Source organism: Octopus bimaculoides, chromosome 15 (genome assembly GCF_046866305.1).
Source record: "Octopus bimaculoides isolate indiv1 chromosome 15, ASM4686630v1, whole genome shotgun sequence".
NCBI classification, from domain to species: Eukaryota; Metazoa; Mollusca; class Cephalopoda; order Octopoda; family Octopodidae; genus Octopus; species Octopus bimaculoides.
The window spans coordinates 50,956,053-51,028,141 of record NC_142942.1 but is presented as its reverse complement, the minus strand read 5'-3'; the positions used below and the strand labels follow the sequence as shown (position 1 = coordinate 51,028,141).

Sequence of the window (72,089 nt, the reverse complement as noted above, 5' to 3'; positions counted from 1 at the left end):
AAGAATGTAGGAGATAACACAATTGTATTGTTATGGATATTCAATGAGAAAGAACATTGGATGTTAAAGAACAGGTGAAAGATAGTTTTTTGATGTGTAACACTCTCTGAGTGACCATTGAGACATGTCTTCTCTTTGTGTCTTCTATCACTACAACAACAGCTTTTGTTTCTCTAAACTTTAGACACCCACTACCAACATTTATGCATTCAACTGTTTGTGTTCATTCCCACACTCTTGCACTTCCTGATACTAATAACACATTCTGTTGACTATTGTGCGTTGTTTTTCTTTCTCTATTCCTTAGGAAAAATTACAATAGGAAAGTCTAAAAATAAGTAATGATTGTTACACACCTCTTTTTTCAAAGATAATAGAGATGTGAAGAGGGGAGTTTGTCAGATCAGAAGTGATCTCTGCTACTGTTAGATTATGTAGGCCAGTGCTTCTCAACCAGGACCCACATAAGATTTTGTTGTTAAGGTTTATGAGCTATAAATTGGTTATACTTCTATAATACAGAAAATATTCTGTATTATAGTAAAAGATACTTGCCCAAGATACCATTTAGTGAGACTGAACCCAGAACCATGTGACTGTGAAGCAAACTTCATACAACACAGTCACACCTACATTATACATATATATATATATCATCATCATCATCATCATCATCGTTTAACGTCCGCTTTCCATGCTAGCATGGGTTGGACGATTTGACTGAGGACTGGTGAAACCGGATGGCAACACCAGGCTCCAGTCTGATTTGGCAGAGTTTCTACAGCTGGATGCCCTTCCTAACGCCAACCACTCAGAGAGTGTAGTGGGTGCTTTTACGTGTCACCCGCACGAAAACGGCCACGCTCGAAATGGTGTCTTTTATGTGCCACCCGCACAAGCCAGTCCAGGGGCACTGGCAACGATCTCGCTCGAAAATCCTACAGGAGCCAGTCAGGCGGTACTGGCAACGGCCACGCTCAAAATGGTGCATCTCATGTGCCACCCGCACAAGAACCAGTCCAGGGGCACTGGCAACGATCTTACTTGGCTTGCCGGGTCTTCTCACGCACAGCCCATTTCCAAAGGTCTCGGTCCGTAGTCATCGCCTCGGTGAGGCCCAATGTACGAAGGTCTTGCCTCACCACCTCAGCCCAGGTCTTCCTGGGCCTACCTCTTCCACGGGTTCCCTCAACTGTTAGGGTGTGGCACTTTTTCACGCAGCTATCCTCCTCCATTCTCACCACATGTCCATACCAGCGCAATCGTCTCTCTTGCACGCCACAACTGATGCTTCTAATGTTCAGCTTTTCTCTCAAGATACTTACACTCTGACGGGTATTCACATTGACATTACACATCCAACGGAGCATACTGGCTTCATTCCTTGCGAGCTTACGTATGTCCTCAGCAGTTACAGCCCATGTTTCACTGCCATGTAGCATGGTTGTTCGTACGCATGCGTCATACAGTCTGCCTTTTACTCTGAGTGAGAGTCCCTTTGTCGCCAGCAGGGGTAAGAGCTCTCTAAACTTTGCCCAGGCTATTCTTATTCTAGCAGCTACACTTTCAGCGCACCCACCCCCACTACTAACTTGGTCGCCCAGATAGCGGAAGCTATCGACTACCTCTAGTTTTTCACCCTGGAATATACATATATATATATATACATATATATATATACATATACAGAGTCTTAAAAGACTTTCGAATTATACAATATTCTAATAGTAATGTGTTGCATATTAAAAGTCTGAGATGATTTGTGTTGTTAATAAGATAAGGAAACCAATGTTTCAAGGTAATTAGTATTTTGTTTCATTCATCTGTTGAACTAGTAAGATCTGTGCGGAAAAAAAATTAAAACTTTGAACGTTTGGTCAACTGATGGATCGGTTAGAATGGACACCAGAGAATGCCACCACCACTACTGTTAGATTGGAAATTTCTCAGGCAGGATTTGAAAAAAAAATCTTGTGAAGGTACTTTTCAAGAGTTGAAACTTGAAGACGTATGGACCCATTTGATGATACTAAGTTGCCAGAAACTGCCCCTGGATTAATGATACAAACTTTCAGTTTTAAAGTGATCTAAATTAAAGTCTTCCATCAAAACTTCTTGTTAATTCATGTTCCAAACACCAGCAATAATTATGACAATGTTATTTCATTAAATTCTTCATTATCTTCAGAGTTTAATTAAAACAAAAAATTTATGTATTTCAGCAGAAATTTGGCAATGAAAGGGTTGAAATGGTAAAACTGTATGTTGTATTTCCTGCATTGTTAAGGTTTTATTCTCTCTTTCTCTAGTATTACCAGACAGTGCTTCTAGATGTCTCATGTATTTCAAGAAGATTTATTATATTGTCAGTCAGTTGACAGCATTTTCAAGATGAAACTATTTTAAAAAAATATTTACATCATTTTCTTGTCGAAAAAATGAAATAGCCTTTAAAAGAATAATAATATTAATGCATATGTTTAATAAATGCTAATTGTGACTCTACTAAAATACAACAATTAAAACAAAGTATATCATATGGAACAGAACTGTTTCATTTGTATGAAATACAGGAGTATTTGACATAATTGTAACAAGTGATCAACATGGTTTCCTTTGTTAGCCATAACGGCTTCTATGTCTTTCTTTCTTCGGATGTATAAATTTTTATCATAACATTTGTCAAAACATGATTATAAATTGTTGCCTGATTTTTAACCAAATTACCTTTCTTCAGTAAAAATCCAATTTTAAAAAAATGTTTGAAATTCAATTGTAATTGGCCAAATGTCTTACCTTGATGCACAAAAATTATGTTTAACAATTTATGTTTTTTATGTTGACTAAAAAAAAAATGTACTTGAGTTTCAGCATATTTATATTTCCGTCTGAGTAGATCTGTATGTAGATTGCAGTAATTATAGTTACTTTGATTCAGAAAGATGGGTATTTTGTTATGAACAATACTTTTGAATAGTCTTGTTACAAATGTTCCTTTACACTCTCATTTGACCCACAGTTTTATGTGTTATATATATAAATATATGTATGTATATCTTCTTGATAAAAATAATAAATGAAGGCCAGATGACACATTTCCTGTTGTTCTAAACTTGGCCACACACTTTACTTATTATTAAATACGAAAAGTGATCTTAGCATAAATCTCTTCTTTTAATGTGATTGCACCAGGACCAGGACAAACAGAAGTGAGCTACTTGCAGAAACTTGACACAAACTCTCTTCAACATTAAATTTCTAATGGAGCTTGTGGCTGATTCCACCACTGCTTATTAACACCATCCTAACTGCTCTTATAATCTATTCAGTTAGGGTGATGAACTGGCAGAGTATTAGTGAATTGGATAGAATGCCTTGCAGCACTTGTCCTGACACCATGTGTTCTGGGTTCAAAAGTAGTTTGACTTATACACTGAGACAACTTTTGAGGACCAAAAGTTTCATGTGAAATGCAGCCAGATTTGGGAAAATAATAATGTTTGAATGTTTACATTATATGCTTACACTATATACTACATCAGCTTGTATTTTGGAAAATACAGTACTACATTCTAAGCTAAGGACTTGGGTTTGTCTGTATCGGGTTGTTGGCCTCGCAATGCCGAAGCAAAATGTTAAAACACAAAATCTCTCATCTGGAAGAGATCTATATAAAGTTTATCTAAAGTTTATCCCAGTTTGATTATGTAGTTGTTACTAGAACATAACAAGACATGTCATTACAGAAACAAAGATTTGATTTGTGTTGTATTAATTGTTTCAAAGACTTCATCATTGCTCTGCTTTTGTTTTTTTAGGACGTGCTCCTGAATACCGGCCAATGTCATCCCCGCCATCTGAAGCCCCCCCAAGTCCATCCCATAAACACAGAGGACACTGGGTAAAGCAACCACGTCCCCAATTACCTAGACAGATCAGTGACAAATCGGAGACCTTTGACCCCACGGCTCCATTGACGAAGCAAAAGTATTTTCATTTTATTTTATTATTTCTTCCCTAGTTTTATTGTTTGACTTGAGAAATTGATCTGTTTCTTACTTTATTTCTTTTTATATCACAATTTGTTTGCATTAGAATTGTTGCTATCTTTCACCAGTGCTTATTCCTTTCATCAATATTTATTTCTGAGGTGTGTGTGTGGGGGGGGGGATGAACTCGACAGGCTTGCACACTGTCACAGTCCACCAAACTCCACTTGCAAAGCATTTGTCTCTCAAGACATTTGCGGTACTGGCACTCTGTCGGTGACAACAATGATGGTTCCAATTGATCCGATCAACAGAACAGTCGGTTCATGAAATTATTGTGCAAGTGGCTGAGTACTCCACAGATACATGTACCTTTAACATAGTTCTCAGGGACAATCAGCGTGACACAGAGCGTAACAAGGCTGGCTTTTGAAATACAGATGCAACTCCTTTTTGCCAGCTGAGTGGACTGGAGCAATGTGAAATAAAGTGTCTTGCTCAAGGACACAATGCATCACCAGGAATTGAACTCACAGCCATACAATTGTAAGCTGAATACCCTAACCACTAAGCCATGTGCTTCACACGTTTGCAGTAGATACTTGCCCAAGGCACCACTTGCTGGATTTGAACCCAAAATCATGTAGCTGCAAAGTAAGCCTCTTAGTTGCATGTCTAATTGGTTGATTTGAAGAAATCTATGAAACAAAATTTGTGAGTAAAACTTGCTAGAGGGAAACCTTGCTAATAACCATGCAGAAGCTCATTGCATGTACGTGTGAATGAGTGTGTGTTTGTGTACATGTGTGCATGCATATGCACACATGCAATGCATTCAGTGCTTAGATGTGATTACAATGCACATGTAGAGTTTTAAAAATGATTGAGAGTTTTTAGGCCATCCTAATTGTTTTACACTCATTTTCCCACTGATGAGGGATGGTCGTTTTTTTTTTTTTTTATTGCTGTTGTTGTATCTATTGTTTTAATGGCTATTAACACTTTAGCATTCAAATTACTCTATTAAAATGTAATTTTTATTTATTCATATTGTTGTGAATTCATCGTGCATTATCTCTTAGCTCTGAAGTTTCAATCATGTGATTGTTTATTCTTAAGCTAGCATTGTAGGATAAGGTGTGAGAGGTCATATCTGGCTTGTCTGAACATAAAACAGGGAGAGTATTTGGGCCACATGTGGCCGGCTTGACAACCGGTGTTGGTGTGTTTACGTCCCTGTAACTTAGCAGGTCAGTGAAAGAGATTGCTAGAATAAGCACCAAGCTTCAAAAAAAAGTACTGGGGTTGATTCCTTCGGCTAAACTGTCTTCAAGGGATAAGTACTGTGCATTACAAAAATATTAAGTACGGGAGTTGGTTCATTTGACTAAAATTCTTCAAGGCAGTGCCCCAGCATGGCCACTGTCAAATGACTGAAACAGATAAAAGATAAATGATTTTTCATTTGGAGTCTATTAAGTTCTCGCCTCAAATGTCAGCCACGTATTTTAATATCTCTGAAATGATGTAATTGATCATGTATGATGCATTTCACAGCAGAAACCCATTGAATTAGTTTAGTTACTTCCCTTTATGTTCCTAGTATTGAGGTGGATGAAATAAATGTCGGTCATATTTTGGTTTCAACTCCGTCCTCCGTTACAAATGGATTCTGTGGTAATGCAAGAGCTTGATTTTAATAAAGGACCCAAGGGGGGGGGGGGTTCTGGTTGTCGAAATTCAATGAAAAATGTGTTTCCATAGGTGGAAGTGAGGAGGGTATAAATTTATTCCCATCGTAGACTTTTAACATTAAGCTATTTATCCACACCAACGCACGCACACAAGCATAGACACATTCGTTGAATACATTTAGAGAGACTTTTTTTAATAATTAACCGAGAAAAATTACAATTGTTATTCTCTGAATGGTATGGAATAATACTTTTTCTGTTTGCATTTGAGTTTCTGTCAATATTTCTCAGTGAATTTTCTTAATGATTTTGTTATTTGACCGTTTTTACTTGTTTCATCTTCTACCTCTGATCACTTCCTAAAGTTTAGAAATGGTCTTCATTCCAAAACATGATTTAAAACCAGTTCCTTATTTCTCTTTTATATGCATACATTTAAATAAGACATCACAGAAAGAATCTTCAAAATCCCATAAACTTCTATTTCATAAATGAAAACATTTTATTAGTTTTACTTTATTTTAGAGTCACCACACTTCCATACTCATGACTCTTACACTATTCACTTTCCTGACTTTTGCACATAATTCTATGTACTGTACGTGCACCCTTGATGAGTTGTAGTGTACCTTAGCACTATATACAATAATTTCATTATCATCCACTGATTTGGTTCCTTTTTCTTTTGACAGATGGTACCATGGAAATATCTCTCGACTGCAGGCAGAACAACTTCTTCGTGTGTGCCGTGAAGGCAGCTACTTAGTACGGAGAAGCACAAGTAGCAAAGGAGAATTTAGTTTATCTATCAAGTAAGTATCATTCCATGTATAACAATTAATTTCTATTCCAAAGTACTGGTTTCATATTGTTACCATACCTGTTAAGGTGGTCCTGCTGGCAGGATTGTTGGCACACCAGACGAAATACTAAATGGCATTTCTCCTGGCTCTTTACAATCTTGAGTTTAAACGCCACCTAGGTTAACTGTGTCTGTCATCCTTTCAAATGGTGTATTTTACGTGCCACCTGCACAGGAGCCAGTCCATCGGCACTGGCATAAGAAAGCAAGGGTGATGTTCTTGACTTCAAATTTCCCAAAATTTGGATCAATGTTAGACAAAAGATCAGGCAAATATACTTCAAAAACAAATTAGTGTTTTCTTTTTAAAAATTTTTTAGTTCTTTTTTTCTGATTTTGTTGTTATTGTTAATTCTACTTTTAAAAGATTCACACTAGACAGTGTTGTGTGTAACTTTCACATAATACTCCAAATAATTTTGAAAAAACATAATCTTCCTGTATGATTGCTTACTGTGTATTTTCTGTCTATCTTCAGAGGCTGCCGAAGCATTATGCATATCAGGATAGCTAACAGGAATGAGCTTTATATTTTGGGAGAGTTCAGTGAGCCATTCCGGACTGTGCCTGATATGATCCATTACTACGGCTCAAATATATTACGGATCAAAGATGCGGATCATCTCCATTTACGGTATCCAGTTTCTGTAAATATGGCATGATGTGAAGTGACAATAGCGAAGCCATGGCACAGTGAGGACAACTGCGAATTCCATTGACAACGATAACACAATATTTGCTGTGCAAAGAGATGTGACGGAAAAAAAAGGATAAGAAGAAAATATATATTAAAAATATATGAATGTAAAAAAGAAAAAAAACAAAAATATGAACAAAAAAAATAAACAGAACAAAGAGTGTATTTGATGGCCGTGTTCGGTGTCTGACTCTTTCAAAATATATAATGGCTGTGCAATAAGCAATTGTAAAAGTTCCAAGCTGAGAGATTGTTACTCTTAGGTTTAGAGCTTGTGTGTTAACACAAATGCAATTTCTTCCTCCAAACTGTACATGTTTTTATGTGTGTGCAGATACGTTTGTGTGTTGGATTTCGCTACTAATGTTAATGGGTTTTTTTTTTTTTCTTTTTTTTTTCTTAAAACATCCTGCAAAAGTCTAATTTGAGGGTTCTTTAGAACTGGAAATCGCAGGACCGACACCAAACTCTGCAGCACCCATACATGCATGCACACTGAATGGTCGAGAATACTTCACATAATGGTTATCCGAGGCCCCTGCTATCTTCTCTTTCTCATACTTACACATACAGATGCTCATGGCCAACCCACTGTTACTACGAGACTTTTTATGCAATAAACGGAAAAGACTTAGGTTACGCATTTTTATTTTAATTATTATTTCTTTTTTTTTTTTTCTTTGGGAAAAAAAAAACCAAACAAACAAGAATATTGAAACCCATATACACTTAATCTCCTTTTATTCACCTTAATTCTTTCTTTTTAACCAAAATTTTTTTTTTTGTTTTCTTTAATCTTTAATTTCACACCCTAACCAATATCTTTTCTGCAGTGCTGTCATTACAATGCTCTGTGAGAGTTGAAGATGCTATATTAACAGTCACTCGACAAATTCTTGTAGCCTGACTGAAAATATTGGCAGCAGACGTTTGCCTGGAACATCCAGTCTGTATGTTTGGACTTCTCAACAGGAAATGTCATCGTTTTCTGGCTTAATTACCTGAAAAGTAAATTCTACGGCATCTATCTTTGCCTTATTTCTATATTAAAGGGATATAATAGTGTATTTCTCTCCCCTCTCATTTCTTATTTCATACATAACATTATAAATGTTTGGATATATATATATATATATGTATGTGTGTGTGTATGCGTGCATATATATATTTGCACATATATATATATATATATATGCATATGAAATATGTATCTGTATGCATGGATATGTATACATGTGTGTGCATACATGTGTGTGCATACATGTATACATATGTGTGCGTATATATATATATATATATATATATATATATATATATATACACATATATATATATGTATGTATATATATATATGTATGTATATATGTATACATGTTTGTATATACATTTGTGTGTGTGTGTGTTGATTGTATGCATATATATATTAGATATTCATTTATAATAAATAAATAAATATTAAATGGGACCCTCTCCATTGTTTTTGGCTTTGGGGTTGTTTTTTTTTTTTATATATATATATCTAAGTTTCCAACAGTATTCCTTCTCTTTAGCTTAAATTAGTAAACAGTTGCTCTCTAACTCTGTGTTTTATAGTAGATGCCTTTTATAGATAAGATACTTTGTCTAAACAGTTGGCATCATTATGAATACAAACTTTAAATAGTTCTATTTCATTATGGATACAGCTTTCTAGGCCTTTTTTAAAAGCTCCTAGATAAATTTTATTTCAGTTTAACATTCTGTTAGTTTTACATCATAATTACAAAAGAAGATTTTTTAACAGATAAAACTTATGTCTATTAATGGCTATTTTAAAATTAATTATTTATTGTAAATAACAATTAACTAAATAGCTATGAACATATTTATGGTATCAATATGTTGATGTATTAGAAACAGATTCTAATATTTTAAATTACTGAAATTATTAAAACAAGAATTTCTCATAAATAAATTCAATAAGTAGATTGTTTTTTTTTCAAATCAGCTAATTTTATACCTTTGTGTATATATATATATATATATATATATATATATATAGTGGAGGCATGTGTTCTCAGTGGTTAAGGTGTTGGACTCATGGTCGTCAGATTGTGGTTTCAATTCCTGGACCAGGCGACATGCTGTGTTCTTGAGCAAAACACTTCATTTCATGTTGCTCCAGTCTATTCAACTAGTAAAAATAAGTAATACTGCAATGGACCAGTGTCTTTTCTTGGGAGGAATGTATATGCCAGAGAAACCAGTAACCAGTCCTCCGCTCCTTATGGAGTAATATAGACCAACCATATATATATATATGTATGTATGTATATTGGGTATAGATTGCTGTCCTTTAATATATACACAGAGTACCCTTGAAGCAACTAAGAGTATGGTAGATGTTTCCTAAATAGTTAAAGAAGGGGAGAGATAGCAAGGAGAGAGTTTAAAACTATGTGAATCACTATTCTACAGAAGGATGTTGTACTAAGTAACCTCCAGTATAAAAATCTCTCTTACACAAAGGAAGTTGGAGCAATTAATCAAAATACAAATAAATTTTATAAAAAAAACCCTTGTATTGACTTAAAATATTGGTCTTCCTCTATTGTAATTATCTTAAAAACAGATCAGGTTTTGCTGAGAAGCTACCATTCCAATAGAATGATAGAAGTTGGTTTAGAGGGATGTTTAAAAAAGAAAGATATTGTTTTTATCAAACCTTACATTTTGTTTATTTATTTTTAATTTTACCATTAATTTTGTCTTTTTTTTTTTGTTTTATGCTTAAATTCCATGTATATTCCACATGGGAAATTCTGAATTAAATTTTTTAATTTTTTTTTGACAAAAAGGAAAAAGAAATTATCTTAGCTGGAGAATGCTAAGTCTGGCTGTTACAACTGTGTCTATAGCTGTAGAGAGTTAACTCTTCGGTTATTTCTGATGTATCTGGGGTAACCTGGCTGCCACTGATGGACGTGTCTGTAGCCACCGAGTCGTTTCTGAGTGGTTGCTGTTGATGTATTGGTGGCTGGTAAGAGAGAGAAAGAAAGAGAAAAGGAGAAGAGAAATGAGCTAAATTCTCAGTTGTTACTGGATTGACTGAGCAGTGGGGGAAAACTTTTGAATGTTGCTGATGTGTCATATTGATGGCTGGAGAAAGCTAAAACTTTGGCCAATGCTGATGATGTGTATGTAGTTTGGAAGAACTAAATCTTTGGCTGTTACTGATATATCTGGTGAGTGCTAGGTCATTGAGTGTTACTGATGTGAATGTAGCTGTAGTGAGATAGAAAAAGATTGTAAGATAGCGAGAGTGAAAGAGATACAAAGAGAGAGAGAGAGAGAAAGAAAGACAGCTATATTTTTGGGCTCTTGATGATGTATCTGTAATTGCTGGGGAGAATTAAGTTCTTGTTTGTTCTATTCTCTCTGTTTTGCTTCCATTTTTAGTTGGAAACATTCTTTTGTATGACGATCAGGGATTGTATCATGGATTCTTATTTTTTTCTTTTAACTTTTCATTTTTCTTTTCTTTTTTTTTTTTTTCTAATTTTCTTTTTTCCTTTTTTTTTTTTCTCTTTTTTTTTTCCGAAAATTAAAACAAATATGGGAATATTTTTATAGCTCATTCCTTAGTACAACCCTGAAATGCTACTTGAAATGAGACAGTCCGACTTAGGAAAGACATTTTTTGTAACTGTTTACTTGCCCCCCCTCCCCCCTTCCTTTCCCTTCTTTCTCCCTCAAGATTCCACTTTGAAACCGATTTCTTCAAGTAGTGCCTTGTACTGACTTCTCTGGATTTCACTGTCCTTGATGGTACCTCATGTCATAATTAGTGACACTAGCTAAAGGGGTCCTAATAATTTGTCTTTCTTGCCCAACTTTTGTGCGGTGGGGGGGAGGGAGGGTTTTATCCAGCTAATCTATAGTTCAACTATTTCAACCAAATGTCATTCAAAAAGGACTTAGAACTTTTTTCATTTTACAATGCTAAATATGGAGTTGTTATTTTTCTCAAGGGAATGTTCTACAGATTAACTCGTTTTATTTCTTTATTGTTTCGTCTTTTTTTTTTTTCCTCCTTTTTTAGATTAGTTCATTGTAAAAAAAAAAAAAAAAAAACGAAAATTCTAGGACAAAGAGGAATCTACAGTTGTAAGACTGGCTGTGTGAGTAAAAGTTTTTGGAAGTTTCTTGTACAGTAGAAGTTGCTGTTCTGTCATGATACGATATAAAAATCAGTGGAATATGACTTGTAAACATTATCCACTATGTTAATATCACTGTAACTCTTGCTTAGAAGGTTTCTTCTAATGGATTTTTAGGTTTATATATGTGTGTATATAGCAAATCAGTACTCGATATTAAAAGCCTACAAATTAACTGTAAAAGAAGATTCTAGAATACAACAGACATGATACATTAGTGTGTTTAATTAATTGTAACTAAAGAGTTTTGAAGACTAGAAAAAATTAATCAGTAATTAATTGGTTTAGAATGTTGTGGTGCTAGAATTTAAAAAAACTTACTAGATTTATTATCACAGCCATACATACTATATGTGTGTGTGTATGTATATATGTATATATATATATGTGTGTGTGTGTGTTTATGCATATGTGTGTATATATGTATATTTATATGCATATGTATATAGATGTATATATGTGTGTGTGTATGTGTATGCATGCACACATACATATATATACATATGTATGTATGGGTGTACAAAGCAGTGTCAGATGTATGTATATATATATATGTATGTGTGTGTGAGAGAGAAAGAGAGAGAAAGAAAAACAACAGACAGACAGACTGTCAATATATTTACATATATCAATCAGTAAGTAATTTTTTACAAAACAGAAATAATATGCATAAAGGGAAAGCAAGCTTAAAGGGTAGATCAGGTTTTAGATTTACTAATTAGCTAATTAATGAGGCACAAACATCTAATGATTAACTTTATCAAGTTTTGGCCTTTGTTTTTCTTTTTTTATTTTTTTTAATGCTCTGAAATTGTAGGTAATGTTTTTGTTTTTTTTTTCAATTAATTTATTTTACTTTTATACTTTGATAGCATCATTTTTCATCAACTTTTGCTAATTGTGATCCCATAATTTGCAAAGGGCTTAACAGAAATAATTTTTTGGTTATTTTTGTTATTTTGATTCTTGGTTTCAATCATTCAATTGAACATGTTCATTTCATTTTATTTTCATTTTATTATTATTATTATTTTTAAAAATTTTATTTCGTTTTCAAATTAGATTTTGGACTCTTTAGAGCTGACAAAGGAACTGTCTTGGTTCCAACCCAAGACCGATTCCTCATTGATGTCTTTTTTTGTCTCAGTTATAAATAATTTTTTTAAAACAATTTATATATATATATATATATATATATATATATACTCATATATTTATATATGTATATACACATATATGCGTGTGTATACTCATACATACACATATATATGTGTGTGTGTATATATATATATATAATATTTTTGTGTGGTACTCTAATCTGCATAATGATGATGAAGATGATAATAATTATAATAACGATAATAATACTAATACTACTACTACTACTACCACTATTACTACTACTACTACTACTACTACTAGAACATCAGAAAGCTGCCAATGGAACTCTTTAGCAGATCTCACCTACATTGCCATATATTTTCACATCAAGACTCCAGAAAATCAACTGACTTGTCTGTGGCCTTGCTACAGATCTCGAACAATGTATTTCATACCTGTGTAAATGTGAGGATCAGTAGATGTTTGTATTTAGTGAAGATTCTGAACACAATTCTATGATGTTGGAAGGATCCTATTCACTGCTGTTCATTGAAGTACATTTCCAATAAAATCAAACTTAATTTCATGGGTTATCACTGACTTGTTTTTTTGCACCTCTCCCTCTGCATTCATCTTCTCAAATAGAGGATGAACCTTGATTTTAAAACATTGCTGTTAATGTTGTTGTTGTTGTTGTTGTTGTTGTTATTATTAATACACCATTTTGAGCGTGGCCATTGCCAGTACCGCCTGACTGGCCTTCGTGCCGGTGGCACGTAAAAGCCCCCACTACACTCTCGGAGTGGTTGGCGTTAGGAAGGGCATCCAACTGTAGAAACTCTGCCAAATCAGACTGGAGCCTGGTGTAGCCATCTGGTTCACCAGTCCTCAGTCAAATCGTCCAACCCATGCTAGCATGGAAAGCGGACGTTAAACGATGATGATTATGGGAACAAGCTAGCAGGCCTAAATGAATTATTATTATTATTATTATTATTATTAAGGTGATGAGCTGGCAGAATCATTAGCACACTGGATGAAATGCCTAGTGGTATTTCGCCTATCACTACATTCCAAGTTCAAAATCCACCAAGGTCGGTTTTGCCTTTCATCCTTTCGGGGTCGATAAATTAAGTATCAGTGAAACACTGGGGTTGATGTAATTAACTTACTCCCTCACCTGAAATTGCTGGCCTTGTGCTAGAATTTGAAATTATTATTATTCTGCGTTCAAATTCTGCTGAGGGCAACCTTGCCTGCCATCCTTTTGAAGTCGATAAAATAAGTACCAGTTGTTCACTGGGTCAATGTATTCAACTAACCCAATCCCCTTAAATTTCAGAGCCTTGTGCCTATAGTAGAAAGGATTTTTTTTCCTGTCTCCAGTTTCAAGTTACATGTTTATGTTTTAAATATGAAGGAGCAAAAAACAAAGCTAAAAAACACTCAACAGATGTGCAAATTCAGAGCAGGAGATTCCAGCTGGACTCGAGTTGAAACTTTCAGAAGTCTTGTTTCATCTAGTAAGCACCAATTGCATGCCTAAGATTATTTTTCAATCTGTCTTTTAACCCATTAGCATTCAGATTATTATATCAAATGTAAAGCTTATTTATTCACGTTAAGCTAGCAAGATGTTATGAAAGAGTGAGATAGCAGGAGGCACCACTGAGGATTCGTCTGAGGTCAAAAAAAAAAAGATTTTTATGGTCAATGGCCAAGACCCAACTATAGCTTGTTCACTGTAATTAGCAGTAAATTGGGGGTATGGTAAGTAGCATGAGTACTGTATAATAAAGTACTATAAGTCAATTTGAAGCCCTTCAAGGGGGGATGGGGAAAACAATGAACAGGCAACTCACTAGTGTGCCTCTATATAAAAAAAAATTGTGAAGAGTTCAGTATCCTTGGGTCTCGTTTAAAACTTATTTTTTTAAAAATGATAAAGGGAGAGAAATATGAAAGAAAATAATACTTGGATAATATGAGTTATCTTTCCTTGTAAAATTCTCCCGTCGTAGTTTGTCAGTGAAAAAAATATGATCTTATAGAAACACCATCACCATGTTTGTAAAGTTATTTCAAACGTGAAGAGATTCAAACGGACAAAGCAATATATATATCAAAGCACTTTTATTTCCATTTTACAAAAAAGGAAAAGAGAAACAAGAAAAACAAAAAATCAAAGTTAAAAAATTAACATTAATTTGCAATATGTTAATTCATGATGTTAGTTCTTGTAGACATTAAACATAAGTGGAACATTTTGCTATGTTAGACATGAGTAGATCACTAACCATGCTAGTCTGGAGAGACTGATGAATAATCGGTGAGATATGGGATTTGCTAAAGCTCCATGAGGCTCCAGCAGAAGGTGGTGGTGCCCCTGTTGTACTCTTTCGCCCCAAATTTCTGTCACTCTTTCTTCCTGTTTCTTGAGTAACGCTGCGATGGACTGGCGTCTTGTTCAGCTGGGAGGAACACATACGCCATAAAAACTGGGAAACCGGGCCCATGAACCTCGCTAAGCTTTAAAACGGCGAGAAAGAAAGAAAGGTACATCAACAGAGTAACATCTGGAGGTGTCAGATATTTTCCTTGGTGGAACAAGACATGCACGTTTGTAAATCAGGACAGAATAAGAATCAGCTTCAGAAGCATCCACATATTCTTTTCTATAAAGTGATGATATTGAATTGGGAAGATTTTATGGAGAGGTAATAAAAAAAATTATCAAATTTGTACATGTTTGAAGGCAAAGTTCAAATTAAATTTAGAATAAATACAGTGTTTGCTGAATACTGAGTTACTATCACAGAATAACAGAAGCTGTGTAGAATGTGAATGAAAGGACTTGTAAACTTACAGAAGACAGAGAGAGAGTAAAATAGATAAATATTTGATTGTGACAAGCACCGATAATGTATTGCATTAGAAAATGCAAAATTAATAACTTCTTGGCAAAAGTTTCAATGAATATATACAAAAGATATATAATATCTGTGCAAGATTTACAAAATCTGGAAAATTATTCATTGAGCTGCTACACAATAATTTATGAACCACATTAGAGATGGTGATTTTTCTTTTTCTTTGTGTTAAAAAGAAGTTGGAAATATAACATGCAGCCTAAAAAAAAGGATGAGTTCTGAGTAGGCTTTTTCTTTCAATAATAAAACACTTCTTTAAAAAAGCATCAAGAAACTTGTCATATCTCCATTTCAATCACATATATATTTTTTCCATGGATCAGCAAGTTCCTAAACATTTTATTTACATTTTATTCTTCATTAAAAAAAAATATATTGTGCAATTGTGTAGGCATATTGCTAAGGCCATGCTGGAGCGACATCGATTTAAAAGCCAAAATATACATTTCAAAATAGAGAATATTTGAATATTTAAAATAACTGAAATCAGTTATGAATATATTTCACTATGATTATTTGCAGAGGAGCAGAAGATTTGATTTTGCCATGGGGCTGTTATTTTAAGTGAAACTTTTAAAGCTCAACATTTTACATGAATTTATTTATTTACAAAATAATTTTTTTTTAAATATTAAGTAAAAAAAAAAAAAAAACCCCAGTTCTGAAGAAATATAAGCTAAAACTTACTTTCACCATAGTTTATATTTGGCAACAGAGATATTCTTAAAAATTCATTACTAAAAGAATTAAAAAATTTCCTGATATGTCCAAATATTCAAAATACTTTTAATATCAGACAGTAAAAATTTTAAACCAAATATTTCAGTAAAAGTTAAGAATATTGATATTACAGGATATTTCAACCTCAAAAAACATGAGACTCATCTTGAATGTAAAAATTACAAAAAAAAAAAAATTTTTGAAATCACAAAAATCAACCAAAAAAAAAAAAAAATAATAATAATAATTGATAGGACTTAAATTAAATGGTTTAAAATATTTCTTTTTGAAATATTGGCCCTTAAACTAGGTCTACTGTGCTAATAACAAAAACAAAAATAACAATTTTCTCAGAAGGTATTAAAAACAAAAAAAAAAAATAATAAAGCTTGTATATAGAAAATGTCATTGAAATTGTGCTGAAAATGGAATGTCTTAAGATAGCAAAAACCTTTACTTTTAACATCACTTAGGTTGTAAAGCAATTTTTCTGTTTCTGGTTGCATTCTCAACAAGTCGGTCAATAGCGTCCAGCGATTCTTGACTGTTCATCGTGGCCATTGATCTTTTTATATCAGGGCCTTCTTCTTCCACGATTGGCACGACTTTGGATTGGCAGTAAAGCATAAACAGTTGTGGTACCATAAGCAATGAGAGATTAATACCCCAGAAGGTAAACCAGTAAGATGTCTTCTGTGGTACTCGCAGACTGTAAGGCGTTCGGTAATGCAGAGAGGATCCAATGTGAGAGAATTGGGCTTGAGCTGCAGCGCCGGCATGGATGAACGAGAAATCTATGACCCAACTAATTAAAGATGTTTGTGTCGATAGAAGGAAGACTATCATGGATATATAATATGGCAAAAAGTAGAACAGATAAACCAACATCTGGAAAAATAAACACACAAAAGAAAGACTTAAAAAAAAGGAAACATGAAATAGCTAAAGCTAGTTGCATCATAAACTGAAATATGTAACACATTTTAGCAGCAAGTAGAAGAAATAACAGAGCAACAGATTAAATGTCTTGTAATCTTTAGTTATATATGAAGATGGTGAGCTGACAGTATAATTAGCGTGCAAAAATGGAAAACGGGCATTAAACGATGATGATGATTATGAAGGAAATATAAAACTCTGTGAGATAACTTACTTGCATTTTAGGGAAAGCTGAAGGGTCCATCAAATAAGGTTCCATATTAATCAAGTAGGACTTGAAAATGTGGTCTCCACCAAGGACAGCCTTTAGACCAGAGAAAGAGGGAAAGAGAAAAAGAAATAATATACATGCAATTGTTAGAAACATGACAAGGAAACAGATAAAGCAGAACAAAAAAAAAATCGATTTCAAACTTTAGCACAAGGATAGCAAGTTCAGGCAAGGGGATAAATCATGAACCATACCATCTTGGAAAACCAGCTACATTCAAACCACAGTTGATAATATCAATGAGGATAGTAGGTAAGGAAAGTGTCCAGCGATGAGGTAGAAGGCCAACAGGCAAAGTCAAAAACATCTACTGTACGTCTGCCATGGCATTTATTCCACTTTCAGATCTGATGTCCAAGCTTTATGTGAAACACTGATTTAGAGGCAATGGTTGTCCAGTTGGATACCAGTGACTAGCTATTTTTGCCTTAGAGTGAATATTGAAAAATTATTTAAACATAAATTTACTTACAAAAGCACGTAAAACTGCAACAAAACTTGCACCCAAGAAATAGATGAGAAAAAGGATAGCTTTGGGATCTTTTTTAAGAAATGCCTGTAAAATAAAGAATTTTTGTTAGACACAATGAATATATCATGGCAATATTTAATTTATATAATGCTGCAATCTCTCTTGTTAAGATTGTTTCACAAGAAACAATCATAAAATTTGTCTCAAAATCAAATATGTTGCATTTAAGAAATTAAGGTATTTCACTACTAAACAAAGATGATACAAGTTCAAAATTCAGATATCAACATGAAATTATACCCTTACACAAACTTTACTCTGCTGGTTTCAATCAATCTAGCAACTCCACAAATGGTTTAAGATGTCTATTAGACTCCTTCATGCAAAACTCTTAACTAAACCCCCTTTTTTTTAACCCTTTAGCATTCAGGTTACTCTTATTTATTCACATTGTTTTGGATTAATCATGCATCATTTTGTAGTTTTGAGATTTTGTTAATATGGTTGGTTATTTTTAGAATTACAGGACAGATACAAGAGGCTAGATCTGACAAGTTTAGAGATAAAACAGAATATTTTGGACAGATATGGCCAGTTTAAATGCCAAAAGGTTAATAGCTCAGTCAAGAGGAAGAAAGGCAATGACCATGACCTTTTTCACAGCTTCTGAGACTGGTGGGAACAAATTATCCTTGGATTGAAGACCTATCCCAAAAGTTTGCAATAAAATAGAGGGGTCAGGTCGTGTCAAACTAGACGGTCTATGATAGCAAGGATAGAATTATGTAAAATGATGAAAAAGAGGACAGAAAATAATTATGGTAATTAGAAAACTACTAAAATCTATTATTATTAAGACAGTGAGCTGAAGGAATCATTAATGTGCCAAGCAAAATGTTCAGTGGCATTTTGTATGCCTTTATGTTCTGAGTTCAAATTCCACTGAAGTTGACTTTGCCTTTCATCCTTTCAGAGTCAATAAACTTTACTGCACTTCCTCAATTACTGGCCTTGTGCCAACATTTAAAACCATTATTATTATTATTATTATTATTGAAATTATTACCTCCGCCTTAGTGAAGGCATCTTGTTTGTTTGTCTGTGGACAAAATATCTCAAGAACTATTGGATGGATAAAGTACCAGTTGAGTATTGGGGTCAATATAATCGACTATCCCCCTCCCCCAAATTCCAGGCCTTGTGCCTATAATAGAAAGGATTATTATTATTATAATTATCATTATTATTATTATCATTATTATTATTTAGGAAGCCAAACCTCTCAGATGAAAACTAATTATTGTCAAATTAGGAATTAATGAGAATGAAATAACAACAGAGCAATAAGCATATTACACTTACCCATTTTGAAGATTGATTGCCATCTGTGTTAAGTACTTGAACACGTGGTCGGTCCTGAAGCAGATTGACACCGACCCAAATTGGAATAACCAAGTATGGAACATTCAAGAAGATTACCCACTTTATGGGATATTTACCTGTGAATAAACAAATTTAAAATGATATTTAGATTTTTAATAAATTAATTGAATGCCACCAAATAAGACTGACCTACACAGATTAACAAAATTTAGAGCTTTGAGGCAACCAGTGAAAAGACTTGTTAGTAACATCTAAATCAGACATTTCGAATCACACTACCTGAAACCTTTTAGTACCAGGCTACTTCAAGGGGTTATGGGCTAATCCAAAATCCAACCAATGACTCTACTCAGAGACTGGGAAGCATCCTGTTACTTGTATGATTCGGGAGTGTCACCTCAGACTGTTTGATCATATTGCTTGGTTTCCCAAGTTGGATCTTGCATACCATGTTCTCTTCTCTGGTAATCCAGCTGGTGGTGATAGCTCATTCTGCTCAACCACATACCACATGGTCATGGTAGACGAGGAAGTATCTTGTGGAGATGGGAACTATCTGGGACACTGCTCAGAGGGTTACCAAGCAGATACTGAACAGATACCAACAAATGGTGTGTGCAGTAACATGATGCAACAGCACATGCCTCCATACCTGTCCTGACCTGACACTTTATAAATTCTAGACCTTACAATTTATAACAAACTTTCATGGCAACCATACATTTTTCACATAGTTTTGTTGTTTCACAATAGTTAGACTTCCTTGTCAGAAATGTTTCGAGACCGCAGCTCATGTTTCAGAAAGTACAAATCTGTACTATAGTAGCATGCTACCCACACATACAGTGTTCCATCTACATTCACATTCTGAGTAAAAAGAAGTGCTGGGGCGGGCGGGGGGAGACATGCATTTGAAATACAAGTTTCCACACACCAACATATCACAACCCCTGACCCATTCTCACAATATGTCTCTTATTTGTCGTTTTGACTCCGAATGCAGTTTCCTGATGAAAGTTATAGCAGTTTGAATATGATTGATTGAACTGTGATTGTTCTTTCATGATGGGAGTTACAGTAGATTGATTATGATTGATCTTTTATGATGAGAGGTACAGGAGATCAGCTATGATTTTTCACATCCACAAAGAAAAGAAATATGAAATGAAAGATAAGTAGCTTAAATAGCAATAGATAATAAATTAAGTTTTTATAACTTTACATCCTTGTACTGTTTGTCAGAAATGTAAAGACAATACAATTGACTCCATTTCTCTTACATTACGAGCTTGAGAGGAAACAACCACTTTGTACTTCATGTGTATATAAATTTCATCTATTGGGTTGGCAACTAAGTTCCCACCATTTTTTAAATTGAAAGTTTTTAAAAGGTTTAATAAAAAATAACAACTAATTAATTAATAATGTATTCACCCTTGTTGTTTACAACTTCTTCCCAACGTTCAACAAGATTTTCAATACCTCATTGGTAGAAATCACCCAATTTCGGCTCAAAAAATTGATCCAACCAAGCTCTCAATTCTGCATCAGTATTGAACGAAACTTTGCGCATAGCATTTGAAAGAGACCAAAAGAGGTGGAAAGCCGTTGGTGCCAAATCAGGAGAGTATGGCGGGTGTGGAAGCACTTCCCAGCCATGCGTTCGAATGGCTTCCTTGCTCATATTGGCGATATGAGGGCGGACGTTGTTGTGCAGCAGAAGAACCCCACTCTCTCTCTAACTAAACACAGCCAATTTCTTCCAGAGAAAAAGTGGGAGAAAAATAAAAGAATCAACCAGTCAAGTACTTAACTGGTACTTTACTTACTTTATTTATTGACCTCAACAGGATGAAAGATAAAGTTGACCTAAGTGAGATTTTAACTCTGAGCAGAGCAAGCCAGAACAAATATAGCAAAGCTTTCTAGCTGATTCTCTAATGACTTTGCCACGGAATGGTCCTGTACCAGTAATATACTGAGTTGAAACATGAAAGTTACAGAGTTTAAGAACAGTATAAAATTTTAGTTTCTAGTTAGGTGCAAGTATAGTTGTGTGGTTTTAGGTTCATTCCCACTGCACAGCACCTTGGGCAAGTGTCTTCTATAGCCCTGGGCCAACCAGTCTTGTGAGTGGATTTGGTATGTAGAAACCGAAAGAAGTTCATCTTGTGTCTGTGTGTGTGAGCGCGCACGCACCTACCTGCCTGCCTACCTATGTGTGTATGTATGTATCTGTCTGTCTCTTTGTGTGTGTGTGTGTGTACGCATGTGCATGTCTCCTTATCATGACATCATGCGATGGTTCTAAATTAGCATCACCATCATGCAAGAGATGTTGCTTGTTTCCAATCTTCCATAAAAGATATGCCTAGCCATGGGGAAATATGACCTGACTTAGCAACCGGTAAGGGTTGGTGACTGGGAAAGCATCTGGCCACGGAAAGATCTGTCTCGATGAATTCTGTCTCACCCATGCAAGCATGGAAAAGTAGACGTCGAAAAGATGACGACAACAATAATGAATACACTGAAAGGAATACATTTTCTTCTTTCTGCTCTTCATCTGCCAATCACACTCCTCCTCCCCTTCCTTCTCCTCTTCCTTCTCCTCCTCCCCCACTATGTTCGTCACAACTTCAATCATGACAGGAAATCAAGTTTACTTTTTTGTTTGAACTGACAACTGCAACATCAACAACAGGCGCAGCTGTGTCTCTTATAAACAATTTTGTCTTCTGGCCTCTACTTTACCAATTAGAAGGAATGCAGGATTTAGACATAACAAAATTGCAACAGAAAAGAAAAAGGTCACTTCTATGTCTATGTAAGCAATATTCCTCAGGTCAGTTAAAAAAAAAAGCATATGTAGAACACAATATACATATATAAATATATGTGTATATTTATATACATATATATAACAACCACATGTGTGTGTATATGTATATATATGTATATATATATATATATATATATATATATATATATATATATATATATATATATATATATATGTATATATATATATATAACACATGAGTGTTAAAGGATACTTTTGTGTATATATTATATATATATAAATACACACACGAGTGTGAAAGGTTACTTTTGAGACAAGTTTAACCTGTTCTCTATACTAACAAAAGGTTGTTGGTGCTGTAGTTTTTGTTGAAGCTCAGATCTGCCTTGATACAGCTGACCCATGTTCATATGGTCAAAGGAATTCAAACCATAACCATTCTATATTTTCCAAGAATACCCAGGATTACAGTATTGTTGGTTCTAATAAGGGTCATGAGCACTGTTCCTTCTCTTCTGATATAAATAAATACCACTCTCCAAAACAGGACATGCTAATGTGTTGATGTTGTTGTTTAGCCCCAGGTAAACCCTGAACAAGCAGACCTATGCTCAAAAGTGTCCCAGAAATAGCAATTTTCTCTATTTTACCCAGACACAATACATCTAGGTTCACATTATTCAATGTGGCATTCTTGTACAAGACTTTCTAATACTGCCTGCTAAGTAAACTGGAACCAAACAAAAGAGCCCAGAGACTTAACAAAATTTCTATAGAAGACTAATAAAGATATCAGAGCCAAGTAATTAGCAATAAGTTGATTGGTGTCCTCAACACTGATATCAATGCTGAGTACATCTAAAAATATATTATTCATAGAGACATTAAGACACACAGACACAATCACAGAAACATGCTCACAAAAAACAGATATAATTCATAGAAACAAGTAAACATACTCCTCACACACACACACACACACACAAAAACAGATGTACACACACACCTACATACTTACCAATAACACCTCCAGGAAGCAGGATGAACATACTATGAACAATAGAACCGACCCAATACAGACCAACTTCTCGATAATTCTGACTGGAATATATTAAAAAAATATACATTAAATTATCTCTCAGCATTGTGTGTACATGTGTGTGTATGTGTGTGTGTGTGTGTGTGTGTCAATGTATGAAGATAGGCAGGCAGGCAGGCAGGCACACACACACATACACACACAAAATACAAAACAAAACAGGAAAGTGTAGTCAAGTATTTGTGCATGCACGTGTGTGTGAATGAAATAGACATACACACAGCAAGCAGGAAAGTGTATTGCTGTATCTGTATGTGTGTGTGTGTGTGTTCAAGTGTGTTGTACCATATTTCATAATTCAGAATTATGGCAATAATAATTATATGCTGTACTTATGTTCCAATAATTCTTTCTAATTTTGCACAAGACCAGCAATTTTGAGAGGAGGAAGAAATCAATTTCATAAACCTGGTGCTTAACTGCTACTTGATATATGGATACCAAAAGGATGAATGGCAAAGTCAATCTCAGCAGAATTTGAACCCAGAATGTAAAGAACTGGAAGAAATGCCACTAAGCATTTAAAACAGCCATACCAGGCATTTAAACCAACCATATCAGGCAGTGAATGAGCCATAAAGAGTTAAGAGTGTATAGGCAAGTGAAAAGTGTGTTGGTAAATTCCTGGAAGCATGGAATTTTTGTAGCACACAGTGTTCTGAGAACTAACGAACTGATATGGATAGTTTAATCTCTTTTTCAACAATTCTGAGAAAGGAAAAATGTTTGCTATTTTTTGATTTTATAACTGTGTTCACAGATGATAGAGACACTAGATTCAAAAAGGTGGTCAAAATTGTTGGAAAGATGGTGGATAATCTTGCAGGCTTCTACCATATCAGCTGCTAAATGTCAAAGCTTTAGTATTTCATTGTCCAGAGAAGCAACACATCCAAGGATATGGTAAATAACTAACAGAGAGTATTCATCTGATTTCACATCTCTGGATAGCTTCCAGTAGATCAATATTCTGAACAAGATGGAGATTCCAGAGTAGAAATGTAAACTGTAAGTGTGGATAGATGTACCATAGTCATACGAGGGGATATTGAAAAGTACCTGGCTTTGGGTGAAAGAAAATACAGGAGGATCAGTTAATTGTGGTTTTGTTCAACATATTCCCCTCTCAGATTCACACACATATTGCAGCAGCCCTTTAGTTTTTCTAAGCCCTGTAAAAGGACTAAGAAGGTTGGGCCTCCAGCCAGGACTTTTGCGATACCCTTAAAGCCAGGAACATTTCAGCGCCCCTTGTATGTAGCTTTAAATAGATAGCTGGATTCAGGCATAGTGTATCCAGAATCACATTATGTAATGTGATCTTCCATATTTTTTGAAAGATATTAGAATGTAATTTGAGGTGGCTGTTATTTCTAATCATTTAAAACCTCATTCATTATCTCTTTCAGTTATACTATTTGTATTGAATTCAGCACTTGATGTTAACAAAACATAAATTTTAGTGTAGTCACTATACAAAACGGTGAGCTGTCTTTAACCAGTAGCATGTATCTATAATTAGAGGAACTGGTTTGGGTAAGGGTGGGGTAAACTAGGCCATTTAAAATTAGGTGAACTATGCCATTTTATGTTTAGGTGTTTGCAGCCACAGGACATCTCGTCATCATCCTTATTCAGTGCATTGTAGCCATTAAGGACCATTCACCTCTTGTATTTGCAAGATTTGGGGGGTCAATTGTCTGCAAGGCATCACTCTGCAACAGATGTAACTCATTTTACAGCTGAGTGGACTGAAGCAACATGAAGTAAAGTGTCTTGTCCAAGGGCACAATGTGCTGCCCAATCTAGGAACTGAATCCATGATCTTATGACTGTGAATTGAATAGCCACATGACTTCACCATTGGACAGAATATGGTAGGGGTGGGTCAGTTCATCTTTTGTTCTTCTGATGCTGTTGCTTTCTTTCGGGAAGAAACCAACTGTGTTTAGACCAGCAGAGGGATGGACCTCCACCAAGTTTAAAAGCCCAAGATAAGCTGTATGGCACGATGGTCCCACTATTACTCCATCAGAAGCAGAATTCACACGAAAGGAAAGAAGGCTGATACGTTGGCCCCTCAGCTTGTTCCCTGGTATCTTATGCACTTAAGTAAATACATTTTCATACAGTCATTTAAAGGATCAGAGTTAGAGAGAGAGATTCATCAACACGTGCAACCATTCACAACTAGTGTTTCTATCAAATATATAAGGTTAATTCTTACTTCCATGATTGTGCTGTTAACATAACCAGGTACATGGCATAATGTGCAATGCCATCCCAATAACATATCATTGTGCCGTGAGAGGTTCTCAAGTAGGGTTCTCCTTCTCTTAAGTAGAATTCCATGAAGTCGTCAATAACGCCATCGTTTTCTAAAGCAATGATCAAATCAATTACAGAGCTGAATGTAAATATTCCCAAGACTGAAATAAGAAATTAAAAAAACCAAAAAGAATAAAGATTATAATTAATTTAAGCAAAACAAGAACAGTAAGAACTTTCATAATAGACTAAAACAACAATTTGTCTAAATCATAGTGGTTGTTATGGCTGCTGTGGCTTATCTTGTTTTGTTGAAGCTGATCAGGGAAGAGACTAATATCTCCCTGGACAGGATACATGTCTCTCTCAAATAGACTTACTGTCAGAGGAACTGAAGACAGGAACACAAAGTAGGATGGCTGATGAGAAACGTATTCACCAATTTCACCAGTGCAGGTAATTTTATCACACATGAAAGAAGGTGCACAGTAGCATTTGTAGAGATTCTGACAAAATGCTTAATAATGTTCAGTTATTCTACTTTAGATCACATTTGGTGAAAGAATGGCTAAAGAGACAGTGTGTATAACTTTGGTGGAGTAAATAACACAGAGGGTATTACCATTTGAAAGCACAGAGTGATGTAAATACCACAGACAGTATTGTTATTTGGAAGCACAATGTGTGTGTGTGCATACACACACACATATATATATATATATATATATATATATATTATGTGTGTGTGTGAGAGAGAGGAGTGCAGCTTCTCTCTCATATATTTCCTCTCTTATTCTCACTCTCCAAAGCTGACGTTGGAACTCAACACAACCTTGCGGTTTACTGGATCCTATCAAACCATCAATGCATGTCAGAATGGAAAGCGGATGTTAAATAACAATGATTATACACACACACATATATATACATAAATTTATATATGAAGAATGGGCACAATCAGCAAAAACACATAAAACAGATAATAGAAATTTTTTTTAGAATTTGAAAATTTAGTCTTCGTCAGCTACCATGCTAAGGATTCTGACTGTTTTGATACTTTTATATACATAATCAAGAAGAGCTACACAGTTGCTATCTAACAAACTCACAAAGCAGTCAACAAGATACTTATTGAAAATGCTTTGCATTGGGAATCAAACATTGTGATTTCCTGGTTTGCAAAGCAAAATGCTTAACCACACCATCATGTCTATACCTTTTACATTCCAAGTTTAAACGCCATACAAATAAATAGAATATATATATATTAGTTGTTGGTAGGGGCACCATATTTCATTTTGCAACCATAGAATACTAACCAAGTATATTAAAGGCTTAGAAGTCAATATTGTACCCCACCAGTGTTAGTAGATAAATTATTTCACTATTGAAAATTATCTCTACAGACATTCTACAGAAATTAGAGCCAGCACTGATCTGTTGCATTTCATATACAAACACATCTATGTAAGCAATATGATTGAAGATAGAAAAATAGGCAATAGGTGTCTAGCATATTTCAGATCTTGCTTCTTCTTCAACACCACATCCAACTCATTGCTTAAATAGCCACCAAATATAGCAATGTAGCATAATTGGATATACCAATGTTACATAAACAGATACAAGTCACAAACTGGCTGTCATTATAATTGACTACATCCCTACCCACAAAAGACTGCTATAGAGAAATCAGGTCTCATTCTATATTTAGTATTAGACAAGTAAACAAAAGAGCCTCTATGCAGTCGTCTGTCCTATTAAAAATAACAGCCAGATCTCCAAATTGCATTCTACCAATTTAAAGAAGTCGATAGTGGACAATGCATGCCATGATGGTCATAAAGAGCTAGAACTCCTGTGACCAAATGTCTGTCTGTTCAATCAACGTTTACCTGGAGCTAAAACAACTAAGAATTTGGTGAAACTTGATTTACGTCCCACTTCTGTGTTTACTTGCTGAGTCTAAAGGAAGGTGCAGTGGTCATCGCATTTGAGAACCTTTCAAGACTGGTGAGATTAACACAATAAATACCTGCAGGAGAGATACCAGAACCCCAGTGTTCTAGGGGAGAAAAGACTGGGCATAGTGATTAAGGTAGGGCCTGGAAGAATGGACACAGCAAGGATGATGAGAGGTGGAAAGATAAGTGCGTCAACAGAACCCGAGTAGTTAAAGTACAAGACAAACCATCTGAAAGGGCTTTGTAGTAAATTTCATTAAAAAAATAATTTTTTCTGAAAATTATGAGGAAGCAAATTTGGGCAGAGGCACACTTGCATAGGGATGGCTTCTTTTCATTTTAGTACACCAATAAGCTCTGCATTTCGTGGATAGAAGCCAACTAACGCGGCTACATGTGGTCGCTCAATATGCTAGAAATAGCAGCCAAATCCCAGTAACTCATACTCTAATGCCTTAAAAAGGGGATTCTTTGGATAAAATAGTCTTAATCAGGCAAAAAGATAGGTTAACCAATTGCTAGAAAACCTTCAATCAAATCTGTTTAATGTAGCTTGACTAAGGGGCTATCAACAACTTTTGGCTGACACAAACAGGAAAGTTATCAACATGTCAACCCTTTAATCAAAGGCGTTCGAACAACAACCTTAATTTCTTTTTTGGAACAGTGGATCTCATAGTACATTAAGCTATAAATACCAGCATGTAAATATAAGGTTGAAAAGCCCTTTGGGAAAGAAAAAGATTGAAGGCTCCCCACTGGAATACGAACCCACATCTGTAAACATGCCAAGCGTTCGATTTTATTGATTTTTCAGTCAGTATATGTAAGACTAAAGGCAGAGGTAAAGAATACGTACACCACCTGTTTTCGTGTAACAAAAGTCCCTAACCTTAATCCTAACCCTAAACACCAGGTGTACGCGTTTCTTACTTTCGACGGACTATCCAAGATATACTCTGTATTTGTTTTTAAGCAGAATACACTTTAAGGGATATTCAGTTGAATTTCCGAAGGAATCTGGTCACAGATTTGTAATTAACCTGATTCAGTGGTTGCCGAGGAAGCTTAGCTGAACTGATCGAAGAGCTGCAAGGGACTTAACTGTGTCTGTGATTAGCAGAGGGTGGAGAGAGGAAGTATATTATAAGTTAATTAACATTTTGACGGCAAAGTAAACAACTTTAGGAAGACAACAGCTGAAAGGGGTAAAACGAAAAAGATTAATAAAAATTACATAAAAAAGACGTTGATTGAAGTTTCAAGGTGACTTACCATAAAAGAAACGATCTGTAACATTTCGCCGGTTTCGTATATAGAGATATGGAATGCCAATGATAACAGAAAGGACGAATATACCGCAGAAAAGTATTAACAAAGGTTGTCGCACTGTGAAAATATTGTTTAGGCAATAAGAAGTGGGAATTGCCAGTAACGATGATAGAAAAACTATTGCCGACATTCCGAGTTGTTAGAGATTAACAGAACAAGTGGAAATATAAGCTTCTAGAATAGTTAACCCTGTCATCCAATTGACTACTGCGTTAAAATTATTTAAACTAACAGAAATCTTTTTCTTCGTTGATGTCCTTCCAGATATAACAAATAAACGTCATGTTGCATTTAGTTTTGATTTGCTGAAGCAGCAGCTTCTGGATTCATAAAGAAATAAGTTATCTCTCGGAATAGCAGTTTTAAGAAGTGCGGGTGAATTGGAGAGCTGAGAGAGAGAGAGAGACAGAGAGAAAGAAATAATGTGTATGAGAGAGGGGAGAGAGAAAGAAGGCGGGGCGAGAGATGGAGTGAATTGTAATTAAGGAAAATAGTTTTATGCTAGTGTGAATCTTGAGAGAAAAATAAAGACTCGTAGAGTATTTCAGAATTGCAAATTGGTTTGTTTTTGAAAGATCAACCCACTAGGGAGAGTAAATAGTGACATTTGCCGAGCTGTTTGAGGCAGCTTAAGCAACGCAGGATATAGGAAAAGCAGTTTTTAAAAGCGAATTGGTATTTTTGTATGAAATAGCAACAATTAAGTAACTTTTAAAAACAGAATAAATCTTTTTTTTTTTCTTTTTCCTTTTCGAGTCTCGATGCACTTGAAAATTACTAAACAATCCTCTCTTCAGATGTTCCGATTGATTGGTCAAAATTAGTTCAAAGTAGATACAATCGGCAATGCTACCTGACTGCAGTAGCTACAAGAATATTTCGTAACTTTTGAAGCTCATTATTCAAACACTTGACCCTTTAAAGTAATAAACATTGTATTACATACACCTGAAACGAGGTTATTCAATTGAGAGCAAGATCAAATAAAATTTATTTTTAGATATTTTTCCTATGTCCGCTGCCTGCTTATTTAAAAAAAAAATTTCAGTTGTGTTCTGTTTTGTCCAATTTTCTAATTTAATTTTGTAAAATGGTGAACTTATGTTAAATGCCTCTAAATACATATGAAAAGTATATAGAAAAGCAATTTTTCTAAACATTGTATTGATTTAAAAAAAACACGTTTATCTTTTAGTATTATTTTCAGAATTCTTAATAAAAAAAAAAGTTGACGATTTTATTATAAAAATCACCCATTTTCAATGCTGATTCTTTTAGTAGTTCAGCCATTGGGCCCTAGCCATGCTGGAGCACTACCTTCAAAATTTTTAGTCAATTATATATCGACTCAAACGTGGGGCTTAATTTATCAAATGGCTAGTTTTGCCCGAGTTATCTCCCTTCTACAGACCTTGATTATGGTTCCAAATTTTTGCACGAAGTCAGCAATTTTAAGGGGGTCGGTATATCGATTACATCAACTTGTACTTATTTTAGCAACCTCGAAAAGATGAAAGGCAATGCCGATCTCAGTAGAGATTGAACCCAGAACGTAAAAAGCCAGAAGAAATATAGACCTTAATACTACAAGGCAATTTACATACACAAACGCATATACGTGCATATATACATACACAAACCCTCTTAAAATTTAAAGTATAACTGTTAAAACGAAATACTTTTCTTTACAACCTTGCTATCGAGTAGGTGACCAGTCAAAATTTACTCTAGATTAAAAAGGGAAAGAGAAGATATAAATACGTAGATAAATACATACACAAGAAAAGAGAAACTGTGTACAGTTGTGGAAATTAGCTGCTCAGAGGGTGTTAACATAAAGCTAAATATCAACAAAAAAGAAAATACCCAGTGGCAGATGCAAGGGTATTGCTCTAGTTACCCGGGCAACATCCTTTATAGGTGAGCTGACACCAAAAGAACAGGGACCAAGGTTTATTTCCTGAAGTTACACAACATTTCTGTTTCATATGGATATAATCTGCTACAACTAAGTTAGAATACATAAAAATGGGTCCGTTTGTTACGAATTGCGATTCCCACTTCATATAGTATTTTTTTCGAAGCTTTTCGGCAACACCCAAAAAGAAATCCTGGATCCCCTCCACCTGATACCTACACTGAACTATTGAGGAATCTACAGCTACTCTATCCAGGTTACAAGTTCAGGTTAATACCGGTAATTATTGGGGCACTAGGATATGTGAGACACTGCTTGAATACCAATCTTCAATTAAATCAAAACTTTCATCATAAAATATTCTCTATAGTTTCTTCATTGATCTGCTGGAGTGTCTCTCTTCATGATATATTTACACACCATTCAGTTAGAGAGAAGAAATTATTGAAATTAGCCATTACTTATTTTGCCCCAGTTTAGACAACATTTCTTTTTGAAAATTGAAAATTATTAAATTAGACATTAGTGTGGGGGGAAAAAAATTGACTTGGAACCCAACAGAGAAAAGAATATTGATTGTTAAACACCAAAAATTATCCAAATATTTTATTAGTAACCTCAATTACAATTGGGTTGAAACTTAAGAAAAATTTCTTGAAAAAGAGGACCTGCCACCTGTTTCAGACTCTCTCAACTTCAACAACTATACTGACCAATTTTTTCTCTTAAGTGTAATGTAGCAACACAAAATGGTAATGCAATACTTGTAATGTAATAATATCAAACGGATAGGGAAAAAATAACCAAAAATCAGAAATTACTCATTTTGCCCCACTTACTAATATATATATATATATATATATATATATATATATATATAATTTATTTATGAGGGTAGTAATTGATATTAGTCAATTAGAACCAGTGGTCTAGCATATTAAAAAAATCCGAAGATTAAAATTATATTACATACAAAAATAAGAGGAATGACCAGCAAAAGTGGAACTCCTATATGCTAGAAATAGATGCCGAATCATTTAACCACGAAAAAAATATATGTTCTCAATAAAAATTTAGCGACACAACAGTATTTAGTATTTTTTCATTTGTCTTGCCCTTTTACAGACACACACACACACACACAAGATGAGTTTCTTTCAGTTCTTGCCTATCAAATCCATTCACAAGGTTTTAGAAGACACTTGCCCAAGGTTCCACACAATGAGACTGAACCCAGAATCATGTAGTTGGGAAGTAAACTTCTTATCACACAGTCACACTTACATCTATGAATGCGCACACACACTCACATACACACACAACTACACAACAAACTATAAGGAGCCACCGGGTTCGACCTGCTAGAAATAACAGCTCTTTAATCCCTCTACCGCCTTAAATAAAGAAAGAACATGTTAGATAGTTAAATAATACTCGTGAGATAGTCACGGTCAGAAATCGTTTGATTATATGTCTGTTTGATGAAAAGTGACCTGAGATTTAACGAAGGGAAAATAACAAAGTGAAAATCCATCAGCAGCGATGTGACTAAGGAACAATAACTCTGTACAGCGAAATGTCATACGAACACTTTGCGGTTACCAAAGCAACAGAAGTAAACTATATTAGTCGGAAACATGCCGGTATTAGTAAAAGATTATGAATGGGAAGAGACCGAAACCAATATTCTCATCAAAGTTGCTCTAAAAGGAATACACAGCAGTAAAGCTGGTGTATTAACGTCTCGTGAATATCTAAAGGTGAAATTAAACTTCTTTTTCTACGTTGTTTAGAAAACAGTTGGATGTGTATATAAACTTTGGTGTGCATTGATACAATGTTAACAAAAGACTAAATAAAAAGCCCACCCGAATGCTGTAAGAACACATTATACACACGAATGTTAATCACGTATACTAAGCATTTGTAAATAGTTTTTTTTATATATATATGTATAAACTAGCATTTTATTCACTTGACACACACACACACACACACACACACACACACACACACACACACACACACACACACACACACACACACACACACACACACACACATGATGTGTATCAGTATGTATGTGTGCGCACCCGACAACTTTTTTGTTTCTTTTTTTTTTACATTAAATTCCGATATAATCGTAATCCATACCATCTGAAAAATATTTATAGAATATTTCATTTAAAAGTAAAAGTAACCATTTTGAGGAAACAGTGTCGACTCGTGTGAATTATCTGAAACTCCCCCCACCTTCACCCCCAAGGGCTCAGTGAAACATTGATTTCCCTGTAAATTCTCCTGGATTCTACCGTTGATATATCTCCAGTTGTTTTGATTTCCCTTGCCACTTACCCAGAGAGTCAGGTAGAGTAGGAAGCTCTTCATTTGACCAGCCCTGTATCAAAATAATCCGAGTTCAGAACAAGTCAGAACTCAAATCACAAACAGGCAGCAACCCTTTTATTGTGGCTGTGGCCCTATCATGTGTATCTATGTCCTTAAAATACTGCCACATAGGCAGGAGCAGTTATGAATCTTCAGTCACCTACCTCCATGGCTACATCGTTCATTGTTGTTACTCTTTAAGAAGTGGAGTTGTGGTCATTTTCAATAATGAAGGATGAACAAAAAGATGCCTTATTTATTTTCAGGACAGTTTCTTAATTGAGTTCTATAGGATATTTATATAAAGTCCATATCATATATTCCATAATCAGCTTTCAACTCTCTCTCTCTCTCTCTCTCTCACTCACTCTCAGAAGATTTTCCCTTTTATGGAAATCCCATAAATTATTATTTATCATACTTTAAGTAGATTGACAGGAAATGTATTTGGAATAAAAGGTCTGCCTCAACTAATTCTGACTGATCTTTGCAAGCAGAGAAATATAAACATTAAAATGATGATGAGGATGGTTTTGATAATGATGATGATGAAGTTGATGATGACAACAATACCAACAACAGTGATGACGACAATAATGAAGACGATGATGACAAAGAAAACAATAACTGAGTATCAGACAATATACCTTGTGGTATTGGGTTACATCCTGAGTTTAATTCACACCCAAATCCCTTTTCCATTTTGCTCTTTGAAGTTCAATAAAATAAATACTAGAGGTCAATATAATTTAACTGTACTTTAGAAGGTGATGTCCTATCTTGGTTACAACCCAGTTATTTTGCTTTTGTAAAATAAAGTTTGAATTTCATTTTAATATTTTCCTCTTGCTCTACAGGTGAACTACCGACCTTTTCTCTTTGAATGTTTTCTTCGTGAAAAAGTCGACAATGCTGCAAGTTCTGTACAGCTAAAAAATGGAGAAGTGGTCTTTTTGCTGTTAAAGTTAACACCTGGTCTCTGGACTAAATTGCAGTCTGATATAGTGGGTAATGAATTTTTGAATTATTTTCAAATATAATTTGTTAATCTATGCAAGTGGCTGAGCACTCCATAGACACGTGTACCCTTAACGTAGTTCTCGGGGATATTCAGCGTGACACAGTGTGACAAGGCTGACCCTTTGAAATACAGGTACAACAGAAATAGGAAGAAAGAGTGAGAGAAAGTTGTGGTGAAAGAGTACAGCAGGGTTCGCCACCATTCCCTGCCGGTGCTTCATGGAGCTTTATGTGTTTTCGCTCAATAAACACTCACAACGCCTGGTCTGGGAATCGAAACTACGATCCTATGACCGCGAGTCCGCTGCCCTAACCACTGGGCAACTGCGCCTCCACTGTGCTTATAGTAGAAAGGGTTATTAGTTTCCATTTCTTATCCTTAGACAGAATCTTCTGATTTTATTTCCAAGTAAAACATAATCATACATGGTGATGAGAACATTGTCTTATGGAAACTTATCATGGAAGGAGGCACATGAGCTCTTTCGTTATTAGCCTACCTGAATCTGCCATTGGTTTTATCATAAAGACTTCTTGTTTTAAAGCGATCCAAATGAAAATCTTCCTTTGAAATTTCCTGTTGATTTATGTCCCAAACACCAGCTTAAAAATGTCAAAGTTTGTTTTACTATATTATTCATTAATTTGAAAATTAATTGAATACAAAGGCAGAGTATTTCAATAATAAATATTGTAACAAATTGCAAAATTGATGTGGATGTGTTAATATGTCTCAGTCAAGGCCAATATGAAACAACTGTAATGATAAATGTAACATGTTAATGATGAGAAAAGTGGCGGCAATGTCAATATTGTATTTATGCTTTGGGTATTTTCTCGTTGATATGTTGGCAGGTGACAAGGCTGCGATGAAACTCGTGCGGGACAAAGCAATAGAGGAATCACAGAAAGAAGCAGAAGAGGCAAAAAATAGACGAGCCGAGACAAAAAGACTAAATGAGAAATATGCTTTGAAAAAGATGATGAAAGTTAGTAGTAAGTTTTTGAGAAATTCATTTAACTCTTTAAAGCATTCAGATTTCTCTGTGAAATGTAACGCTTATTTATTCACATTGTTCTGAATTAATAATGTAATTATCTCATAGCTTTGAGGTTTCAATGATGTGATTGTTTACGTTCAGAATGACATTGTATGGTAAATGTCTGAGGCTGAATATGGTCAGTTTGAACAAAAAACAGGTAGAATATTTGGGCCGGAGAGGGCCGGTTTAAATGCTAAAGGGTTAAACACATGAGCAGCCAGATTACTCAGTCAAATGAATTGCTTATTATTCACATTATTTTGAAGTAATCATGTATCATCTCATAGCTTTGAGATTTTGACGATGTGACTGTTTGAACGTTAAACAGGTAGAATATTTAGGCCAGTTATGGCTGGTTTAAATGCTAAAAGGTTAAATATTAAAAAAATCACCCCCATTCCCCCCCTATCTATATTTATTAATGTATTATAACATATTAAATGAATATATCATTTTTTTTTTTATCATGCTATTCAGATTGAAGACGACATGAGAGAACGGATTCACAACATCAAAGAACATGAAAAACAGAAAGCAACTGAAGAAATCGAGGAATGGAAAGCCAAACAAAAATTATTAGCTGAACAGGTTCTTATTCTTTTATACATTTTAGCCCTAAGGCTGTGGCCATGCTGGAGCACCACCATTATTTTTGCGAGATGGTGAAATGAATATGTCTGATAGATTGACAAGTGGTACTCATTGCAAGTGGCACTCATTGCAAGTGGCACTCATTGCATGACTTTCAGACAAGTGGACTTGTTTGTCTCTATTTTCCACGCTTGTATGGCATAAATAAATTTATTTATTATTAGCTCTGACACATCATCAAAGAGTAAGTTTTGGGATTGTGCTATATTTCTGACAATAATGTCTACCTCCCAAACTTCTATGATGTAAGAAGGCCGGTTTTTTGGGCCCTTCAGTATCAAAATAGGAATATATATATATATATATATATATATATATATATCATCATCATCATCATCATCATCATCGTTTAACGTCCACGTTCCATGCTAGCATGGGTTGGACGATTTGACTGAGGACTGGTGCAACCGGATGGCTACACCAGGCTCCAATCTAATTTGGCAGAATTTCTACAACTGGATGCCCTTCCTAACGCCAACCACTCAGAGAGTGTAGTGGGTGCTTTTACGTGTCACCCGCACGAAAACGGCCATGCTCGAAATGGTGTCTTTTATGTGCCACCCGCACAAGAGCCAGTCCAGGGGCACTGGCAACGATTTCGCTCGAAAACCCTACAGGCAGTACTGGCAATACTGGCAATGTATATATATATATATATATATATATATATATATATATATATGTACCAGTAAGAGATATCAGCTACCTGAGTTCCTCATGATTAATTCATAAATATTGCATCAAATCCACAATCAGAATATTTAAGACTTCACTTTATATTATTCTCATCCTCTCCCACCTCTCTCTCTCCCACCTCTCTCTCTCCCAACTCTCTCTCTCCCACCTTTCTCTCTCTCTCTCGGTTTCCCTCCCTCCTTAGTTTGTGTTGTTTTTATTCAGTAAAAATATATATTTATAATTTATCTTTTTCTTTTCAGGAAAAGGCAAAATTAATCAAAGAAAAAAAAGCCTTGAATAAAAATACCAAAACTATTAACAGAAAGAAATTACCCGAAAAAGCAAAGAGTAATTTTCTTTTAATATAAGTAAAAGAGTAAATGATAATATTCCGTTGTAAATTCTATATGCTATTAGTATTTGGAATTTGAATTTGATTAAAAATATGTATTGAACTTGTTTTAATTTTTTTTTTTTACTTCAGTGAAAAGTGATGTATTTTCTGATATTCCAACAAGAGAAAGTGGGAAAATTGAAGTAAACTTTACTCCAAGAGTTTTTCCTACACCTGTCAGAGAATCGCAGACACCTCAAGAAGAAGAGGTAATGAAGGCTTATTTAATTATTAATTACTAATAAGAAATTATCGTAGAAAATTAAGAGACATGTATCATTTATTGAAACCCCCAGTATCACCATGAAACAGGTATAAATGTCATAGTTCACTTCACATTGGGTTTGGTCTAACCAAAGGCACCAAAGTGAAATAGGGACATAGTGTGGAATCCCTTATCTTCGACTGCAGAACATAAATTACCAATTGGATTTTCTCAGTAGTTTAGGGGACTTTAGAAACAAAGTAAGTGCAAATTTGTGTTAAAAAGGGAAATGATTTGAAAAGACTACTGCTACTACTACTACTACTACCACCACCACCACCACCACCACCACCACCACCACCATAACCAGTTAATTAATAATTGTTTACTTTTAATGAAAATAATATTTCACATGGTTTTTCTAATCAAAGTTCTTAGTTGTTTTACTTATATAAACTTATTGCTTTTTCTTCTTTTTTGTTACTTTTAATTAATTAATTATTCATTTATTTTCCTTCTACTTTTCATTCTGAATTCTACTGACCAAAGTGGTTAAGGAAACAGGCTGAAGCCACTCGGATAAAGGAATTTATGACAAAGGATCTCACTGAGGAAGAGAAAAACCCCCTCTTTTTGAGAGATAAAGGAAAGTAAGTATCCTTCAGTTCATTGCATTTCCTGTACATAACTGGTGGATCATAGAATCAGTAGAGCATCAGATACAATACCTTGTGGTATCCTGCCCGATCATCTGCCTTGGTAGGGACTGAGATTAACAAACGTCATGTATTGAAGATGTCGGGCAACAGCTCTCTGTGTTATTGTTACTATTATTCTAACAGAAGGCAGAGGAAAAAAAGTGGACAAAATACCTTGTGGTATTTAGTGGAATCCCTTTTCTATTTTGAGTTCAAATCCTGCCAAAGACAACTTTGTTCTTTTGTTGTTGATAATATAGTGCCCATCAAGTACTTGGTGATTGATATAATTAATTGTACCCCTTTCACACAAATAGATGATTATGATAGAGTGCCAAAGGTAAAAACTATTATTACCATCCTAAACACACACATAGAAACATATTCAAGCAAATATGCACAATCAGATGATATATGCTTACACATGCATATCCTAATACACACACACACACATCCTTATACTAACATACACACACACACACGTGTGTGCGCATACAAAACACATGCAGACAAACTTGCACAAGCAAGTAATTTACACCGACACATCCTTTCTTGTGATCCCGCTTGGATGGTGTTGTTTGCGCTCCACTGGCACAGGTGCCAGTCATCAAATTTGGTTCAGTTTCGATCTCACTTGCCCCAACAGGTCTTCGCAAGCTGAGTTTAGTGTCCATGGGTGCCAGTCATAAAATTTGGTTCAATTTCGATTTCGATTTCAACACACACAGCTAAGGATAAGCATATTAAAAGGGGGTCTGTGTGAAAACTCATTTAAATAAAAGATGTTGGGAACCACTGTGAAACGGTTGGCAGCCACTGCTTTATTGTACGGCTTCCACTCCTAAAAAAAAAAAGAACAAAAACAAAAAGCATTCAGGGTTTTTGGTGTCAATAAAATAACAGTCTTGCTTTGGCATTGATTTAATATTTTTATCAAGCATTATTGATGTGAAAGAAAGACTAACAGAGACTAGGATCTAAGCAATTCAGTCATTATGTTAAGACAGTATATTTAACATCCATAGTTGAAATTGCCTGAAAATAATAATTTTTTTGTCTTTTTGTTTTTTTTCAGTAAATTCTTCCAAGATGGGAACTATTTGGCAGCCATTAATATATATACTCATGCTATTCAACTTGATTATAAAATGCCAGCGTATCTTTTAAAACATACCATCTAGGCCAGAAGTGGGAGTGTGTTGGCAAGCAACTTTATGTCAACCAGCTGAATGGTCTTTCTTTGAGTGCAGTCTAGCACTTGGTAAGTGTAGCAGTCGCACCATTCCAGATGTGGGAGCAGTACGCAATTATGGGTCTTCCCTGAGCTTTGTAAAGGGTTGGTAATTGCCAGGATATGACAAATTCTTCTGGCTCTGATGAGGAAAGTTACATTTTGTGATGCAGTTTTCACTATGGTATATTTTTATTAATTTATGTTGGTTTGGCCAGGAGGAAGCAGGATACATTCATGATTTCCACAGATTTTATATGGTTGGTGAGATTTGTGGTGAACGTACTTCTTGAACAGTTTCCAGTCATTGGAAGTGTTTGGATTTGGCAGTAAAAAAGATATTGAGGGTGTTTAGAGTGCTACCAATACCAGAGAGATCACCTACAACATGGCTAAAGAGTCTTGTATACATCAAGTTTCTGCTCCCTTGAATGGGTTGCCTGTGTGTAATTTGCAGAGCCTTCATCTCTCAGTAGTGAGTTCTCAGATGTTTTATATCAATATAATTATCTTAAGTTTATTGTGTTTTTCCTTAATATTTTCTTCATGTTCAGTTTATATTCTAACCGAGCTGCTTGCCACCTTAAAGTAAAGAATTATATGAAATGTATTGAAGACAGTTCAAAGGTAATGTGTTCTTTGTTTTTTGAACATTATAAACACCAATTTGAGACAGAAAAAAGCAATAGTTCCATTGATGAGATATGAAACTGTGGTGTATGCGTGCGAGTAGAAGTAATCGGCTTACCTCGTTTGCCTTCCTTTGCACGAGTCTGTCCTGCAGTATCCGATCCTCGCGGCTGGCCCAACCCCAAGAACGCTAGAAATAGCAGCTGCTTCTCCCAACACCTAGACGATCGCTTGGCATGTCCTCGTCACAACAACCCCGTTCGAAAAAGGGGCAAAATCCCGATCGAGGCTCCCTCTGTCCTTCTTCCTCTTCCGATCAGCTCGCCATTCCGGTCAGTGGTCAGCTCCCCAGTTGCTGACGTCATACCACAGAAACACATATCTATCACTTGCTAGAGATGATATATACCAATATATACTCCCTCAAACTTGTGATGATATATATCAATATATCAATGCTGTATTGGTGCTCTAGTAATAATTACGTATGAAATATATTTATCATACAATATTTCTGTGTAATATTTTGTGGTTTTGATTATTTTTGGTGCTGGTGTCACATGAAAAGCACTGGTGCTGGTGCCAGTACACCCTGTAAAGTGGTTGGCATTAGAAAGAGGTATCCAGCTATAGAAACCATGTCAAAACAGACAATGAACCTGGTGCAGCTCCCATCCTTGTTTGCTCCTATCAAAACGTCCAACCCATGCCAGCATGGAAAATAGGCATTAAATGATGATTATGATGAAGATGATGAAATGTCTAAATACTTGGGATGAATCAATGAATCTATGTTAATGAGATTCTAGTTCTTCAGTCTACTAAATTCATCAAGTTTTACATCTACATAGGTGCAGGGGTGGCTTTGTGATAAGAAGTTTGCTTTCCAATCACTTGGTTCTGAGTTCAATCCCTCTGTGTGGCACCTTGGGCAAGTGTCTTCTACTATAGCCTCAGGCTGAACAAAGCTTTGTGAGTGGATTTATTAGACAGAAACTGTAAGAAGCCCATCTCGTGTGTTTGGGTTTGAGTTTGCTTCCCACCAATGCTTGACAACTGGTGTTGGTTGGTTTATGTTCCTGTAACTTGATGGTTCAGCAAAAAACAACTACATTTTTTGTTGGATCTCAACATAGATTCAAATCTGGAATCTTTATTTCTAATCTGATGAAGGCTTAATCTAGATTCATTGTTATTTCATATTCATTGAACAGGCTTTGGATCTGCTCATGCCTCCTGTACCTCAGAATGCCAGCAGCAGGTGTAAAGCTTTTGTGAGAAGAGGAACGGCATTCTGTAAACTGGAGCTTTTTGTGGAAGGTAAATTACTGCTCATTATTAATTTTATTCTAAATGTTTTAGAAAAACGTATCTGTGATATCATTTTATATCATCATCATCAGCAGCAGCAGCAGAGGCAACAGCATCATCATCATCATTGTTGTCATCATCATCATCATTGTCATTGTCATCATTGTTATTATTTAACCTCAATTTTCCATGGTGGCACAGGTTGACTGGTTTTACAGAATCCAGCAAGCCGCAGGGCTACATTGCACTCCAATGTTAGCTTAGGCATGGTTTCCTCAATTAGACGCCTTTTCTAACATCAACCACCTTGCACACATGCATACACACACATATACACAAACATAAAATGAAAGAAGTTTATATCTATTTGTGTTAATAGTTTCATTCATAATCACATTACCTGAGTTCCACAAGAATGAGAAAAGTATCTCTGACCAATCAGCTGCTAGGTTTCAAGGCTTTCATAGGCTCTCAATAATTTATGCTGATATGTAAGGCTTATTCTCATTGGCTTATTCAGATCATTTGGTGCAATCAGTTGCCATCAACTGCTACTGTTTGCTAATTAATACTTGGTTATTTGCTTTGTTTACCTGACTAATTATTGTTTCTGTATTTAAATTTCAGGTTTACAGGACTATGAAGCTGCCCTGAAATTAGATCCCAACAACGAACAACTTATCAAAGACGCTGAAGAGATACGGAGAGTGATTCAGAGTTGAAATGGAGAACTCAGTCCATTTCCTGTTTTATTGTAAATTCTTGTGAACTTGTTTTACACTTTAAATAAATTTGCAATAAAAATTAGTTTATCAACATTGTGAGAAAGTTTTGTGTTATTTACCTTTCAGCTTAGTTTTATATATGTATTCTATATCGTCTCAGATTTTAGCAACATCATTTAGTCTTCTATCACTTCATTTCTAACAAAATACATTTCTTATATATTTTAATAAATTTTGAAAATGGTCATAAATTTGGAAGGATCTAATAGAATGATTAACTTTTATGGTATTTTATTGGCATTTAAAACTTAACTTAGCAATGGTTCTTGCATAAAATTTTGACTGAAGATTTCAGTATAGATATGAAAACCTTAAAACAGGGACAGCTTTGTATCATAGAATCAGGAGCAGTTTGGTATCAAAAAGGTTAATAAAATAGAAAGTAGGACCCAAGAAATCTAGTGATTGGTCTATGTTGGCAAAAAGTGAATATAAACAGTAAAAAAAAAAAAAGGAATAGATTCACCATAAAGAATAGATGGGAATTTTGGATCAGACATTTGGGACTCTTGCTTCTCTGATAATCTGTGTGCTTATCCAAAAATTCATGAGCTAAAAGCAGTGACATTATTTATGCTGCTTGTCAATAAATCATCTGCTGACTTTGCACTTTTGAAGTGATACAGAGTAAGGGATGACTTGACTTGACGAACCGATAAGGGTTAGCGACAGAACAAACATTTACATGTAAAACAATACCTCAATAACATATGCCTAATCCATGCTTGTGGAGAAAAACAGTTATGCAAATGAACGAAGATTATTTACACACATAACGCTATTTTATAATAGTGTATCATTTTACGACAATTTTCCTATCAAAAAACATACTTCTTAAACAGTGATAACAGAATTATCTCCCATAGGCCAAGCACACACGGTAATTTTAAGACTACGTGCTGGCGAAATCCTTAGATACTTGGACAAAATGCATAACGTTATGAGTTCAAATGTTACTTGGTCTTTCATTTTTTCATTTGTTCAGAGTTGATAATATAAGTACCAGTGGAGTACTAGAGACGATGTAATTTACTCTACTACTCTCCCAAAATTGCTGGCCGTGTTTCAACATTTTAAACCATTATTATCATGGAATACGTTGTTACTAAAATGCTAGCTGCAGAATGCTTGCAAGAGCTGCACATCATTCTTGAAACAGCTGTAAGGCTGCATACCTGCTTCTTTCTCCTCATCCAGCTTCGGATTTTACCTACGATGACAGCCTTACTTGCTATGTAATATCAATAATACAGACTTACATTATAACTGTTCCAGGAAAATAACGTATATCACAAACATTATGAACATTCCTCAACTGATCTTTTTTTAGCTTCTATTCTAACATTCATTTCTACCCTCAAGTTTTGTTAGATTATAAATGTCATAATCTAACGCAACACTATGTACATTAAAACTCACCTTCTTTCCTTATTTCTTTCTTTTTTTCTTTCTTTCTTTCTGTCTTTCTTTCTGTCTTTCTTTCTGTCTGTCTTTCTTTCTTTCTTTCTTTCTTTCTTTCTGTCTTTCTTTCTTTCTTTCTTTACTTACTTTATTTATTTATTTATTTGTTCATGGTTTTTATCTGAAATCTATACGTTTAGTATAAATCAGTTGTCATAAGTTATATAGTTTACATATTTTTACATGGTATGTTTGTATTGTTAGCCATTGGCATTTTAAAACTAGACTATAGAAAGTATAGTTACATACATGCACTCCCCCCCACACACACAACCATACAGATACATTTTAGATTAGATTGCCCATGTTCAGTCCATTGCAGGATGAAGGCCTCAGCATGTTCTCTCCACCAACCACAGTCTGATGTGTAGGCCATGAATTTGAGTTTGAGATCATGCTGGTTTGATGAGCTTACTCTGCCACATTGGTTCAACATGGTCTGGTAGAGGGGGCAGCTTTTATACTCATTCCCATGAGTAATTAAGTTGGATACATCGACCCAGATGCTCAACTGGTACTTATTTTATCAACCCTGAGAAGATGAAAGGCAAAGTTGACCTCGATGAAATTTGAACTCAAAACATTAAGGTGGATAAAATACCACAAAGCAATTTGCCTGGCATTTTAAGGATTCTGTATATTTTGAAGACATAATCCAGAATGTTAGGACATGTAAAGCAGACAAACAGGTCTACCATTCTCAGACACTCTTATATTAGCAAATATTCAACATCTCACATTAACTAGAAATTGAAAACCTACACAGCATGATTATGTCTAAGAAACCAGATGATTTGTAGAGGTTTTTTTGCTGAAATTCTGAAAACATCCTTTTGAGATATTTTCTGCCAGCTTTAACAAGCAATTTTTTTCTCAATTCAACATGTTCAAAGATAAAGCTTTGTTATAGTTATATGTTTGTCCTAGTTAACTCTGAAAGAGCAGACTTGTGGACCAGTTAGATTTTAAATACTATTGTTTTGTATGGTGAGATAAACATATTATATTTCAGACTATGTTATCTAGTATTTTCTTTTTATTCGTTGTGATTTTTATGTGTGGGGTAAGTTATTTCAATAATATTTGGTTGTTTTTTTCTAATAGTTTGAACATGTAGGATTTATATCTCATTTGCTAATTAGCAATAAATATTGTTGTTGTTCTGATTATTTGTAATCTGAGTTCAAATACTGCCAAGGTATTTATTAAAGGCAACAAGAAATATAAGGACACATTTTCAGAAGAGCCTGATTTCTACAGTTGATGAGAGCTATTATTCAGTGAAAGAGAGACAGAGAGGAGGGATTGATAGAGAGGGTGGGGGGAACCGATAGACAGAGCTCAAAGGAGAGAGACAGAGAGAGGAAGATGTAAAAGGAAGAGAGGAGTAGAAGCACATAAGCAATGACTTGCCTAATATTATATTTTATTAACGTCCCACTAGCGCCCCTTTGCTCCAAAACGCCCCCTCGAGCTCCAAATGGCACTCGTTGAAAACCTTTGGTCTAAATCAAGTGAAAAAAACAAACAAAAGAAATTATGTTAAAAATTGTTTCCCAATGTAATCTATGACATTCTATTTATAGCCACCTTATTTAGAAAATGGAATAACTGTAACCTTATCATTTAACTACCCCATCGTACTTTTTTTTAAGATAGATGGAAATTTGAGAGACCTTGATACTATTTCTGACAGCTCAAAGACCTCTCAAAAGTTTACCTTGGCTTTTGATTATTTGAATGTTATTAATTGATAGCATACATCTTTCAACATACTTTTGTCGTTTACCATATTTTCTCGTATGTTAAATTTCCTCTCCTCTCCTCTCTCTCTCTCTCTCTCTCTCTCTCTCTCTCTCTCTCTCTCTCTCTCTCTTCTGTCATTTAATATCTGGTAAACTCCACCTTCTTTCAACTTCCTTATTTGCAGATTCTCTGACCCGCCTCCATCGTTATCTGTATATAATATTATTTAGACAACATTAACTCTGTTCAGTTCACAACATTCTTTACTACGTTGGAAGATAAAAAAAAATAATAACTCGCTTTGCAAATATACCATAATTTTATTAACGTAAGTTGAATCACAATTAAATGACAATGAAAAAGAAAAAGAAAGGGGAGGGATTTAAATGGCTGGGTGGAGTGACGGGTTGTACATCCCTTAACAAATGGCAAGTTTAGCCATGCCCGTAAATTGTTTTTAACTAAATTTTTACTGAACGTCTGCAAAAATAACTCGCAATATCCAGTGTCGCTTTTTTACGTTCTGAATTCCCCAATTGAACAGTGAACCTCCAAGTTCGATAAATTGAGATAGCAGTCAAGTACTAAAGTCATTTTTATTATGTACCTCTTCTCCTTAAAATCGCAAGCCTTCTGCTTAAATTAGAAATACTTCAGAAGCAATTTTTTTCATCCGATATCATTTCGACTTTTCTTTGATGTTAACTTTATTATAGCCGACATTAGTTATATTACGAAAACAGTCGTGTGGTTAGCTATTTTATATTAATTTTGACAGTCGTTCATCAACAAATTCTGAGACAATGGATACCTTCACCTTCTTTACTATACCGAATTGTGTTCTCCTCTCGATTGTTCTTCTGCTATTATATATGTAAGTAAATTTATCAGCTTCTTATACAGAAAACAATTGCACAAACTTCGAATTGTAAAATATTATACCAACTAAATTACTAAAATATTTATACTAACGTTATAACTAAAACATTTGTATTCTCATTATGACTAAAAATTCTATACTCGCTATGACCGTTTTTAAATATCAATTAATTGTTTTTACATAAAAGCTCATTTAAAAGATAATTTATTAAAATGTTGTAAGAGTTAATTCTATGAGTTCACTTTTTTCACACATTTGTCCACCTTTTACTGCAATGCACGACAGAATACCGAGTTTACGGGCAAATTTCAAAAGAAATTTCTCTCCAATAGGTCTCTAGTGCTATTAGTGTGGACATATTGTGGCACTTAAGAGTCTACGCTATCTGCGCTTATGCCATCGTTGACATTGTTCTCCAATTGTCAATTCCTCCTCTTATATCAACATCTCACTTACACCATCAGTACGCTGTGTGCCTTTGTTTATACAGTAGAACCTCGCAATACGAGTGCCCCATTGTATGAGTAATTTGCTGTACGAGCCGAGACTCGTGCGAATTTTTGTCTTGAAGTACGAGCACACGAATCGTCCCATCTTTAAGGTAACTCAGTTAATAAGACCAGTTTACATATTTCTTTTGCATTCTCTTCTTTATAATTGTCATTTTACTTGTAACTACATCTCTGTTTTAAAACTCATGAAAAATTATTTTTGAGTGGTTTTTGTGGGGCTGGAAATTGGGAGATATGACGAGGTTCTTGCCGAAATCGCCTAGTGGACTAATCTGCAAAGGGTGAAGGCTAATAAACACCACCCACCACCAAAAAAGGGTACCAAATTCCTAAAGAAAGGCGAACCGTTTGCCATTTTGTATTAAACCTTAGACTGGGAGATGCAAGTTGACCTGAGGGGTAGACTTGTTTTTCGAGAGAAGATAGTGGTAACCTCACCCCAACTAGAGATATTTTTGCACTGCAGGTTCCTGCATCGTGGTCGAACTTACTGTGCCATAGGAGGACAGACTCGATATTTCCCACCAAGTAAAGAAATCGAAATATTAGGACTTAGATAACGAGGCTGGCTTGCAGCCTTATTTCCACTGAAATCGGCTGCCGCATCTTTTCATGTGGGTCGGTGTGTTATTTCCTGCAGAAAATAGGTCTGGGACTCGGACAACTGAAGAAAGCCATCGATAAAATAGGCACATCTAAAACTTGCTCAAGATAGCTATGGTTGATAAGAGACCGCAAGTGAAACCCTTTGGTTGGTGAAGACCAGTTCAGTGACCCTGAGATACTTGCTGACGATATGGAAGGGTTACCAGCATTGCAATGGATTTAGAATAGCTTACAAAACTGCTGAGTAGCTCCTGCAGTTTCTGTGTGGGGCAAAGCATCTCTGTTTGTTTCTCATACGTATGCGATCGCGCACACACACACACACACAATGTTACATAGGGGGATGATGGCAGAGAGACTGAGAGAAATTTGAATGCGAGGCAGACGAGTAAAAGAAGGAGACAGGAAGAGATAAGAAAAGCAAAATATATAAGGAAAAAAGTACAAGTGGATATATATATATATATATATATATATATATATAGTGAGAATTTACAGAAAAACAAAAGACGAAGACAGATGTGTAAACAACAAACAGATGTATTAGTTTAACGCTCGGGAAGTGAGAAAATCTTTTACGTTTCGAGCCTATATCTTCGACAGAGAGGAACACAGAAATAAACAGGGAGAGAAAATAGAAAAAGGTTTAGTGGCTAGCGATCTATCATGGCGAATGCCGGACTGAGGGGTCACACAGGAGAGCTATATATATATATATATATATATATATATATATATATATATATATATATATATATATATTTATGTATATATATAGTTTTTAGGAAAGCATAAATCCGGAGAAGCACACTCTAAGATGTAGAGCAGTTTATATTTTATCACTGGTGAAGGCCGGTTTATGGGGTTATCCTGGGGTTCCCGTCCATAAATGGTTTGACCTTATGGCGTAAGACCTCTACCCAGGGTCACCCCATAAACCGTCCTTCATCAGTGATAGAATATATAAATAGATATATGAGAGAAAGAGAGAGGGGGGAAGGTTAGTTATTAAAGAGAGATCTTAGTGAGAAAAAAATGACAGAGAAAGAAATATAATGAAAGAGAGAAAGACACAGTAAAGGGCAGAAAGAGAAAGAGAAAGACTGAGAGTAGATTTGTAGACAACATGTTTAAAAAACACAAAAGTAGTTTAAGGAAAGGGAGAGAATAAACAATAGAAAAGTATTGATGTAATATATCTGAAAGTTCATTCTGCATTCATAGACTTAACTAATCTCATCTTACACATAACAAAATATAATGTGTTTTACATCGGTCAACGTTGCAGAGAGAACTAAAGCAACAATCGGAGAACTCAGTGCAGGCGAACTGTAGCAAGATGTTTATAAAGTTGTTGTGCAAACTGTAATCGTAAATAATACGCATACACGCGCACATATATATGTGTATATGTATATATATATATATATATATATATATATGTATATGTGTGTGTGTGTGTGTGTATAATTAATCCAAAAAGCGGAGAAAAAACAACGCGAGGACGTGGTACCGGCAAAGTATTAAGAGACGCTCGTGGAAGGAAAGTCAGTTTTACGTTTCGAGCAAAGCTCTTCTTCAGAAAGAGAAGACAGAGGAAAGTCCAAGAGAAAAGGAAGATGTCGAAAAAAAAAAAATCGCGGTGCATATGGCGGAGACGTAACTCGACCCCTCCACCACTTTTTAAAAATTGTTGGTGCCAAAATCGCCAACAATCCACATGTAGTTACATTTTGGAATGACCGGAAGGGAATGGATGAAGAAAAAGTTCTTTCTAAGTCACGAGAGTGTAAGAGAAGGAGGTATCTGGGTTTATGTGTGGGTATGTGTGCGTGCGTGCGTGCGAGTGTATGTGTGGGTATGTGCGTGCGCACGTGTGTATGTGTGGGTATGTGCGTGCGCACGTGAGTGTATGTCTGTGGCTGTAATTGTGTGCGTGTATGTGTATGCGGGTGGTGGTAACTGTGTGTTTATGTGTTTTGGGAAGGAAAAAGATGGTTGAGGTACGGGGCATTCGGACGATGAGGTTGGTGGCAGTAGAGGGGAAGGCAGAAGAGGAGACGAGGTCATGGATGGTTGAGGACATGTGCTGCTGGTTGGAGGAGGTGGGGAAAGAGAGGAGGAGGCAATAGAAGAGAGGGTCTCGAAGCTGACTGAGTACTTCCTCCCTGTATAGGTCCACACGCCACACCACCACTGCTCCACCTCTGTCTGCTGGCCTGACAATGATGTCATTGCAGTGAAGATGATCAATTCAGCCCAGGTGATGTTGGTCCAGAGGGATCATTTTTCGAAATTGAATCAGTTGACCAGCGCATTGCAGTCATGCATGAACAAGTCCAGGCTGCTGAACTGGCCTGGAGGCAGAGTCCAGTAGGATGGGTAGCACCCCAGCTTCAAGAAACAATCCCGATTGTCATGACACTGTGTGGACGTGTGTGGACGCGTAGTTTGATGCGGCGCAGGAACTAGCTGACATCAGTGCGGGTCCCAAATTTGTTGCACTGGAGCATGATAGGTGTGAAGCAAAGACCCTTGCTGAGGAGTAAGCATTCGGCAGCAGACAGGGGAAGGTTGGGTGGTATAGTGATCAGGGTGGTGAAGGGAGTGGGTTCAGGGTCGGAATAGAAATGTCCGGGTGGTGACGTGTGGGATTGTAGTGGATACGGGGGAGAGGTGTGATGGGTGCTGAAGGGAGGGTGTCGGGGATGTGGGAGGGGGAGATTATTAATCCAATAAAAGGTGTCTGTTCAAGAAACATTTCAGAACATTCTGGCAATCCTTGAGATCCAATGTACCACATGGCAGTGAAACATGGGCTGTGACCACTGACAGCATGTGAAGGTTTGAAAGAAATGAAGCCAGCATACTCCGCTGGATGGATAATGTCAGTGTGCATGTATGATGGTGTAAGTGATTGGAAAAAAAAGTTGGGTATATGAGGCATTAGATGTAGTGAATGAGAAGATTGTGCTGATATGGTCATATGATGCATATGGACGAGGACAGCTGCATCGAGAATTTCCAATCTCTACTTGAGGAGTGAAAATTTGGGATGAAATTTTGAGAAAGGGTCTTCAGATGTTGGGCTTCACAGAGGAGACAACAAGGGACTGAGACAACAAAGGAGTGAGACTTTAGGCTTCTAAAACTACACAATGAACATATCTCATATTTCAACATTTCTCAAATTGAAAGCGGTGAGTGCATTTCTATGATCTAATATATTTTATTTTTCATTATAAACTAATTCAATTATTTTAGTTCAAGTATTTCTAAATTTTATAAACAATAATCTTGCATGTAATGTTTTTTCAATTACATATTAGATTGACAAAACAACCATACAGTTACTTCAAAAATATCAATATTCCTGGCCCAGAGCCATGGTTCTTTTTCGGAAATTTGTTAGAAGTCATGAAGAAGGTAGGTGGCATTTGAATTTTTCATACTCTATGTGTACTTTGTTTGATGGACTTAGATGGCTGAATGATAAAAAAATTATCATGTATACTTGTAAATAGGTTGCACATTTTTTACCAAAAATTTTGATAAAATCAGGTATGTGACTTATCAGAAGTAGATACTGGTGTATCAATAGTCGAGAAGATTTATCAATCAGACTACCTTCATAAAATCACTTCTACAAAATGTTTTAATATTTGTAAGCAAAGTTTTGAAATAAAGGTGTATATTTGAGAATATTTAACAAATATTACTTATGTTATGTGGGGGCCATTGTAACTCCTCAGATTATAGTGTGACCTATCAATAGGCCAACATCAAATAACTACTTTGACAACCCCAAACTAAGGGAGCAAGACAATTACATCGACTCCAATGTTCACCTGGTACTTATTTTATTCACCATGAAAGGGTGAAGGGCAAAATCAACCTCAGTAGAATTTGAACTCTGAACATAAAGACAGATGAAATGTATTCTGTCCATCATGGTAATGATTCTGCCAGCTTGTTGCCTTGATCCCTGTCTTAATATTGTTTTCAAATTTTGGCACAAGGCCAGTAATTTGTACTTATTTTATCGATCCCAAAAGGATGGAAAGCAAAGTTGACCTCAGTGGAATTTGAAATCGGAACATAAAGACAGATGAAATGCCGCTAATCATTTTGCCTGGCATGGTTATGATTCTGCTATGTCACTGCCTTGATCATCATCGTCGTCTAACGTCTGCCTTCCATGCTAGCATGGGTGGGTTGGTTTCACAAGAGCTGGTTGGGCCAAAACCTGCACCAGACTTCTATGACTGTTTTGGCAGGATTTTTACAGCTGAATGCCCTTCCAAACACCAACCACTCAGCAAAGTGGATTTAGTGCCTTTTTTTTTTTTTTTGTGGCACAAGCACAAGGGAGGTGAGTTGTGCTTTTTACGTGACACAAGCACAGATGAGGTCAGTTTCGACAAGATTTTTACAGCTGGATGCCCTTCCGAACAACCACTTTACAGTGTGGACTGGCTTCTTTTAAGTGGCACCTGCACTGAAAGAGTCACCAAGTACTTGCAGAACAAAAAAAATTTGTCTTGTTAAGTGTGGGTGGGATACACAGCACTTTTAGAACACAGTTTCGCTGATGTGGGCAGGGCTTCTCAAGAACTTCATATCGCCAGACATCTTGGTCCATTGTCACTTCCTCCATGAGACCCAATTTCCTGAGATCAATCCTTACCACTTCATCCCCTGTTTTAATATTAAAAGCAATGGCTTCACTTCACAACTTGGGGATAAATATTAAGGAAAATCGGGCTTTCCTATATTCTTAGAATATATCGTATATTTCTGGTGCAAATGTATGAATTAGAATTCAGTGTGTATCAATGCACTAACAGTTACTGGTCAGCTGTCAAATTCTCACATTTTAAAAGTTTATGTAATTTTTAGTATTTTTTTTATCAAACACTGAAATTTCAAGAAAATTACAAGGTCCCACTTTACTATCTAGAAATGCACATGTTTGAGCGCATGATTTCCCACGAAGAAACTTGCAAATGCTACAAAAAATAGTATTCTGTTATTCATGTCAGTCATGTGGCTGTAGTCATACTGGAGCATTTTCTTCTTTGTACTTTTTAAAATATACCAACCAGTAGAAACTCTTCATTTTCCTGGTTTGTGTGTGTGTGTGTGTGTGTTTGTGTCTGTGCGTGTGTGCATGTAATATTGGTTTCAAATTTTTTGCCCAAAGCCAGCAATTTTGGGGAAGGGATAAGTCGATTACTCTTCTTCCTCCTCCCCCTCCTGTGTTCAACTGGTACTTTTTTATCAACCCTAAAAAGATGAAAGATAAAATCAGTCTTGGCAGAATTTGATTGTACTATTTTATTCTGGAGGTGTTGTCACCCCACCCGACCCATTTTCTGATGCTTAATCCCTCCCACCCCATTTTTTTTCTTTACTTTGTTTCTTTATAATAAAATTGTGATTGGATCTTTATGTAAATAAAACTAAATATGTTTATTAATGCAAGACTATTCATAAAAATATTATCTTGGAAAAGTGAAAACAACAAATAATTAAACCTTTCTATATTGAAATAACAATTTAGTTATTCTTTTTTAGGGAATGGCAACATTTGACAAAGAAATGAAGCAGAAATATGGAGAAGTAACAGGGTATGAACATTTTTAACCGTTATATCTCATTCTGATGTGATGACTAAATGTGTACATTTTAATGTTTACACCTCATGAAGTGCAACTGGGGGTAAGAAAATAGATATATATGAATTTTAGGATAATTAAAATATATTTGCAACATATTTCGACTTCCAAAGGAAAATTCACTGCAGCTGCAATGGAGAAAAGATTCTCTCTTATGATAAACGGTGTAAAAACACCATATCAATTCAGTGTTTCCATGTAACAGATTGCCACATGTGCATTTCTAGCTCTTTAGCCTTTCTCAATGTGTGTGTGTGTGTGTGTGTGTGTGTTAGTGTGGCTAGCCACATCAACCGCAGTGCCTGATTTGGCTCCTTGTTCATAAATCTTATGCCTGATTATATATATATATATATATATATATATATACTGGAATGCTTCCACACTCTCAGGATCGTAAACACATGCACACCACATACGTACACATGCATGTCCTTACATATTTGATAACAGTGACAGGGATTTATAACCATGTGTCCAGTGCTGTTGTATTGCCGGTGATATTTCTATTTCTCTCATATTTTCTATTAAGCATTGATCATTGTTGTTCCATTAGAAATATAACTTTATGTATCAGTTGTATTATTGTGTCAAGATACTTTAACATCTGTATTGAGTGTGTGGCACAGTTATTCAAGTCAGTTGGTGATACAACATCACCAAAGCTCATTTAGATCAACAATTATATCTATATTTGTTGCCAGTACATGTCAAAGTAATTCATTTAATTTTAATCTTTAGTAAATATTTTCTTTTGTTAAAACATAATTGTTTCTTGTTAATTATTTTACTTCCAACTTTAAATATGTTAACAATCACTGAAATGTTAGTTTTGGCTCCTGTGCAGGTGGCACGTAAAATACACCATTTTGAGCATGGCCGTTGCCAGTACCTCCTGACTGGCCTTCGTACCGGTGGCACGTAAAAGCACCCATTACACTCTCTGAGTGGTTGGCGTTAGGAAGGGCATCCAGCTGTAGAAATTCTGCCAAATCAGATTGGAGCCTGGTGTAGCCATCTGGTTCACCAGTCCTCAGTCAAATCGTCCAACCCATGCTAGCATGGAAAGCGGACGTTAAACAATGATGATAATAGTGTTGTGGAAATTTTACTGTCTATGCTGTAGACACAAAAACCAATCATATTATAACTTCTGGAAGATATACAGTGCAATTTTGTGAGCAGATATGAAAATTTGAATTGTAATTTTCCTATATTTTCTTACTTTTACAGATTTTACATTTGTAATCAACCTCATATACTCATCAGTGACCCAGAAATGGTTAAAGAAATTTGCGTCAAACAGTTTGCTATATTTTCAAATAGATACGTAAGTTTACTTTTTAAAATTTAAGATGTTTTAGATCCAGGCATGCATCTAAGCTTTCTTTTCTTGCCTCATTAATAGATTTTCAATAAGATGTGAACCTACAGCTGAATGGCACAAGAGAGAGGTTCTCTCGTTGAATTGGCTTTAAGAAAACTGCACAAATCTATTGTAATAATGAGCTTGTTTGTAAGTTTGTCGAAAATCACGCAATGAGGGAGTAGCAGAGTTGAGTAAGAGTAAAAAATGAGATGAAACAAAATGGTAATAATAATGAGAGAGGGATTGGTATCAAACAGCACTGCTCTCTCTCTCTCTCTCTCTCTCTCTCTCTCTCTATCTCTCTCTCTCTCTCTCTCTCTCTCTATCTCTCTCTCTCTCTCTCTCTCTCTCTATCTCTCTCTCTCTCTCTCTCTCTCTCTCTCTCAACAAAATCCTTTTCACTTTATTGATGAATGCTTCCTCTCTCTATCTCTCTCTCTCTCTTTATCTATTTATCTATCTATCTACAGACACACACACACACTCTCTCTTTTTCACTCACTCTATCTCTATTACTCTCTCTCTCTCTCTCTCTCAACAACATTTTCATTTTCATTCGACGAATGCTGATTTTTCTTTTTCTGGTAAACATTGATAACAGTATATAAGATAAGTAAATAAGATTTTTGCACCTCAAAATCAATGACCCTAGGGTAATTGGTTAATTTCTAGGTCCTCATCAACAACCAGGATAGTTGATTTTCAATTACTTGGATATTAAGCTAATATGATCATAGCTTTTACCAATGCAAAAAGATTTTATCCACTGATAAACAATGTTGTTTATCAGTGGATTATCCTAATCCAAAATTTGATTTGCAGATTCAGAAATCTTTTTGACTTTTCTCATTTACCCCACAAAATGTGATATATTTCTCCTCTTTTCTCTCTATTTTCATTTCAAAGAAAGATGGAATAATTGCTTTGTAATATCTTCTTCATGGTGTTTTCACATTTTATTGCTGCAAAGATTTCTTAGAAAAATTTGATCAGATGTCACATGTTCTTTATAGGATGTATTTCCACCAGACAAAATTGGGGATAAATTCATAAGCTTTCTCACAGACAATCATTGGAAGTTTGCCCGTACTCTACTGCTCCCAGCCTTCAGTACCAGTCACTTCAAACAGGTAAGATCAATTCCATTTCCTTTTATATAGTCTTAATTTAAAATATGTTGTTAATACATTTAAATATTATTTATCCTTTCCTTCAATCATTAGTTGATAAGCAAGAGGCTTTATAAATTTGGTTAAAGGTAATAAACTGTAATCATCTAACAAATCATAATGTTAATAGTTGTGCCAGGGCAAGACTCCTCTTTACAACAAACTCAGATATTGTTGCTACCAAGCTTATTTTCCATATACTATCTGGAGAAAGTCTTCAATGCTGACACATTGACTTAATAAAAGTCTATAAGATACACCTTTTCATCATTAGATTTCACCACACTTAATTATGTCAATTACATAACTTTATAATTGTGTTGGGGAGAATGAATTTGATTCTACTAATTAATATACCTTTTTTCTAATGGCCTAGGTAGGAGGAATGATCTTTACAAATGTCTGCTGGCTTTCAATGACCTGAGGTATTCATGTATTTCAGTAATTCAATGACTGATGGGAAAGGAAGTGGGGGGGGGGGGGAATTTCAACCATGTTTTGTGGTCTGCTACCACAACAGCTCCTTTATAGGAGCCAGTTGGCTCAAGACATCATCAGGAGGAACCACATCCGGTTTCACCTTTCGGAGGCGTCTTCAGCTCTGGTGTTGAGTGCATGTCTTCTTTGTTCTGTTCCCTGGCCTCTTCGATGCAGTGTCAACGAGTGTCAACAGCCGACTGACTGTCTTGTCAAATTTCCCTTTAAATACCTGCTGCTAGGCTCCAGCAGGCAGCCCCAGCAAGTTGTCACGTGACACTGTCTAGACTTTAACTGACCAAGTTGTCACAGTAGGAAATGAATTCCAGATTATTGGTTGACTGGGAAGGCTATTGGACTGTATGGTTAGTGCAGCTTTTAAAGATAAGATACAGCAGATGTGACAAGAGGAGGTGTTTCATGTGGCATTAAGTAGAAATAGTATACAACAACTAGTTTCTGTCAGAAGACCAATGTAGACCGTAGTTGTAGGGAGAATTGTTAAAATGAAGAGATAACATGATTTATATTTTCAAGAATTGTTAGAAAATCAACTCTCTTAAATGTCTACAGCAGTAAAACTAAAAGCATGAGAAAAGAATAAGAACTATTTTGGGAATTTCAATTTCTTTCAGACAATGGGAATTATGAATAGTGTTGTGAAAAACCTGGAAGAAAACTTTTCACTTTTTGCTGACAGTAACAAAGCTGTTGAAATAAAACAGTGAGTGACACTGTTTAAACTGATTTACTTTTGTGTTGTTCTTGTTGTTATGTGTAAGTATGTAAGAGTGTTTATGTATTGATGTCAAATAAAGTCTTTATTTTTAACCAAGTTATACAACCATGTTTGTATAAACTATCATAGCATCATCATCATCATCATCATCATCATTCTTTAATGTCCGTTTTCCATGTTGGCATGGGTTGGACAGCTTGACTAAAGCTTGCAAGCCAGAGAACTGCACCAGGTTCCAGTTTGATTTTGCTTGGTTTCTACAGCTGGATACTCTTCCTAATGCCAACCACTTTACAATGTGTGTTGGGTGCTTTTAACATGGCACCAACACAAGTACTTTTATATGGCACTGGCACAGGACTTTTGTAGGCCAATCCCCTTCACCAGTGGATGCGACCATAACACTTCTGCTGTGGACAATAGGTCTTCTTGAATACAGCAAGGTACCAGGTATCCTGGTCCTTTGTCATCCCGTCTGAAAGTTTCGGCATTCAGTAAGGATTGTACTGTCTATGCCAAAGAGCACCAATGTAGGTATTTGACCCATTCAAGTGAAAAATTACAAGTAATTTGTTAATTCTATAATAAGCAGAAAAAAAAAAAAAAGAAATCATGTCTTTCTCACTATGCATGATATATTTCTATTTGGAGAGAAAAACTGGAATTGCTACATTTCCAATAATTATAAGCAATGTAAGATATGTGAAATAATTTAACCCGTGAATTGAATCTATACCATCATGTCACATACTAGTAGCATCTCTTTTGTTTTAAAATGTACTCAATGCACAACAATAGTTCACAATTAAAAAGTATTTAAAAGAGCAGAGCAAAGTGAGTTTTAGTATTATTTTAGTTTCTTATACCTCTATTTTTATTTCAGAATATTTTCTCATTACACGATTGATATGATTTCATCTACAGCATTCGGCATCGAAGTTAATTCAATGAAGAATCCAAATCATGCATTAATAAAATGCTTTGACAAATTCTTTTATGTCAATTTTCGTAACCCGATCACTTCTGCTCAAAGTAAATATTTATTTATTCTCTTAAGATATGTTATTGAATGAATATGACCTCGTTGTTATTAATTGTGCGCATTGCAGTGACACACATCATGTGTGTGCTTGAATCCATGTATGTTTAAATGAGTTTGTATGTGTGTGTAAATTTTAACCTCTATACCATCATGAAAGGCTGTAACTATGGTAAAGGTACAGAAAAGAAGGAAAAGCCACACTCAGCAAATATCACAATAACCTTTTATCTTGGTTACAAAATAAGCTGAAATTAAGCTCCTTTTTTTCGCTTTATATATAAATAAATCATTGCAATTCACTCTTCAGATACATGAATTATACAACACTAAATTGAAGCCTTTTGTTTTCTCTCCAGAAAATTCCACTTTCTCTTGAACAAATCTATAGATAGCAAGGCACCTAGCCTATCTTTCATTGCATTTACAATATTTACCTCTACAGAATTAACACAAAAATGCCAAAAACAGTTGACTGCGAGATGGAGAGCATTTTTCTTTCATCTGAATTAGAATATAAGCTTGTTGAGAAAATTTGGTTCTGTTTTAATTGTTGATTTCACTAAAACCAAACATACTCTCAATAGATTCTCAATATCTTGAGTTTCAAAGTTCCTAGTTTTGATCAGTGAGTTTATTTATTAACATGTATATCATTCATTTCAAAAAAACTAAGGTTTATTGGTTTATTACATGGAATACAAATTCTTATCGTCAATATAAACACAGTACTAATTAGACGGAGTATTTGTTGTTTCAGCATTATTTCCAGTAATTCCAAAAATTCTGGGTTTACTCGGAATCAAAAGTAACTTTTCCAGCTCATTGCAGACTATGGCTAAGTTTTCCAAAGATATTATAGCAGAACGGAGAAAAAATAAAACGGTAATATTTGAAATTTATTTAATGTTATTGAGCATTCCATAGTTTGTTTTCAATCAAAGTTTTTTTAAATGTCTTTTATAACAAGCAAGAAAATCATTTTTTTCCAGTAAGAAAATGAGATTAGACAGTGACAATTAGAATTATATACTATCTACTGAAAAATATGAAATATATGTTCTGCATTTCCTTATTACAGTTTCTATTTAACCATATTTACAAGAAATTAAAAAGGAGTTTTCTATATTACTGCTCTGTTCATCATGCGTTTATAGAATACCAAATCGCATTTTGCCATATCACGATATACATCTCATTCATATTAATGTTCCACTTGTCCAAAGAAATCTACCAGTAAAATCCAGTGATTGCATATTTCTAAAATTAGTGCTTAGAATGCCTAATATTTATATTAAAACCTCAGTAATTTTATTCAGCTATTTAATATTTCTAGATTTTCTTGTCGGTTTTAGGTAAGACACGATTTTCTCCAACTTTTGTTGGATGCAAAACTTGAAGATGTTGATAAAATTGACGATGATATGAAGCATGAACTGGAAACACTCACATTTGAGAACATGCGTGACTGGAGGGCGAAAAGAGGCAAGTAAATTTTGATTATAACAAAGAATAAGTAATTTGGTTATTTGAAATATAGGTTTGATATACAAAATGTATATAAAATGTATATAAAATGTATATAAAATGTATATTAAATGATGTATATATACAAAATGTATATAAACACTTTAGATACAATATTCTGCAGAAATTCACTGAGAAAAGACCAAAGTCTTAGTAAGTAGGAAAACAGGTAAATCACAAATCCCTTCGAGGGGACAGCCCTGTTCGATAAGTAAGAAGTGTGTTAGTAGAAACTACATAGTGCAAGCTTTGAACACATAGAGGGCGTAGTGGTATGATGGGAAGGTTAACAAAGAAAATAGACTTTGTGTGTAGCAAATGTGTGGGTACAATAAACACTAAGAATGTGCAGAGAATAGACTAATATATATATATATGAGTGAATGATACACACACACACACATATATACGTATATTTGTGTGTGTATAATGATATATATATATATATATATATCTGTGTGTGCATGATTGTTTTTATATGTATGCACATAAGTACCACTCATTCAAACTAATCTGTTAACTACGAAGAACTCTATCATTAAACCATGAAGGTACAATAGTAATTTAAAACTACCACCAAAAACAAAAGCACCTGATGCATGCTTGATGGCAATGCATACACCAGTGAAGATCTTTACCAATGCACGAGGGTGCATAGTGCTTTTCTATGCTATGGTTTTACTGCTTCAGTAAGACCCAGAAAAACAGTTGTCTGAAATGATGTCTTAATCACAAGAACCATGAAAACCTGTAAGGTCTTCAGTGTCTGAAGCAGTATAAAATTTGACTGTTTACATTAGTTGAACTGGTGTATTCATCTTGATTGTTGCTTTCACTACATTTCAGCTGTTGTATGCTCCTGCCTTCTTCAGACATCTTGTGTTGAACTTAGTTGTTGTATTGCAATTTCAGACCTAACCGTTTATTTGATCCACAGCAGATACACTGCTCTCATTCTGCTCTCTGCGTTTCATGAGAGAGAGCAGAATGAGAACAGTGAAACATTCGTGCCAACTAGTGGAGAGCTCGTGCAGATCACATGATGCAGTCACCAGACACAATTATAGCTGCAAATGCAAACGCAGAATGTCAGATAAAGGTGAAACAAGGCCGTGAGAAAGAGAAAGATGTAGATATTACAAAAATTGGATTCATGCAATCTTATCAGATAAGGGTGAGTGTGTACAAAAACAATTAAGTTATCTAACGAAGGCTGATAGTATTGGTATAGTAATGGTATCTGTCCTCTAGCCAGCACAACACAATAGTCGTTTGTCCAATCAGATCAGAAAACAAATCAACAGAGAGATCATCCAAACACTATGATTGGAAAACATAGCTGTTCATAAATTGAGTTGCAAGCCAGTGTGAAGAAACAAATCTAACAAAGAAGTAGTTAATTACTCATCGTGTTACTACTGTCTTTTTTAAAGATATTTTGGTGTCTAGTACATATGACTGCATTGTTGTAATCAAAACGTGTGTGTGTTGCTCAACTGTTCTGTTTGTAATTATTCCTATTGGCTTTGTAAACACCCCAAAATTATATCTGCTCACTTCCATTACTGTATATTTATTGCCAGCTGCAAGTTCTATATGTCTCTATCAAAAAGACTGAATCCTTAGTTCAGGATATTTCAATCTTACTATATAACAACATAAGCACAATTTACCATCTTTTATTAATGCAGGTTTAACAGATGAAGAAATTGTTTCTCAGGTGGTGTTGTTCTTATTTGCTGCACACTTAACAACTTCAACTGCATTGGGGTTTTTTTCCTATATCCTTGCCACTCAACCAGAAATACAGCAGAAGGTATATGATGAAGTGATGGATGTAATTGGTGACGTAAGTTTCCTTAAGATTTTGGCACAAGACCTGTAATTTGGTGGGAGGGGCTAAGTTGATTACATCAACACAAGTATTCAGCTGGTACTTATTTTATCAACCCTGAAAGAATGAACGGCAAAAAACACCTGAAGATGTATAAACTGCTGCCAAGCATTTCACCTGGTGTGCTGGCAAGTCAGTAACCTAATAATAGCTGAATAATTCATAAACTAAAGATGTTGTAGTGATGTGTGCTGCTGTACTATGTGATAAACAGTTTTGAATTCAAGTAATATGTATTGTATTGAAGAATCGCACTTGTGTCCAAACATAATGCAAGAGATCTGCAATTTGGTAGCTCATCACTCTAAAGATTTGGTTGTCTGTGACTTACAAATTCCAGTCATAGTGAATACAAATGATTAGAGAAATTTAGCATTAATTATTTTAGAAGTCTATCTAAGCCAGTCAGACATTTCTAACTATAGAAGCTATTCAGTTAGCTGCATATGTCTGAGGTGATTGTGAGATATTGCTTTGTGTATATATATTTTGACTAATATTATTGGGATATTAATAAAAATAGAATAATTATTTTTACTACAAAATTAAGATATGAACAAATTATGATTACTCACAAAAGTGTGGAAATGACAGTAACTATTGTGAATTTAATATCAACATAGTCCTAAACTGTATTTTGTTAAATGCTTATATTTCACTTATTTTATTTATGATTCAATAGCAGATCAGTGTAATGAATTGAATTTGATATTTATTTGTTTGCAGAAAGTACCTACGTTTGAAGATTTGAACAAACTAAGTTACCTCGATATGTGTATATCTGAAATACTTAGACTGTATCCTCCATCATTCAGGTAGTGTTACAAGGTTTACATCTATATGAAATAATTAAATAATGTTTGTTGTAAAGAAGTGAACTAAAATGATGCATTATGAATTTTATTTATTTGTATCAGGAATATCCCACGTTAAATTGTATCAACTGTATGGTTTGTTAATAGAATATATTCTACTTAATACGAATGAAAACTATAGAGAAGGGATATAAGACTACTTGTTGTTTATGGCCTTTTTTAAGAGAAGCGAGCAAGTAATTGAAAAGTGAATGAACAATTTGGCAGTGAAAATTATAAAGGAAAGTTACGATAACCAATGGCACATCTCCAATTCCATAACTCCCTATTTGTATCAATATTCTTCCCTTATTGTTTTGAAAAATGTGTTCCGCAAGAAATATATAATAGTACCAAAAATGTGCTTCATAAGAAACATATAATAGTACCATAAGACATGCATAATAGTACCAATGGCATATCTCCCATTCTATAGCTCCCTATTCATATCAATATTCTACACTTGTTTTTAAAAATATGTTCCATAAGAGATATATATTAGTACCAAATTTTATAACTTTTCATTACAACAAATTATGACATCATATGTTAGACTGGAGGAATTTGAACTAAGAATGTAGCATTTTGCCCAACACAAAACATTTTCCCTGTTTTGCTAATGATTGTGTCTGCTAGACACTTTAATATATATCTGTATATTTTATAGAATTATTCTTAGGTATTCTTAATTAATATTACAATTAATTAAGAATTTTCACTTTTGTTTATTTATAAAGGCTTCAGAGGTATGCCAAGGAAACTGTTAAGATAAAGGACTGGATAATTCCGAAGAACATTCCTGTAGACATATCTATTTATAGCCTTCAGCACGACCCTGAATATTGGCCGGAACCAGATAAGTTTATTCCAGAAAGGTAGGTAAATTATTAAAATTTTGATATAAGAAAACAAAGAAATCCAATATTGATATATTTAAAAATAAATATATTTAAAATATATATATATATTTAAAAAATCTATATAGAAGCATTCTACATGCATGCATGCCCCCACACACATGTGTGCATGTGCATGCATGTAAACGCACATATTTACCAAGTATCTAATAACCATATCGTTAAGCTATTGTACTCTGCAACCCCAACCCTGCAGATACTATGACTGGGAATAGTAACTTTACACTATAAAAATACAAATGTTGTACATCCACTGATATCTGATGGTCAACTTCTTAATTTTACTGATCCTGACATCCAGCATCATACCTTCCCAATTCTTCTATCCGTGCAGACTGACCATCAATCTAACCCAATATATATGTATATATATTTATTATTAAACATTTAAAACATTTTGTTGTCTCATTTTATTTAACATATACATGCTCACACTAGACCCGCATTAGACTCTTCATTGATATTATTATCGAACTGAGAGTCTAACTATGGCCCTCCTGTAGCACATACATAGCCTTATCTGCCATCTTGGGTCTTCTGGATACCAATACCTCACACACACACGCATCTCATCTCTGCTAACTCTTTTCCTAATTAATTGAGCTACGTCCCTTTCGTCAACTTTCATCACCTGGGCCAGAAATTTGATGCCTCTGTAATTATTTCTGTCTAGGGCATCACCCTTGTCTTTGTAGCAGTTGACTATAATATTGCTACACTGATCATTGGGCATGACTCCCACTTGGACAACCTGATTAACTATATTGATGACCAGGTCATATCTCACTCTGTCAGATATTTTAAGCATCTCAGCAGTGATTCCTGATGGGATGAAGGCTTTTCCTGTCTCTATATCCTTAATTGCTTTATCTACTAAGCTACTGTCAACCAGATAGCTGGTTCCTCTGTTAGGTTCACATTAAGCAGGCTGTCTTTCTCCCATGCATTTTCTACACTTAGCAACCTTTCATAGTAGCACTTCCAAGCCTCCTTCTTTGCAGCCTCACTAACTACAAGTGAGCCATCATCTATGCAAACACATTGCTCTCCTACCACATCACGGTTTTCTCTGAGACTGCTTTGCAATCCCTAATACTTCAAGCCTCTGGTCTTCACATCGCTAGACATAAACAAACTTCCTCCTTTCTGCTTCTCCCTTGATCAAGCATACCTGTCTTCTATCTTCCCTCATAGCTACCTGGTGTAGTTCTTTGCTACAATACAAAACACATATAGATGAATAACGATATATTATGCACCTTACAAGGTAAATTCTTGTTCTAAAATTGTATGTATTTTATATTACTTTTTAGTGTATCATAAAACTGTCATGATTTACGAATCGTTTGGTATTTTCTAATAATGGTACTCTAATCTTCAGATTTGCACCTGAAGCAAAAGACAAATTGAATCCTTATACCTTCTTACCATTCGGCTTTGGACCAAGAATGTGTATAGGCCAAAAAATGGCAAGAATAGAATTTAAGCTAGCTATCTCTACCATAATCAGAAAATATAAATTTGTGAAATCTCCGGAAACCGAGGTAAGATAATATGAATATGAAATCTTAATATATAAAACAGAGTTTGTGCGTGTGTGTATGTGTGTGTGCGCACATATGTTCCTTATGGATTTGAAAACCTGGTTGTCGATTTTGACGTGTGAGGTATCAAAATGTTTCCATAATCTTTCAGCGACCGAATAAAGTATGTTTTCTGCAACTCTGCTTCCCTTATCTTTACGTCTTACATAGAACATAATGAGAAAATGTTTAGAATACATGGAGTTTTATGAGGGAATGAAACTTTGAAGATATACCGTCAACTTTATTAGTATTATTTAGTAGATAATCTAATGTGAAGTATATTTGTGTTTTGTTTAGCCCAGATTTGCCTCTGATGTAGTAGAGTCATCGCATAGTTTTGCTTTTTTTCTTCTTCTTGAAATACTGTAAATCTGTGTCTTTCTTTTGACGAAAGGCTGTGTTTTAAGAGAGGTTTGGCTGCTATCTGTAGTAGCTCAGGTTACTACAGATACACCTGTGTGTATATATGTGTGTATGTGTGTGTGTGTGTGTGATGTTGTAGTGAAAAAAATACTTTTTCTCAGAATATTTTGCACACTAATTTTGTAAGAAATCTGGACGTCTTTCTTACTACAAACCATTCAACTTCAAATTACATTTGTTAATTGTTGGAAGTCTACATCTGCATTTTAAGTTTATTTATTTTAAACTTCAGCTGAGATAAATATGTAGAAGAATATTATTGTTTTTAATAATCTCCTATTTAATAGAATCTCTTTCATGAAACATTTATTACTGTTACCTTAATGCAAAATCACAAACGAAATAAAATGTAACACATTATTCCACTGGGAATTCTGGACACCTCAGATAATCTTAGGAAAGACGTGATCTTCGTTCCTTTCAGCAGAATCATAACATTTTTTTCCAATGCAATTAATGAGGTAAGTCTAGACGATACAACTGGGAATTGAAACTGGATTGCATGTTGGCTGGCTGAATGCATAGTTTATTACTGTACCCTCAGCCCCACTAGTATAGTTAGAAATGAATTTGGAACTCACCTGGGGATATAGGAAATCGACATTTGAAGTGTTAATGCATCTTCTGAAGTAAAGTGAATTTTAAGTGTTGTGTGATGACTTTGACTATTTGAAATCTAAATTTTCATTGGACAAGGTAAGAATTCTTCACTTATAAATGAGTTTTTGTAACTGTTATAAAAATTAGAAGATTTTACCTTTTGACTGAATCTGAAATTTTTTAAAAGGTATCATTAATTAGTCGCATGATATTGATTGTTACACTTCATCATTCATCAGCAATTGAAATATCTCAATGCTTACTGACTTTATTTCCTGGTAATTCTCTTTCTAGGTTCCTCTTAAGATAGGAGGGCAAATATTTCTTTTTGCAGAGAATGGAATATGGTTGAAGGCTGAAAAACGATAATCTGAAATTTGCCAAGGAAATGTGCTCTAATGTTCTTCACATTTTTACCAATAAAATTACTTTCTGTAGACAACACCAGAATAATTCTGTAACAATATGAATTCTTTTTCTTATACCATTAGCATCATCATCATTTAAAGTCTGCCTTCCATGCTAGCATGAGTGGGATGGTTTCACAAGAGCTGGCCAGGCCAAAGCCTGCACCAGATTTCTGTGGCAGTTTTGGCAGGATTTTTACAGCTGGATGCCCTTCCTAACCCCAACCACTCAGCAGAGTATATATTAGCAACTTTAGTCTCCAGGCCAGAACAATGTCAAGAAGCAGACCAATATGGAAAAGGATTTGAAAGCTTAAGGACCTTTCATATGGTCAGAGATTTAGGGACATCCTAATTGAGAAATTTGATGAGAGAGAGGAGCAGCTACAAACTTGTGACATAGTGGGCAACTGGGAATTCCTGTGGGATAGCTTGCTGAGTGCCACAGACCAAATCTGTGGCTGGTGCAAAGTCCCTTCCAGACCTAGGATAATGTGGTGGTGGAACAATACCGTAGACAGGGCTGTTAGAGCGAGGAAACAGGCCTGGAAGGCCCAAAAGAGTTGGGGTAGCATGGAACTGTATCAGATAACCAGAAGGGAAGCTAGGAGACAAGTATAAGCACACATTACGCTCTCAAAGTGGTTGGTGTTAGGAAGGGCATCCAGCTGTAGAAAACCATGCCAAATCACACTGGAACCTGGCACAGCCTTCCAGTGTGCCAGCCCAGTCAAACCATCCAACCCATACCAGCATCGACAATGGACGTTAAATGATGATGATGATGATGATGATGACGATATATATATATATATATATATATATATATATATATATATATGATCATATGTAATCTTTACTTGTATGTGTGTGAGTGCATTCTCTATTTGATTGTTTTTAAAATTGTATCCAATAAATCTACAAACCATTTGACAATATCCATGTTTTATATTTTATGTTTTGTTACTTTTACATGTAAATATTTTGTAGGTGTAACACAAATATGATATACATTATTTTCAGGAATAAATACTGTATATTATTATTTTTATATTATTTGGCAAAATTAGAAAGTGATATAAAGAAGGTGTGTAGAAGGAACTTTCTTTAGTCATATACAATGAACTTCTTGCATATAGTGCTCAGGTGCACTACAAAATTACAAGATATATGAAGAGTCAACTTATGATAAAATATATTGAAGAACTGCTGGGAAAATAAGGAGTTGGGTATATATATGTATATATAGAATAAGTACTGAGCTTACAAAGAATAAGTCCTAGGGTCAATTTGTTCGACTAAAGGCAGTGCTCCAGCATGGCCACAGCCAAATAACGGAAACAAATAAAAGAATAAAAGAATATACACACACACATGTATATATATATATGTGTGTTCTCTCTCTTTCCTTTCCCGAGCGTCTAATAAGACTATCCGTATCACGTCCTCACGTTGTTGTTTTTTGTTATTGTTTTTTGTCTTTTTTTAACTATATATATATGTGTGTGTGTTTATATGTGTATGTGTGTGTGTGTGTGTGTGCGTTTATATGTGTGTGTATATATATATATATATATATATATATATATATATATATATATTTAAAAAGCACCAAAATTAATTGATAAAAACAAGCAAAGCATTACAATATATAATTAGGTATGATTTTTGTTTCATAATGTTAGTTAATCATACTTTCATTAAACGATATATATACATGTAATAAAATTTTTTTTTAAAGTCATGACAGTTCTTTAATAATTTTAAACAAATTTTATTTTCATAATTCATAATTATAATCTATAATGATAATAATAAAAGACATTTTTTTACCCCAAGATTTTCCTTTATGCTGGAATTGCTTAATGTATGTATCATAGTATATTAAAAAAACGGAGGTGGAAAAATTTTGAAGATATATACAAAAGATTAAACAAAGTAGATATATAAATATATATATATTAGAAGGTTTGGAGGTGATGTACAGGTATTATATATTAGGAAAAATAATAAGGTACCCAGAGATCTGGATGGTTGTACATTTACAGATTTTTATTAATATGTCACATGTTTTATAAATCATATATTAGCGCTTGCATCTACTCTAATAGATTCTTCAGATTTGAAGAGTCTATTAGAGTCTGAAGAATCTATTAGAGTAGATGCAAGCGCTATATATGATTTATAAAAACATGTGACATATTAATAAAAATCTGGAAATGTACAACCATCCAGATCTCTGAGTACCTTATTATTTTTTCTAATAAATATATACATACATATATAAATAATATATATATATATATATATATATATATATATATATATATATATATATATATATGTATGTATTTACATATAAAACTACATAGGAGTGGGTATCAAAAAGTTCCCGAACTAATTCTGTAGCACACCAACAGATGGCAGCACATGGTTGTGTATGCAGTGTGAGATAACAGTGACCTTCATGGTGTAGTGTGCCAAGTGACATCACTGTGTTTACTTCGCAAGTTGTGCAATTTGTGTTTTTGTGATCACATGTATGCTATAGTTTGCAATTTTTTGTCATGGACAGGAAGTTGGAACAAAGAGCCAACGTGAAATTTTGCATTAAACTTGGGAAGTCTACTGCGGAGCCATTGAAGTTGCTTCTGCAAGCTTATGCCGATGAGTTAATGGGTCGTACACAATGCTTCCAGTGGCATGACCACATGACAGTGCTGCAGCTCAATCAAGGTCATGCTTATTATTTTTTTCAACATCCATGGTATTGTTCATTGAGAATTCATCCCCCCAGGGCCAGACCATCAATTAAGAGTTCTACTGCAATGTTTTGAAGCGTTTGAAGGAGCAAAAGCAACCAGATCTCTGGAACATGAAGAACTGGATTCTTCATGGCGATAATTCACCATGTCACCAATCTCTCCTCACTCATGAGTTTCTCACCAAAAACAACATGGTATTGCTTCTGCACCCATCCTATTTGCCAGATTTAGCACCTGCAGACTTCCATCTCTTCCTCAAGATGAAAATGCAGCTCAAAGGTTGCCATTTTAACACTGTTATCGAGATCTAGAGTGAATCACAGAAGGTCCTCAACTCAATTACGGAAAACAACTTCCATACTATATATTTGTTTTGCAAGATTTTTGATGTGAAATCGTGTGTTGAAACAGATGTTGTACTTGGGGATGGTCATATTGCCAGTTTATCCAATAAAAACACATGCACTGTATATTTGGTGTTAATTTGCTTCAGCTTTATATTACATTACATTAATCCTATTTTGGCCAGAATTCTGGATTCGATACTGGATTCCAAAAATGGCAGGAACACTGGAACCAGTGTGTTGCTGTCACAAGGTGACTATTTCGAAGGAGATGATGTTAAAACTCAAGTGAATAAGTTATTTTTTATTAAACATAACTACTCCTGGAACTTTTTGTTACCACCTCATATATATATATATGTGTATATATATATCCTTAAATATTCTTCTAAAAATAAAAAGTGATAGCAGAATTATCTTTAACCAGACAAGTGTATTCTTTCTAATTATAGCACAAGGACAACGATTTTGGGAGGTGGACGGTGTCGATTACACTGTTATTTAGTCGACCCCCCAAAAGGACAAAAATCAAAGCTAACCTCAGCAGCATTTGAACTCAGAAACATAAAGAGTCAGTAGAAATGGTGCTAAGCATTTTGTCTGGTGCAGTAATAATTTTAAGAACTCATTGCTGTATCCTTGTTATATTATAGATATATATTACTTTATGTTATATGTATGTTATGATGATGATACACACACACACACATGCATGGCTGTGCAGTTAAAAGGGTTTGCTTTCCAGACCTCATGCTTTCAGGTTCAGTCCCACCGAATGGCACATGGGGCAAGTGTCTTCTACAACAGCCTTGAATCAACCAAAGCCTTGTAAATGGGTTCAAAAGACTGAAATTGAAAGAATCCTGGCATGTGTGCGTATGCGCACACGTGTGTGTGTGCATGCGTGTGTGTGCGTGAGTGCATTTGTGCATGAGTGTTCATGTGCATGCGTGTGTATGTGTGTAAATGCATGTGTGTGTGTATTTATATAAATAGAGAGAGAGAGAGAGAGAGATACATACAGACAGACATACATAATACATGTATACAGACACACACACACACACATATATATGCATCTTTTTCTCACATTATTCATGTGAACTCCTTAAAAGTTTCTTTCTCTTCACTCCACCCCCATCTTGTTGTTCCTCTCTGCTATTCCTTAAAATCTAACACCAATTCATATCATATCAATAACATACATCATCATCATAATCAGGTAAAATTTCTACTGATCCAAAGCCTGGGTCTCTCTGTCTCTTCAAATATTCAGGTCTTTCTTTCTGAAAAAGAGATATGAAATAAATTATGTTAAAATCAACAATCTACTTTGTTGGTTTGTTGTTATATTAGTGAGTGCTATCTCCAATAAAAGAATTATTCAATGTTTGTTTTTGTTTTAATCTATTTTTATATAGTAACACATTTTATAAAGTTATGAATTATGAGAAAAATATAAAATTGTACTCACTGAGTTCCTGAAAGAGTTAAAAAGAAAAAAAGAAAAAAACTGTTTAGTAATTGTTTTAATGAAAGTCAAAATATGTAACATTAATTTCAAATTTTGGCACAAGGCCAGCAATGTCAAGGGAGGGGATAAGTCATTCACATCAACCTAAGTATTCAGCTGGTATTCATTTATTGATCCTGAAAAGGATGAAGGGCAAAGTCTACTTTGGCAGAATATAAACTCAGAACATAAAGTTGGACGAAATACCACTTACCCAACGTACTAGCCATTTTGCCAGCTCCCCACTTACAAGATATATAATATTGGTTTCAAATTTTAGCACTGGTGTCACGCAAATTGGCACCCATGCTGGTGGAATGTAAAAGTGTCTATTACACTCTCAGAGTGGTCGACATTAGAAAGGGCATCCAGCTGTAGAAAACCATGCCAAACTAGACTGGAGCCTGGCGCAGCCTTCCAGCATGCCAGCCCGGTTAAACCATCTAGCCCATGCCAGCATGGACAACAGAAGTTAAATTATGATGATGATGATGATGATGATATATATACACACTCATAAATATATATATATATATATATATATATATATATATGCACTCACACACAGACGTGAGTGTGTATGTGTGTGTGGGTGTTGCAACATGTCTTCATGTTGACACTGTGTGAGTAAAACCTGACTAGTAGATCCCCAGATCCCTCCTTACTTGCATCCATCTTGCAAACATTTATCCACAGATGCCCAGGCCATATCCATCTCACTAGTCTTTAAGGAACAGGAAAGGCCATCAATACACATTTGTACTCCATTGTCCAATTTATTAACAAAAATGAGAAAAAAAAAATAGATAATAAATTTCATCACATACTACACACCTTCTAACAACAGTTGCAGACAAAAAAGGAAATACAAAAAAGCTATAGAATAAATGACAGACAAATATATGAAGATATTACTTACTGAGCTTGTTGTCTGGCTGGAAAAAAAATAAAATAAAAAATAAACATAATACAAAGAAACAGCAAATTATAATTAACCAGGTTGTTAACACCACTTTTAGAATGTGTGTATGTGTGTGTGCATATATATATATACAAAGAATATATATACATGTATATATACATGTATACACACATATGTACATACATCTACATGTGTATATATATGCATATCAGGGCACAGGACGTTAGAACAATGAACTACAGACAACGGAACGAACACATGGAAAACGGAAAGCCACTTGGAATATCCCTTCATTAGCTGTCTCTATTCTAACTAGACGTTTCGAAATATATATATATACACACACACACATATGTACATACACTCACACACACACACATTTATATATTAATTCAAAACTGTAGAACTCAAAGCATATAAAAGTCTTGCTAGACTTGGGTATACACGTCCAGATACATGATTAGCTTTTGACCAATGGAGACTGTCTTATATTACTGTATATTGCAATCTACTTCACACATGTGGCAATGGTGGTCCCATCATCACACTTGTAAGTTAGGTAACTGCATACCATTGCCATACAAGCTCACCCTTACCACACACACACACCCTTGCCATGCAAGCTCACCCAACTCAACTATTTATGTTCCTCTCTCCACCATTGTGTCTAACTTTTAACTTTTAAGAAGCCTCACCAAACACTTCGCCAAATTCTCTCTTCCTTCCCCAGGATGGCAATCACTTGGAATTCCTTCTTCACACATGCTCTTCTTGCAAACATTGACCTACAAAATGTTGATGCCAAACATTGAATGCATCAATCTCACCAGGCCGGGAAGTCCTGCAATAGCCATGAGTACTGCCTGCTCCCTCCCCTTCTAACTAGCTTACAAATAACAAAAATACACCCCAAATATTCTCCGCTCCATCAACATTTCAGTACAGCTTTAGTCATAATGGTTAAACCAAACTAAGGAACCAAAGAA

At 35.0% G+C, this 72,089-nt stretch overlaps 5 protein-coding genes across 14 annotated transcripts in view; 3 read left to right on the top strand and 2 right to left on the bottom strand.

Annotated features, from left to right (window-relative positions):
- The window catches only part of LOC106870810 (uncharacterized), a 138,094-nt gene extending 129,325 nt beyond the window's left edge, over positions 1-8,769 (top strand). For all 3 annotated transcript variants that reach the window (XM_014917025.3, XM_014917024.3, XM_052973324.2), the window contains 3 exons: positions 3,819-3,987; positions 6,376-6,495; positions 7,024-8,769. In XM_014917025.3, the coding sequence (XP_014772511.1) occupies positions 3,819-3,987; positions 6,376-6,495; positions 7,024-7,207 (473 nt within the window). In that variant the 3' untranslated portion in view covers positions 7,208-8,769. The remainder of the gene's footprint in view (positions 1-3,818; positions 3,988-6,375; positions 6,496-7,023) is intronic.
- Positions 8,770-14,658: 5,889 nt separating this feature from the next.
- Positions 14,659-29,747, bottom strand: LOC106870784 (transmembrane 6 superfamily member 1). The gene is made up of 7 exons (XM_014916981.3): positions 28,667-29,747; positions 25,387-25,588; positions 23,079-23,161; positions 19,237-19,373; positions 17,875-17,958; positions 17,346-17,435; positions 14,659-17,080 (listed from the first exon to the last, which is right to left on the bottom strand). Exons 1-7 carry the CDS (start codon positions 28,851-28,853, stop codon positions 16,658-16,660), a joined length of 1,206 nt encoding a protein of 401 aa, XP_014772467.1. The 5' UTR covers positions 28,854-29,747; the 3' UTR covers positions 14,659-16,657.
- Positions 29,748-32,225: 2,478 nt separating this feature from the next.
- LOC106870777 (dynein axonemal assembly factor 4) lies at positions 32,226-41,718 on the top strand. The gene is made up of 11 exons (XM_089363943.1): positions 32,226-32,401; positions 33,887-34,037; positions 34,905-35,038; positions 35,570-35,680; positions 36,682-36,769; positions 36,906-37,024; positions 37,570-37,670; positions 38,794-38,874; positions 39,504-39,576; positions 40,794-40,899; positions 41,518-41,718. The coding sequence occupies exons 1-11, from the start codon at positions 32,279-32,281 to the stop codon at positions 41,610-41,612; spliced, it is 1,182 nt and encodes a 393-aa protein (XP_089220069.1). The 5' UTR covers positions 32,226-32,278; the 3' UTR covers positions 41,613-41,718.
- Positions 41,719-44,079: 2,361 nt separating this feature from the next.
- LOC106870822 (cytochrome P450 3A8) lies at positions 44,080-65,602 on the top strand. 4 transcript variants are annotated; one of them, XM_089363940.1, is made up of 15 exons: positions 44,080-44,199; positions 45,661-45,756; positions 50,210-50,306; positions 52,458-52,510; positions 53,792-53,888; positions 54,941-55,057; positions 56,209-56,297; positions 57,196-57,344; positions 58,112-58,236; positions 58,707-58,836; positions 60,570-60,727; positions 61,499-61,587; positions 62,364-62,501; positions 63,925-64,087; positions 65,447-65,602. In XM_089363940.1, the coding sequence occupies exons 2-15, from the start codon at positions 45,686-45,688 to the stop codon at positions 65,519-65,521; spliced, it is 1,551 nt and encodes a 516-aa protein (XP_089220066.1). In that variant the 5' UTR covers positions 44,080-44,199; positions 45,661-45,685; the 3' UTR covers positions 65,522-65,602. The 4 variants fall into 4 exon arrangements, with proteins under 4 accessions (XP_089220066.1, XP_014772532.2, XP_089220065.1 ...); XM_014917046.2 differs by lacking the exon at positions 44,080-44,199 and adding an exon at positions 45,067-45,210; XM_089363939.1 differs by lacking the exon at positions 44,080-44,199 and adding an exon at positions 45,331-45,463.
- Positions 65,603-69,710: 4,108 nt separating this feature from the next.
- Positions 69,711-72,089, bottom strand: part of LOC106870792 (uncharacterized) — a 15,111-nt gene continuing 12,732 nt past the window's right edge. For 4 of the 5 annotated variants that reach the window (XM_052973318.2, XM_052973319.2, XM_052973320.2 and 1 more), the window contains 2 exons: positions 71,101-71,116; positions 69,791-69,954 (listed from right to left, as the gene is read on the bottom strand). In XM_052973318.2, the coding sequence (XP_052829278.1) occupies positions 69,933-69,954; positions 71,101-71,116 (38 nt within the window). In that variant the 3' untranslated portion in view covers positions 69,791-69,932. Of the gene's footprint in view, positions 69,955-70,142; positions 70,150-71,100; positions 71,117-72,089 lie in introns of all 5 variants that reach the window. The other variant, XM_089363942.1, reaches the window with a different exon arrangement.

Excerpts from the sequence above, each read along its gene's own strand:
- LOC106870784 (XM_014916981.3), bottom strand. The coding sequence starts at position 28,853 with ATGTCGGCAATAGTTTTTCTATCATCGTTACTGGCAATTCCCACTTCT. Across the intron at positions 23,162-25,386 it reads TTAACAGCACAATCATGGAA|TCAGAATTATCGAGAAGTTG; the intron begins GTAAGAATTAAC and ends AATATATTCCAG. Across the intron at positions 17,959-19,236 it reads GCAATCAATCTTCAAAATGG|GCATTTCTTAAAAAAGATCC; the intron begins GTAAGTGTAATA and ends TTTATTTTACAG.
- LOC106870777 (XM_089363943.1), top strand. The coding sequence starts at position 32,279 with ATGCCGGTATTAGTAAAAGATTATGAATGGGAAGAGACCGAAACCAAT. Across the intron at positions 32,402-33,886 it reads CGTCTCGTGAATATCTAAAG|GTGAACTACCGACCTTTTCT; the intron begins GTGAAATTAAAC and ends CTTGCTCTACAG. Across the intron at positions 34,038-34,904 it reads ATTGCAGTCTGATATAGTGG|GTGACAAGGCTGCGATGAAA; the intron begins GTAATGAATTTT and ends ATATGTTGGCAG.
- LOC106870822 (XM_089363940.1), top strand. The coding sequence starts at position 45,686 with ATGGATACCTTCACCTTCTTTACTATACCGAATTGTGTTCTCCTCTCG. Across the intron at positions 53,889-54,940 it reads CTATATTTTCAAATAGATAC|GATGTATTTCCACCAGACAA; the intron begins GTAAGTTTACTT and ends TGTTCTTTATAG. Across the intron at positions 60,728-61,498 it reads TGATGGATGTAATTGGTGAC|AAAGTACCTACGTTTGAAGA; the intron begins GTAAGTTTCCTT and ends ATTTGTTTGCAG.